This window comes from Gossypium hirsutum, chromosome D01 (genome assembly GCF_007990345.1).
Source record: "Gossypium hirsutum isolate 1008001.06 chromosome D01, Gossypium_hirsutum_v2.1, whole genome shotgun sequence".
Lineage (NCBI taxonomy): Eukaryota > Viridiplantae > Streptophyta > Magnoliopsida > Malvales > Malvaceae > Gossypium > Gossypium hirsutum.
In genome coordinates this window covers 24,460,190-24,529,068 of record NC_053437.1, presented here as the reverse complement: position 1 = coordinate 24,529,068, position 68,879 = coordinate 24,460,190, and the positions used below count along the sequence as shown (strand labels likewise).

The window sequence follows — 68,879 nt, the reverse complement described above, 5'->3', positions numbered from 1 at the left end:
ATAGTAGTTGATTTGTAAGGAAGGTTGGTTGGGAATAACCAAACGTCAACCAGAAGAGGCAAAGGCTGAAGGAGCATCTGGTAAGTTTCTTAGACGTGGCAAATTTTGATAAGCCACTCGGTCTTGATGTGATGTTCACCAAGTCCCCATGAAAACTTGAGTTAGGCTAAAAGGACACTCAGGTTAAGGTAAGGAGAGTTATCTTCCTTCTTAAGGACGAAGGGGATAAGTAGATAGGGGATGCATCCCAAAAAAGACAAGTTTGGAATTCTGGTTTTCTGGTAGTAAGTCGTCTCCCAATAGATGGGTCTGAAACCCTGATTTCTACTAGTGATTTCCCTCCAAAAAAGGTACGTTTTGTGTATGTATACTAAGGAAAAGTAGATCTATAATTATACTTGAAAAATAAGGCTTAGTGAAATGTCTGAGTCAAAGTAGAGGTGAAAGGCTACTCGAATGAGCTATAACAAAGTGTCTCTGTTTGACGAGGCGAGGAGGCCATAATATCTTGTTGAATGAAAGATATGGAACTCAAGCTACTGTTGTTATAAGGAAGATCTAAAGTTTGACAGCCTTCTAAGTTATAAGGTGAGTCTCTAAGCCGACTCCTACAAATATATTATGCATGTTAGAACTTTCTGTGAAACAGAGCTAAGAATGAATGATGCAATGATTTTATGAAAAATGCATGTCTGATGAACTTGCATGAATGACTCGTATGGGATATGGAAATGATCTTTGTGAATAATGGTTAATGTGTCTAAATGAGCAAAGTGTGTTTATGTGTATTTTGAATATATGAACAAATCTGTTGTGAAAAAACTCTATCATGAGTAAGTTAGATGTGAATAAGTTTGTCAAGTATAAGTCTGGATAAAATGTCTGTGCCTATCTTCGGAGTCGTCTAAAAGGGTCCGTCAGGACTAAAAACACAAATGTCTTAAAGGAAAAGTCCATGGCACTCTGAACACAATATAATGTAAGACCATGGCTGGGTTATGGCATCATATGGAATATGTAAAGGACGTTTGGGTAGCGATGAGGGGCAAACCTTACGACTGTGAGTTTATAAACATCTCTATCATCTAAAACATCAATTTTTGTATAAGTGAGCCTTTGTGGCTGTCTCTGAAAGAAAGCCATTTTGGCGATCTCTATTAAATAGAAGCCTTTATGGAGATCTCTATTATAAGAAAGCTTTTGTGGTTACTATCTGTTATCAACCTTTGTGGTTGATCTCAACTATAAGGAAGTCTTTGTGGCTATCCCTGTTAAACGAATAGCTTTGTGGCTATCTCCGTTAAATGCCTTTGTAGCTATCTCAGTTAAATGAATGCCTTCGTGACTATCTCTGTTAAATGGGTGCATTTGTGGCTATCTTTGTTAAAAGGATGCCTTTGTAGCCATCTCTATTAAGGGAATGCCTTGTGGCATACTCTGTTAAAAGGACACCTTCGTGGCGGAATCTAAAGAATGGATCTCATGATAACCATCTGAAGACAACGCCTTTGGGGGAACACTGAATGAATGGCAAACCCTGTATAGTTACAAGTGATGAATATAAAAGCTAGTGTGGGTGAGAGAACATGGTAAGGGAAAGATATGAATTAAAAGTAAGTATAGATAGTGCACTGAAGTAAGGAAGATCTGGGTGAATTCTGAGTTAAGTATTGGGTGTAGTCTACCTCACCTGAAGATAATGATAAGATTAGTAAGTATGGAATAAGATATTAAGTATGATGATAAGGTAAATGAAGAGGTTAATGATTATGTAAAGATAAGATTTAAGAAAGGATATAGAAGGTAAAGAGATGTTAAGTATAGTGCGCTCAAAAGAAGGGAAAATGATTCTAAAGAAAGAAATGTGATAGTCTTAGTATTGTACCTGCCATAGTCTTAGTATTGTACCAGCCAAAGAAGGGAGAAAGATCAAGAAATACCCCAAGGATGTGCAAAATAACTTATGTAATGAAGAATGAATGAAAAAGGTATTCTAAGGTTTAGCTCACTAAGTTCTTACGAACTGACAAAAGTTGTTTTTGTTTTCAAGTTCCTAAAGTAATATGCATCGAGAGACAATGCCAAGGCTACACCAATGAAGCAGCATGCTAGGCTGTTATGTGTACAGAGAAAGTCAAGTGGTGTGTCAAAGTATGCGCATAAGTCATTTGAATAGATATACAAAATGTTTATAGTTAAAGTCTATGCCTAAATAAATAAGTAGTAGGCCAATATGTATACAGTAGACTAAGAGAGAGAAAGTAGGAAAGTCTGAAATTTTATTGAGTTAAAATAATAGCCATACAATGTATTTTGATAAGAAATTTCGTAGTGGCCTTTGATAGTAGTTTGTATATAGGCGAAATGTAAATGTAACCATACAATGTACGCCAATAAGAGATTTTGTTGCACCTAGAGAGATGTTTACATCAATGAATAAGAAAGAAAATTTTCAAGTTACATGTGAAAGAATGACGTAACACCCGAGATTCGAATCTGATAGATCGGGTCGGGTTGAAGGCGTTACAGAACTGCTTAAGGATTATGATTGCACCATTGAGTACCATCCCGACAAGGCTAATATGGTAGCCGATGCTCTGAGTCGGAAGGCGATGACTGAACTTAGAGTAATGTTTGCAAGATTGAGTTTGTTTGAGGATAGTAGTATTTTGGCAGAATTGCAAGTGAAGCCCATTTTGATTGATGAAATAAAGGAAAAGCAACCTTTGGATGTTTCTTTATTACCTCATTTCAAGCAGGTGGAGGATGGTTCGGCGAATTATTTTGGGTTTAATGCTGATGGTGTTTTATGTTTTAGAGGAAGATACTGTGTACCTAATGATAAAGATTTGAGGCTGTCTATTCTTCGGGAAGCACATAGTAGTCCATATGCTATGCACCCTAGAGGAAATAAGATGCACCATGATCTGAGGGAGTTGTATTAGTGGCTAGGTCTAAAGCGTGAGGTGACTGAATTTGTGGTTAAATGTTTGACTTGTCAACAAGTTAAGGTTGAACATCAACTTCCTTTCGATTTGTTACAACCCATTAGGATTCCTCAGTGGAAGTGGGAGCGTGTCACTATGGACTTTTGTTAGTAGGTTGCCTTTGACTCCCACTAAGAAAGATTATGTATGGGTGATTGTAGATAGGTTTACTAAGTCAGCTCACTTCCTATCGGTTCGTACGAATTATTCTCTTCAAAAGCTTGTGAAGTTGCATGTTTATGAGATTGTACGATTTCATGGGGGTATCTATGTCGATTATTTCAGATCGAAATCCTCGATTTACATCTCGATTCTGGAAGAAATTGCATGAAGCTCTTAGTACTTGTTTGGATTTTAGGACCAATTACCATCTGTAGTCTGATGGGCAATCCCAGTGAGTTATTGAAATTCTTGAGTATATGTTAAGGAGCGATGTTATCGATTTTTAAGGAAGTTGGGAGGATCATCTACCTTTAGCTGAATTTGCTTATAATAACAGTTTTCAGTCAAACATTCAAATGACACCTTACGAGGTTCTATATGGTCATAAGTGTCTGACTCCTTTGTGCTGGACTGAGTTGGATGAAAGAAAAATTTGGGATTTGAGTTAGTTCAAGAGACTGAAAGTATGGTTAAGTTGATTCAAGATAGATTGCGAGCAACTTTCGATAGGTACAAATCCTATGTATATCTAAAAAGGAAAGGTATCGATACTATGTAGGGGATCAGGTTTTCTTAAAGGTGTCTCCATGGAGAAAAGTATTGAAGTTCGGACAGAAGGGGAAATTGAGTCCAAGGTTTATTGTGCCTTATCGAATTCAGAATAGTGTTGGACCAATGGCCTATCAGTTGGAATTACCACCAAAGTTGGATTGTATCCATGATGTTTTTCACATCTCTATGTTGAGCAAGTACCATTCAGATCCATCTCATATGGTTCAGGTTGAAGAGATTGAATTAAGATTGAACTTGTCTTTTGAGGAAGAACCTGTGAAAATTTTAAATCGTGAGATTAAGGTTCTAAGAAAGAAGCAAATTCCTTTAGTCAAGGTTCCGTGGCGGAATCATGGTTTTAAAGAGGCCACGTGGGAACTAGAAGATTCTTTTCGATAGCAATATCCTCATTTATTTTAACCAAGTAAATTTTGATGACAAAATTCATTTTAAGGAGGTAGAGTTGTCACATCCCAAAATTTTAATTGTTGTTGTTAGATTATTAACAAATAAGTGGAATGGCATAGTGGCTAAGTACTTTAAGTAACTCTGTAGTGAACCAAGTTTAAGTCTCCAAGTTCTCATTTAAAAAAAAATAATTTTGATTAAATGTTAGTTAACCAAGCCATGAAAACCGTCCATGCATGTGTGCATGGATGTAACTCCTTTTCAACTTTGTAACATCCATTTTCAAAGTCATTCATGTTATGTTTTCTAACTCCTATGATTATTCACCATCAATCCATTTTAACTCCACTATCTCCACATGAATGAGATGTTGGGAGTTTGAATTTTGGATTTTGAATTGGGTTGTAAGTTGATGTCGTCCCTTGGTGGCATTTTGGCTAAGATATTCTTTGTTTTTGTCATCAAATTCTCTCTTTTTATCCTCCCTATCAACCACCGTGAGCCTCCCTCTTTTGGAAGTTCTCCACCATTTTTATTTTATTTTTTTATTGTTGTGTGTTGATCAACGCTTCTCCTCCACCATACCACCCATAACCACCATACCACCACCACGAAAACCACCTTGTGCCACCACTTTTCACCATCTTTCATTTTGCACCACTATTCTTATCTATTCATTCCTTCTTTTCTCTCTTTTCTCTTCTTCATTTCATTTCATTTCTTTTATTTGATTTAAATAATTGAATATTCTTCCTTCTTTACTGAACATCTTTTTGAACCACCACCCTTGTCAACCACCGTGCACCATCGTTTACCTCCACGGATCATTGCTAACAACTATCATATTTTAATTACTTTTTCTCTTTTCTCTTTTCTTTTCATCTTATTATTATTTTTAAATAACAACTTCTATTTGATTAATTCTTTCTTTTTCTTTGATTACTAGATTCTCATACCAATTTATATCAACAATCTTAGTTGTTCTTTTTAGACTTTTGGAAATGAAAGTGTAAGTATTACAGAGAAGTAATCTATATTTCGTTTTGTGAAGTTTTGATTATTGGGAGTGGTTGTATATTCTTCTAGCTAAAAGATTATTTTAGATTGAAGGATTTAATCCGAAAACCGTAGACCTTTTGTGATATCAAAGTGGGAGTTTTCGATAGAACTGCATTAAGGGTAAGTGGTGATTACCAGCAATATGTGTAAGTTTGGATGTTATTAATTTTTTGGCAATTTTTCTTAAGGTTAAAAGGACTTCTAATTTTCAATTTGTAACATCCCGATTTTGGGCCTAGTCAGAACAGTGGTTTCGGGACCACAAATCCGATGAGGAAAAAATTATTTTTTCTTATATTTGGAAAAATGCCCATAGGTGAAATATGTTTATTTTGATCTTTTATGGTAGATTATGAAGCTTGAAATTATGTTAAACAACTTTTGCTAAGCGATTTTAAGTGAAAACGAGTAAAACGACATAATCGGTAAAAATACCTAATGTTCATAAGTACATGGTAGAGTGGGAATTTGATGTGTCCATAGAAGAGAAAAATGTTCAGAATGTCATGAAACATAAGAATAAGGGATGAAGTTTAATTTCCGAGCTTTGAGGCAAAAGTGTAATTATGCAAAAGTTTAGGGGCAAAATTGTAATATTTCCAAAGTTCGATTCAAGGATTTTTTTTGATGAATTTGAGTATTAAATAAGTTAAATTTCCTATTATAGATCAAGAAGAACGAAATTCAGAGTTAGATTGGGGAAAGAAAAAGATAGAGGGCTAAGTTGCTAGATTTGGTCAAATTTTGTACCGAGGTAAGTTTACGGTAAATAAATGTAATATTTCAATAATTATTATTAATGCTGTTATTTTCCAAAAATTATATATTTATTTCATGAATTTATTTAATGTTGACTTAAGTATGAGATGACAGAGAATCAGTGATAAAAGTCCCGTTGAAACATTAGGAATGTATCGGATACAAATGTCATGACGTTAGGGTAAAGAGATCCCATGTAAGACCATGTCTGGGACATGGCATTGGCATCATTGAGATTATGAGAGGTCCCATGTAAGACCATGTCTAGGACATGGCGTTGGCATCGAGATGAGAGGTCCCCCGTAAGACCATGTATGGGACATGGCATGGGCACCGATATGAGAACTCCCATGTAAGACCATATTTGGGATATGGAATTGGCAGTACAAGAAACATCCCATGTAAGACCATGTCTGGGACATGGATTTGGCATGTTATTATCAGAAAAGAGACCCAAGTATCCTTATTATTCCAATGTGGCTCAACGGGCTAGTAAACAAATTATGTTCCATGAAAGTTCAGGTAAAAGCATAAATAGCAAATTCAGGTGAGTTATAAGAGTTAAGAACATATAATGTTATCAATTGAGAACCTACATTTCAGCAAGAGAAGAGTAAGTTATAATCATGAGTTATCTAAGTAAACAAGTAAGTGAACGAGTAAGAGATTAAGTAAAAAGGAAATTAGAGATCATGACACTTGAGTATATTTATTTGTGTTAAATGTTGTTATTTATTTGCTTGTAAACTTACTAAGCTTTATGCTTACTTCCTTTATTTTCCTTCTTTTATAGTATTGCAAAGCTAATTCGGGGATCTTAAATACGTCAGAGAACGCTCACACTATCAACAACAACAACTCGGTATTTTATGATGATCAATGTTTGAGCTATGGCATGTATAGGGACTTAGTCATTTTGAATGTATGTCCTTATGATATTGCTAAAGGATGATGTGTAAATATGTGATAATTTTTAGCTATTAAAATGGCTAAGTAAGAATATGTTTGGTATTATGAATGCCTAGGTGATAGTTTATACCTAGAAATTATGAAAGAGTAAAAATTTGCAATGAAACAGTTTTGGGACAGTAGCAGTGATGTGACTTTGAAAAATCACCAAGGATAGTATAAAATTAATTAAAGAGTGAATGATATATAGAATTAAAACTTATCGAGTCTATTTTCATAGAAAAATAACGGCGTGGGTAAAGAAATTTTATATTCTGAGATATTTGAATTTTAGTGAGATAGGATCAGAATGGATTCTGAAGTCCCATGTTCTAACTTTAGAAAATAATTAAAAATTGTACAGAAATAATTAGAAGTTATAATTTATATTATTTGATTCCTTATTGAGTTTATTTTCAGTAGAAACAAGTGGTAGCGCCATATGAAGTATATAAAATGAGATAATTAATTTTTAGTGACGAGAGGTCAGGACTGTCAAACATTGAAACAGGAGAGACTTTAACTAATAAACTGTACTAATCGGCCAATCCAAAAACTCTAAAAATTTTATGGTAAGAAGGTACATGAGTCTAGTTTCGGAGAAAATTTACGGATCTAAATTTTGAGTTTTTTAACTTGAGTTATAATTAATTTAGTGACTATTGCGCAGGTGGGCAGTTTTATTATGAATAGTAAAATAAATTATTTTTATTTGTTTAAGTAATCGAAAAATTTTTAATGTTCCCAGTTGGGACCAGAACCATTTTCGTTGCACGTTTTAGGGTCTCGAGAGTTCTTTTAGGGACATATTGATTGAATGTGAGTGGATTAATTTTAAAAGAAACTTTTTTTATGCTCCGAACTAGTAAATTAAGTCAGGTAAAGCCTCGTGCTCAACTCCGGCAATGGTCTCGGGTAAGGGGTGTTACACAATTTGTTTACGTTAGGTACAAATATAGTCTTGATTTACTTGGATCTAAAGAGTTCGAGTGCGGTTTAGGATATTATGTGTTGGACAAAAGTTAAAGGTGTGTGTTTTATTCAAGTATTTTGTGTGAAAAGGATGTTTTTTTTTTTATTATGTTATTTATATGATAAATTAAATATTATTAAAGTATTATCTAGTAGCAAAAATAACATGGTGAGCGATTATGTGAATTTAAGGTATGTATTTTAACTTAAATTTATTTGATGTGTTATGCTATTTATTGCTAATACGTGATTTTGTTCTAATTCTCATGGTATGTGACATCATGGCATATTTGTTTATTATGATCTATTCACATTGAAAATTTGAAATGACTGATTTGTAAAGCATGGATTACCATGGCTATCGATTTCTGATTTGTATACAAGTGCATGTTTAACATGCTTATCGCTTTGATATTGAGTTTGCATGCTGTAGGAATGCCAGTACCCCTACGGCGCAGCAGAAAAATAAAACATTCGACGATCCTAACCATGGGTCCATGTGTGAGGAACAAATTGGGGTGAAATAAAGGTTTCGAAATTACTGAATCTTTATTCTGAGTAAACAACAACTCCTCCGCAACGAGTAATCTGATCTACTATCGAACCAAGCCGCAATCTATCGTGACTCCGGCCTCTACGTAATCCACCCAGTTGACAATGAACGGAAGGAACCCCCAAAACTGTTTTTGGAAAAGACTTTACTTTTACGGCTACTAGACCTCAAGCAAAGAAAAATTGGTTTTATATATATTTTTAGGGTTTCTAGAAATTAAATAAATATAACAATGTTTTAAACTGAAAATTATAATTACAATAATTATAACAATGATTTCAGTAAACTATATATTTATTTGAATTTATATACTAACCAAATTCATGTTCTCATTATGCGTACAACAACCTTGTACATAATGTGTTTGATATTTGATTACGCAATTAAATTAATTCTATAATTAATTTAATTCAAGCGACAACCAAACACAATACCAACTATGTTTTATTTCGTTCGTTTCAACTATAAGGTGTGACCCTGTAGGTTCTTATAACGTTAACAGTAATACTAGAATGATTCCAATGTTACAAACAATGAATGGCACCTAGCAATGCATCATTGCTACCTAAGTCACAAGAAATCATGATTCGACATAACCTTTTATGATTAACCTTTCATGCAATAATCCTTAAGTCCTTTATCTCTGGATTGGACACAAGTCATGGAATAGTCACACTTGCATAATCCATTCCATGTTCCTTGATATCTTAAGTAGACTATGATATACAAATAAGTATGGCATCTCATATCAGCTTATTTGAGCATGGCTATGCATTTCTAGTCTCACTCAATCAAGTGGCCTAAGATATTACTCCCATTATGTAGGAGGGACTTATCCTATATCGATCAACCATATCCCTCTACATAGATCGTGGTATATCCAACATCAGCCTTTATAGAACAACCAATTACAGTGTACGTTTGACTGTATCAAAATATACAACTCGCGATGTTGGGATTATGATGATCTCAAGTCTGAGGATCATATACATATTAATCACTATGAGTAATGTTGTGACAATTACATAATAATCCAAGAAACATACTCATAATGGGTCAGTCCAATATGTTGTTCTCTAACACACATATTCATGCATCGATTTTGACATTCCATATCAATGGCAACTCTTTATCATCAATCAACTACATGTTAGTCTTAATGCATTATTGTTGTCCTATCCAACAATAATACTTGACTAAGGACCTTTTAAGAATAATCATATTATTCTCAGGACATTATATAAAACAATTTATTTATACACATAGAAAAGAAACTGAAATAATAATGGTAATGCCTTATATTAATAAACATGATAAATCAAGTATGTTATTACAACCATCTCATGATTGATCTTTGGGCATACTCTAACACATGCCATGTCACATTTCATGGGGTTGGGACTATATGGTAAGTAGGAAGATTTGGCAGCTTAATAATTTGTATTATCTGGTGGTTTTACCATACATTTGTTTTAGCAACTTGTCTGCAATTCTGGTGGTTTTGTCCAGATATTTCTATTGGTGTGTTTTGGATGGATGGGTTTTGGGAAACTCCATTTGGTGTGTAGCAGAGATGGGTAGGAAATTTTGAAAAAAATCTGCATATATGTTTTAATAAAATATTGCATTGTTATAATCATGTTGATAAAAGTCCGCACAATTGATTATTATGTATTTTGTGGTATTTATATTCAGTGTATTATAGTTCCTGTTAATAAGCTTGACATAAAACCCACACTGAGCTTATTAGCCCACTCCTTTAGTTTTCTTAAACTTTTCAGATAGTACCCGTGGAATAGACTTGGATACAACATTTGGAGGAGATTTCGGGTTTAATAAAATTAAAGTATTTAAAACTTTTTTTTGGGATTGTTTTGGACTTTGGATTGTTTTAATTATGTAATGAGTACTTTGATATGTTAGCCATAATACATGCATCAACTTCGGATTTAAATGTTTTAAATCACTAGTTTTTATTATATGAATTGTTTTTATCAAAAAAATAATTTGTAATAAATATATTTCATAGTTATATTTAACCCGCTGCAAATTTTTGAAAAATAGAATTTTTACAAAATAACGTTTTAAAATTTGCAAGACAAGTTTTCTTATAAAATCTATCAAAAAGTAATAACTTGAAATATTATGAGAATTTATTTAAATTAAGCATATTTTATTAAATATTTTTCGTTGACAATTTTTCTATTAAATTCAAACAATGTTTTTCGGAAAAATTATCTAAGCATTGATTTGAAAATATTTTCTACGTGATTGTTGTAGTTTTTAAACTTTGGCCATAACGTCTAGACCGGGTTTGGGGGGTTACAAATGAATTGGTGAACTAGGGTTCACCAGTCTGTTTGGCGAACTATGGTTTGCCAGTTGAGTTGCAAACTGGGTTCGCCGGTCAAAGATATAGTCAGACTCAAATTAGGAAAAGAGATCTAGTGTATCTAAGATACTTTTTGTGCAAGTAACGTCCTTCCTAAGTCAGTTAGGGTTTCCAAAGGTATCTAGGACTCTTAAGTCTATAAATAAGACCCTTAGTCCTATGAAATTCGTCATTGAATATATTGTCATCAAAGTCTTTATTCTAAAATTCTATTTGTAGCAATCTGGGTAAGTCTTTGTCTTGTTAGGGTTGATTATCCTAAAAGCTAGGTTTGCTTGCATGTGTGAAATCCGTATGTTTTGTTTAGTAATTTTTGTGTTTATTGTGAACCAACTGGACCATCTACCAGCAAGGATAAGGGAAAAACTAAATTTGTTGAGTGGTCGAGGATTCGACGCGAGTATTTAGTGTTTTGTTAGTTTAATTAATTAAGTTGAGTCATGTTATTTATTTTATTTTACATGATTATCAATTTGTCTATGAGTTTGTTACTTATAATACTTCATTATTGAAGTTATTTCATTGTAATTTATTACTTCAGAACGATCTCGTATACTTGCGAGTAAAGTTGATGAAAATGATAACTTTAATTTTTAAAATCTAAGTAATATTTTGTTATTATTTTCATCATCACTTTTGTAACCATCATTTACCTACCATACTCATATCAAATTCAGAACTACGAGGTTAACAAAATCTTCACACGCTATAGTAGAAGTGGAACCAATAACTCTATCATTCACATAGATTATGGACTAGTGGCCCAACCAGTCAAGTCATCGGTTTGACTGATTTAGACAAGTCCACTAAGTAAATCATTAAAAATAAGAAAAATAAAAAGTTGATTGAACTGATTTCTTAACTAGTCGAACCAGTCTGTATTGATTCTGACCCAATCGGTCCAAAGCTTTTCTCTGAATCAGTGCCTTAATCAATTCTCGATCCAAATGATCTGATTTGGTTCATGTAAAATTGATATACAAAACAGAAAGAAAACTCATCTAAAATAAGTTAATTTTTTAATAAAATAAAATATATTTCACAAAATTCTATTAATTTAATCTTAAAATTTTCTAAATCAAACCATATATATTCTATAACCGAGTATTCTTATGAATGATGTTTTTTTTTTACTTAGTTGGCATATTTCTTATTGTGCCAAGAATACATGCTTTAATATACATTCTTTAATATGGAAATATTTTAAGTTTTATTAACTTTAATTAAAACAATCCTATGTTTCTTAATTTATAAAAGTTATAATTAACTGTAATTACATATATTATAAAAGTTATAATTAAATTTATAAATAATCAAGTAGTTTCTAAATATTATTTTAAATTTAATATAGTTTTATAATTATAATTATAATTACAATTACTTAAAAATTTTATTATATTGTATACTTTTATACTTATACTACTGTTAAATAAATTTAATTTTAATAATTAAAATATTATTATTGTAAATATAATATCATATAATATCATATATTAATTGTTTTCTCCTAGCGAACTAAATTCACGGAAACATTAAATAATAATTCAATTGACAATAATTATAATTATTTAAATGTTACTTACCTGATATTACTTTTAACTTTTAGTGTGAGTAAATCATATTTTGATTTTTTTCTACAATATTGATATTTTTTTATATAATTTAAATCTATTAAAAACATTGACAAACATTTAATAATTTATAACTTACGGTAATTATCTATTTAAATTTATTTATAGTATGCTGATTACTAATTAAAAAGTAATTGAATAATACACAAGATGCATGGGAAAGTATAATAAAAAGCTTTAAAATTATTTCACTATTAGCATAATAACTTAATAGTTGATAGAGAAACCTAGAACTCATTATGGCCGGGTTAGCCGTTTTAGTTTAAGGTCTGCTCGAAAAGTAAGAGGGTTTGAGTAAAAATATAAGCTTAAAAATTAGGCTTTGACAAAAAATAAGTATTGTTTTCTAAATGGGTCAGGTCTCGGATAGAATCTTTTTGCCCAGACCTGGCCCAACCTAATCCGAATAAGCCTAAACTTTTTTTTCTTGTTTTGTTGTTGTTATGTTACTATTTTACTGCTATTATGTTTGATGTTTTGCTACCATTTTACTATTATATTACTACTATTTTGTTGTTATTGTTTAGATATTGTATAGCTCTTGTTTTATGTTAATTTTGCTACTATTTTAGAGGAATTTACTTGCTAAGTTGCAACAATCTTAGTGTTATTTAAGTATAAAAATATTTTTTAATGTATTTTCAATTTGTTGGGAAATATTTATTTTAATATTTTTAGTGAATTTGATGTATTATATTTTTATATTTGTTTTTATATAAAAAAATCTAAAAAATTAATATAGGCGGGCCGGGTCAGACTCGGGTTTAGCATTTTTAATTTGGGTCGAGTTTGGACAAAATTTAGGCCCATTTTTTTGAGCTGGATCAAGCCCAGGCCTAGAAAAAGGTCCTAAAATTTTGCTTTGGCCTGACCCGATTCAACCCATGATTAGATCTAGAGACACCTAATTAATTTCGATTTTAGTATTAATTTGATTTAATCAAAAGGCATAATGATAAATTTAACCCTCAACGCTAACATTTTTTTTCCCATTTGACCACTATTCTTTTTTTGAGCTAAATTTGACCATTAATCTTTCAAAAAAGAGTCAAATCCCTTTTTTTTAATGAAAATGCTTACGCTGTTGATGTGGCAACTCGCATGACAGTCTATGTGCACATCATGCTAATATAACACCGTTTGTCTTATAAGTCACATCAATAAATGATTCAAAAATTATAAAAATTAAAATTAAATCAAAATTAAAATTAAAAAATATAAAAAATTTCATAAAATAAAATAAAAAGTTTCGAGTACACATGGATTGTCATGTAGGTTATCCTGTTTAAAAATTTAAAACATTTTAGTTAGTTTTCTCATTAAAAACATTATTTCGACTTTTTCTAAAGGTTAATGGCCAAATTTGACTCTTTTTAAGAAGTTGGGGGTCAAATTTAGTTTTTTTTTTTTAAATAAAGACTAAATTGACAAAAGATATAAGTATTAAGAGCTAAATTTGATATTATGCCTAATCAAAATATAGCACGCAATTGTGCATAACTATGGATAGTTTAAAATCTTAATAAAATAGGGATAATGCATTACTTGATCTCTGAACTTAGCAACTTTTCTCGTACCTTAAATTTGGATTTTGTTAAGATGAGATGATGCACTATGAAATTATGCTACCACGCTACACCAAAACAGGCTTTTAGAGGCGTTTTTTAGGCCTTTAGCGGGGCTTTTTAGCGTCGCTTAAAGTATTTGCGGCGCTTTCACTAGCGCCGCAAAAAATGCCGCTATTGACAACGTCGCTAACTTTAGCGGCGTTTTTCACAAAAACGCCGCTAAAGATCATGGTCTTTAGCGGCGCTTTTAACGCAAACGCCGCTAAAGATCATGACATTTAACGGTACTTTTGCCACAAACGCCGCTAAAGATCATGGCCTTCAGCGGCGCTTATACTACAAATACCGCTAAAGATCATGACCTTTAGCAGCGCTTTGGCCACAAACGTCGCTAAAAATCATGACCTTTAGCTTCTAGAACAAACGCAGCTATAAAAATGACTTTTAGCGACGCTTTTTTGCAAACGCCGCTAAAACATGCTTTTAAAAAAATTAATTAAATAATATTTATTTCTATAATAAATATTATATTATGTTTTATTTTTGAAATTTAAGCTTTAAACTATATACTTTTAAGGATAAAAAAAATTAATTAAATTAAATTTTCTATTAAAATTTAAATTTTAAAGCTAAATATAAAAATTAATGAATTTAAATTTAAAATTAAAATATTATATTTAAATAAATGAGCAATCTATCTCACAACTCATCTGATCTATATTAAATCGGCCAAATATAAAAGAAGCTACAAAACACTTAATAATTAACAATCATGGTTAAAGAAGCTAGTATACAAGGTAACTACAAAAATTCAAGTTCCGACTAAGATAAACGACCATGGAATGCAACATTAAATAACACTCCACTTGAAGAAGTGCTAAGCCTTGGCTTTTCCAGCTTGAAGAGATTGAATCCTTTACTACACCTTCAATATCTAGAGGATGCAAAACCAAATGATCAGATAAACCAACAAACTTGGTAAACAACAGAGATGTTAAAAATAAAAAATATATATAGCCATTAAGGCTAAAAAAAATATATAACAAACAATTATGTGCAACTTTAGTAGCAGGTTGAACCATACTAACAAACAATCTCAATCATAGCTCTTCCATGTGTCACAAACAGGCATTCTTTCTAATGATTGTCTAAACTATTCAATTTTTTAACAAGGAACAATAGTATTAATTTGCAAAAACCAGAGAGATTGATTACATAAATCAATAAAAATAGAAAACAATCATAAATCTGGCTGATAACCAAATTATAGCAATTGTATGAAGACTAAATTAAGCATAAGCAGTGCCAAGCTAACAAAAATAGATCGAACACTTCAAAACAAAGGATATGTTATTCCTAAAATTACTACAAAAAGTTTGACTTACTTTGCAGTTCATGTAAGTTAGACAACCATGGCTTGAAAGCAGTATGGCTGATTGATCCAGTATGCCATTTCTCAGACCTAAATACTCATTTTCAATCACCCTACATGTGCTATCATGTGAGATGTAGAAAAGGCTTAATATGTAATGATAAAAAGGCCATCATTTTTTTGTGGAAAAGGCTTAATATGTAATGACAAAAATGGAAGCAATATTGCTTTAAGCATTTCTTGTGGAAACTATTCATATACCAATTAAGCTGTTTCTCATTGCTGACGAACACAAACATACAGATCTGTATATCCATATGCCAAAACTCATTACCCCTAGTAACAACCAACACAACAATCCCACCTTGTGCAGAACATACAATAAAGTGCAGATCCGAAAGGACAGTTATTTCACATACAAAGGCCAATTACTAATTAGTAATTTGGAACTTCACACAGTTTACAATCACCATTTATGGGCTGAATCAGTTTCCAAACAAGGTCTGCTAATTTTAGCTTTAGCTACTACAAGTTTCTAATATATCATCACCTAATAAAACGCAGCCGCTAAGAAAAACTTTAAATTGCAGAAAAGCATGATATAATAATTATCTGGTTAATGCTCAAAATTTCTCTCTATTGACATATTAAGAGATGGATGTCAAATTAGGAAGAGAATGAAAAAGGTACTCGACTATAACAAGCATGTGAGAATTAACCTGATCCCTTCCAACATGTATAAGGCATTACAAACTTTCATAAACAAGGACAACTACAAAATGCATTTCATCACATCTCTTATATTTTTAAAGTAATAAATCGAATAAAAAATGAGAAAATCCAAGAAGTGGAAGAATAGATATGATCATGCATTTCAAAATCTTTGGATTAGATATTTGTGATCACATGTTAGGCTTCAAAGGCAAAAATAGCACACCAGATCAATAGAATGCTCAGCTAGATTTTTTTTATTTCACACAGATATTACTTCTTCTTCTTTTATTTTTTATACAGTTGAAATAATACCTTTCCATCATACTCTCGCCGCGCCAGAACTTCCGGTGCTATATATGCTAGAGTTCCAACTGTTGATTTGGGTCTTGAATGAAACAGAGATGACTACACCAAGTGTTAAAAAAAACAACTTAATGATTGGAAAATCATAAAGAAACTGACATTTAAGATGGACTATATATAATTATTCCCAAACCTTAGAGTAACCAAAATCGCAGATTTTCAAACGAGGTGCAAGACTTCCATCTAAAAGGGTATTTTCTAATTTCAAATCTCTATGGCATATTTGCTGCAAACAAGAATAGGAACATGGAAACAATAAGTAGCTTTAGTTCTTGCATTTAGCATACACTAAGAAACATCAAGGTTTGATTTTTTTGAGTCAATCATTCTTTACCAAGTTGTTTCAGCTCACGGAGCCTGTATCATCAAAATCGAAAGAACAATAAATGAGATCTGAATTGAAGCTAAACCAATAATAAAATAAAAGTACACACTTACCTTTGAAATTGCTCGGTTTCAATAAACTTCAAAGAGAGCTGCGACCGGACAAAAAAATTAAAAATAATAATTACAATAATCACACAAAAGAATCAAAAAAGCAAAACTCAGCTACTGTTGTCGTCTTCGCTCTCAGTCTCCAGTCAACGAAGAAAGAAAAAGAAAAATAAAAGCACAATAATACTCATATTACTGTGAGTCCTGATTTAGCATATCGAAACAGTGAAAAAAATCACAATTCCAAATTAAGAATCAAACAAAACATTTCTATTGAATTTTTCAACTTACATTAGGGCACTTCGCTAAAATAAACATTGAAAATGAGAAAAAAAAGTAAAAGAAAAAGGAAAAATGGACTGTTACAGGGTAATGAAATGGACTGTTAGCAGAACATGAAACCAAAACATGCAAACGTTCAAATAGTAGGCAACTGGAAAGTTTCTTGCAGAGTTAGTTGACAAGATTTATTAGTAAAGCAATTATTTCACTTGCAATTTAGCAATAGTAGCAACCAACAGAACCATTAATCCATTGCAAGAACATAAAGATACCTGTACACATCTCTTGTCCGCTCCATATCCCTAGCATCAAGCTCCTCATATAAAGTATAATTAATCCTAAATTACAAGTAAACTATAAGTATACTCTACTGCCCAAATTCACATAAAATATAAACAACTTCCAGAAAATGGCTTTCCTGATTCTTTTAAATTAGTAAATACTTCAAGAAAGCAGCAACCATATACAGGGGACAGCAACTAAATTTCTAGCCTCAAGCCATGAAGTTGCAACAGTTGTGTCTTCACCACCATCTATTACCATTTTGGAATTCCACATCAAGGATATTTTCACAGTCATGTGTAAAGCCCCATAGACCTGATATGAGTCAAACAGAGAGATTAGAAAGTATCAGAAACATAATATAAAATGGGGGAAAAAACTGAGATAGAAATGGTCAAATAAAGTAGAAACAAGTAAAAAGCAGCTAAGATAGCTCATGTATAATACTGTCACTACAAATCATCTGGCTGCTTCTACAAACCATAATTAATTCAGCAATCATGACAGTCTTGTTTATAGCTCTACTTGTAGCTTTAAGCACAATCTTCTTTGCACCTTTCTCCTGTAAAAACAAAATGAGACCTGAAACAATGAAAAGAATAACAGAGGGAAGGTATATTAAGCGAAACAATGAAAAACCTGAAGCAGAGTCATGGCGTAAGAAATGTAATTCCTCATTCTCCCTTGAACTATAATCCTCAGGCCATTTTCATTTATTGGCGTCTCAGCCTTCGGCTTCTCCACTTTCTAGTACTAGTCCATTTTTTCTCTGCCAAAAGGGAAAAAAACGCGCTTCAAATCTCAAGTTTTTTTCTCAGTAACCAAACAGAACTGAAGCTTGGAAACGAATTAACGATTCAATGCCATCAAATAAAACAAAATACAAAATCAAAATAGAAAAGGGGAAATCGAAATCTGGGATAGAGAAGGTAAAGGAAGAGGTACCTGGCGAAAGTGGGCAGTTGCGAAAGGGGGTTTGGTGTTTTGAGTTATAAGAAGAAAGGGTAAAAAGTGGCGCTCTGTTTTGATAAAAGGGCATAGCCGAAGGAGAGATATTGGCGGGGTTAGGGTTTAGGATGATAAGTGGGCGCGCTTCAAGTTTTTTTTGGCAAAAAAAAATGATTTTTTGCGGGTTTTTCAAAAAGCGCCGCTAATGCTTAATTTTATAGCGACGTTTTTTAAAAAGCGCCGTTAATGCCTCTAAAACTCAATGCCGACGTTGTGCTTATTTTTGCGGCGTTTTTAAAATAACACTGCTAAAGCTCAATCTATAGTGGCGTTTCTTCAAAAACGCCGCTAATGCTCGATCTATAGCAGCATTTTTTAAAAAGCGCCGCTAATGCTCGATCTATAGTGGCGTTTTTTAAAAAGCGCCACTAATGCCTTGTATTTTATTTCTTATAATTTGGTCATCTCCAAAATAAATAATTATACCTAAATATCCATATCAATCTATTACTTTTTTTAACTTATTTATTAATTCTATTTAAACTAATATTTAAATATATCAAATGATTTAGATTAAATTTTTTTAAATATAAAAAATTAATTAATTGTATAAAATTTTATCATTTAACAAATCTCAATTAAACCTTACCTTAAACCCTAAATTAACCATTCAATACATATAAAGTATACTCATATTTAAAATAATTTAAACTACACTCATAATTTAAATATATTTAATTTATTATTATCTCTTTTACAATTATATAATAACATATTTAAAATATAAATTAAAAAAATAATTAATCTAAACCCAAAACCCTAACTCGACCCCTGAATCCCTAAATCCTAAATCCCTAACTCTTAACCCCTAACGTCTAACCCCTAAACCCCTAACCCCTAACTCTTGAACCTTAAATCCCAACCCTTAAACCATAATCCCTAAATCCATACTCCCTAAACCTTAAAATATGAACTCCAAAACCGGTCTTAAATCTTAAATTAATCATATACCCTAAACTAAAAACCCTAAACAAATTTATTATTATCTCTTTTACAATTATATAAGAACATATTTAAAATATAAATTAAAAAAATAATTAATCTAAACCCAAAACCCTAACCCGACCCTTGAATCCCTAAACCCTAAATTCCTAACTATTAACCCTTAACGTCTAACCCCTAAGCCCTTACCCTTACCCCTAACCTTAAATCCCAACCCTTAAACCGTAATCCCTAATCCATAATCCCTAAACCCATACTCCTTAAACCTTAAAATAGTAACTCCTAAACCGGCCTTAAATCTTAAATAAATCATATACCCTAAACTAAAAACCCTAAACTATAGTGATAATTAATTCAATATTTTAAAATTAATACTATCTCTTTTACAATTTTATAAGAAATTTTTTAATATATAAATTAAAAAACAATCAGTAATCATGTACCCAAAAAACTTTAACATTATTTTAAATAATAGTATTTTAATTTTTCCATGTGTTTTATTTCAAATTATTTCTACGTGTCATTATTTTTCTGAAGATTTTAAATATTCAATTAGAAATAAATTGAATTTTATTTAATTAATATAAATAAACCAATTGAGATAAAAAAATTTTAGCAGCGCTTTTTCAAAAACGCCGCTAAAGCACCTAGCATTAGCGGCGCTTTTTCAAAAACGCCGCTAAAACACAAAGCATTAGCAGCGCTTTTCCAAAAACGCCGCTAAATCCCCGAGCATTAGTGGCGCATTTTCAAAAACGCCGCTAAAGCCCCGAAAGGTAAGAAAACGACGCCGTTGGGCTTTAGTTTTTTGCGGCGTTTTTTAGAAAAACGCCGCTAATGCTCGATCTTTAGTGGCGATTTCCATAAAGCGCCGCTAATGCTCAATTTTTACCGGCGTTTTTTGTCCAAGCGCCGCTAAAAGTGCCGCTAAAAGCTTGTTTTGGTGTAGATCACCTAAAATTAAAAAAAAATACTTTTTTGGATTTTTTTTATTTTTATAACTCTTAAAAAAATTTAAATGATGATGTGGTAAAATCTTAAAATGTAACATCATTACATATTAAGGAAATGCAAGTTTAAGGAATAAATTAAAAAAAATTATCAAGTTTAAGAGCTATGATGAGAAAAGTTATCAAATTTAGGGACTAATGCATTAACAGTAAAGAAGGAAAGAAACTCTGAGTTAGCTTAACAGGTTTAAAACTTGACAACATCATAACTATTGACCACTGACTTGTCCTTAACCTTTGGCATGTATTTGAAGTTTGAACGATACGAGGCCAAGAATTTGTTTGTCTCAGATGTATATAAAATACTCTGCACTGCATGGAAGGCCTACCAGTACTTTTCACGAATATGTGCTTTCAGGTTTGAATGTATTGAAATCTCAGACCCGACCACATCAGATGATTTCAAAGTTCTTCCAGGTAGCTGGACAATTCCATTCCTTCTAGAGCTAAAGCCTGGGTGAGTCTAAGATGGACTAGGCGGCTCAACATCATCCGCTTTAATCAAATTTATTTCAAATGTAAATAGGGTTTTCTGAACTTCTGCTCTTGTAAATTTATATTCAAGTATTCTTTCTCCAATTTAACCTTAAATTTAGGTAAAAATAATATGGAGGCCCTATATTAGGAGTTAAATTATATTTTAATTCTTCTACTAAAAAAATAGGTAAGTTAATCCCATAACATTAGATCAAAGAGTAAACTGGTACTTCTGTTAAAAATTTCATTCATTCTTAATGTTAAAAATTAGTTCATGATATACACATGGTATGTCACATTTCATTATCTTGTTATTCCGCCAATCATGCCAGTTTTTATTAGTGTAACTAAATGAAATTTTTAACAAAAAGAACAAATTTGCTCTTTAATATGATGTATAGGGACTAATTTACTTATTTTTTTAATAGAGAGTAAAATGTAATCCAATTCTTAATACAAGGGTTTTTATGATAGGTTTACCTAAAATTTAAGGATTGAATCTCAATTTTTGTAATTATTTCCAAATGTAAGCAAGGTTTGCTGGTGTTGGTTACTAGTAAGGACTTTTACTCTATAGTGGGCTACCTAACTGCACTATGATAGCGACCTGACTAATGACTAGGATGCCATTGCAATTGCCATTGCCAACCTCTTTCCCGTTTTAGCCAACACATTTTCTTCTCCTTGTTGTTCTAGTGTGGTCACTGCTCACACCCTTTGCATTCTTAGATTTATTAATAATATATATGTTAAGGACCAGACTACATGCAATACTCTCAGCCTCCATTTTAGCCCCTTTTCTTCAAATTCTTATTACTACTCCCTCCCAACTGTAAACTCACATGCTTTCATCATCTTTTCCAAATTCTTCAGTCAACAAATCCAAATCAAGTTTCAAACTAAATGTTATTTCTTCGTTTGTTAACCCCCAATGGTCTCTAATATTGCAGCATTGCCAGACTAGCCCACGAGGGGTTGTTTATTATTATTATTATTATTATTATTATTATTATTAACTCCCAGCCTTCAAAGATGACCGAATTGCGTCAGTTTGCTAGTTACTTTCATCACTGCTTACGTCCTCATCTAACTTACAAAGCTCAAACACAATCCATTATGTTTGTTTGAATGGGAAAATATGCCTCAACAGTTGGCATAAGTTTTCACAAATCTACTAATCTTGTTTTTTCCACGCAAGATTATAATATTCCTAAACATCCTATATATCCTCAAAGAAAGGACTATGATCAAGTGAAAAGGTTCGTTAATTTATAGTGTAACCTAATGGGATAAATTACACCATTAGTTATTAAACAATGGGTAAGTTTTTATTTTGGTCACTTAATTAAAAAAAGTTATAATTTAGTCACTAAATTATCGAAAATTTTCATTTAAGCCACTAGGTTGTTAAAATCAATGTTATATGGCTTTTTCTATTCATACTGTCTGCACCAATCGAAATTTCTTTTTCTGCTTCTCTTTTACAATTTAATCTTTTTTTCATGAAATAATTTTGAACGCCACGAATCTAAGAATCAAAATTGAAACAATTTTATTTTTCAATATCTAACGTTGAATGTCAAATTGACTTGGATCTAAGGTATGTTCTTCTACTCGTTAATGGGTACTGACACATTATATCAATCGTCGAATCATCGCTTAGAGTTTGCTACGGAACCTTATTTTAAAAAAAAATTAATAACTTAGTGATTTAAATAAAAAACTTTTAAATAATTCAATGATTTAAATAAAATTTTTAAATAATTCAATAATTAAATTGTAACTTTTAATTTAATAACTAATGATATAATTAGGTAACCTAACATTATGATGGTTATTTTATAAATTTGGGTTTATCATCAAATGAAAATAAAAACAGAGGATTTGAAGCCTCTCACATGAGTGAGAGAAGTGAGAGAGTGAGTGAAGAGTGGATGGATGGATACAGATCTGAAAACGATCATGATTGCTAAAAACCAGATTATTCTCTGGCATGGGCCACCACAATTCCAAAAGAGAAAAGATCACATGTCATTACCAACATTTTCCCTCTCAAAAACACATCATCTTCCTCCAACATATTGCTAACAATCATCCCTTTCCCCCTTCTGTCCATTCCTTGTTTAATTTCCAAACATTTCATCATTATTACCATGCTTTTTTTTTTTGTCTTTTCACCCATCTTCCTAATTCTCATGTTTAATCATTTCCCCAGGCTTCAAAATGATTCACAAAGATTTATCTCTCTCTCATATGGGCTTTAGTATTAAATAAATTGAGATTCTGAATTGGAAAAATTAATTTTTTGTTTAAATATTTTTTAGGTCTCTATTAATTTTGAAATTAGGCAAATTAAGCCCCTTCCCAATTTTTTATTTTAAATTGATGGCTTAATAATTAAGATTTTAAAAACCATATTTCTTCTTTGCCTATCTTCTTCATCTTTACTTTGCACTAATTTTTATTTTTATTTTGTATATACTCGATAAGTTGATATAAACTTGTGATTTTGGATGTTTTCTTTTTCTTTTCTTTTCTTTTTTCCTTTACAAGCTAGCGTGTGACAATTGGTTTTAAAATTTTAAAATTATAAAATATTGTCTACTTTTTTATCCACATTTTTTTTCATTTATAATTTTGTTAAACTTTTGGCTTTAATCAATTCACTTATATATGATTTCCTTTTACGGAACTTTAAAAAATATAAAAATATTTAAATTAACTTAAACTATTAAAATTTTATATAGTCTGATGCGGGTTAAAAGATGTTGGTAATTTAAGGTGGAGATATGTCTTGCATTTTTTAGTTTTTCTTCTCCCAGTTAAATTCTGTTTTTAGTTTTCCACTTAAATTTTAATTAGTGTAGGTTATTTTAATATTATTTTACCTACAAATTTAGCCTATAAATAGGCCTTTTTTCATCGTAGAAAGATAACCTATTACACATTTAGGTATTAGCTTTTACAAGATTTTAGAGAATTTTGTGTTTACGTTTTGAGAGTTCTTATTTCAAGTTTCGAGGTTTAGTTTTATCTTCATCTTTATATTCTTCATTTTTTCGTTATAGTGAAATTATCTTTACTTGTGATTTTTATCCTTTTTGGAGGGGTTTTTCTACGTAAAATATTTGTGTTTGATATTTTCATTTTCTTTGTTATTTTACTTATTCGTTTCTTAATTGGGTTTATCCCCTACAATTTGGTATCAGAGCTAGTTCGATTTTAGCAATCAACCCGTTCAGAGATGACAACAACAAGGTTTGATATTAATAAGTTTAATGGCATCACAAATTTCAATCTGTGGCAAGTTCGGATGTCAACAATTCTGATTCAGAGCGATCTTGAGAAGGTCCTTACAGAGAAGAAGCCTACAGACATGGATAAATCATAATGAGATAGGTTAAATAAAAAAGCTCCATCCATTATTCAATTATGTCTAACAAATAATGTGTTGTAGGAGATTTTGATGGAGAAAACGACATTCACCTTATAGAAAAGGTTAAAAGCCCTATACGTGACAAAGTCTTTGGCTAATCAATTGGTGTTGAAATAATGTCTATACACGTTTTGCATGGACAAAACTCTTTTTTGAATGATTTAAAAAAAATACTGAGGTTCAGATTGATGATGAAGATCAAGTTATGCTATTATTGTGCTTTTTACCCCTTTCATACGAGTCTTTTAGGGAGACCTTGATTTATGGTAGAGATAATCTCTCATTTGAGGGTGAAGGGTCATCTATTAGGTAAAGACAAACTCGACAATGAGTGGTTCGAATAGTAAGTCAGATAGGCAAGCCTCGATTTTGGTAGCATCAAGGAAGCGGGACAACAAATGTCGCTATTGTAAAAAGTTAAGTCACGTCAAGGTAGATTGTTACAAAATGTGAAATAAAAGGGTTGCTGAAAGCAACGAGTGTAATGACCCGAAGGTCAATGGTACTGGAAATTATGGTTGTGGAACCCTATTTATGAAATTAGGACTCGTAAATATTTTTATTAAATATTTAAGGAGTTATATTAGAAGCGAATTGAATTTCGATTAGGTAATTTCGTTGAACTAGCGCTTTATTTACGTACAGGTACTAAATCTCATATGTGGTAAAAGTGAAAGTTACTAAGGAACCATAATTAAAATTTAAATAAATGGGTTAAAATAATAAATATTCATTAAAATGTTGGTGCATGGCCGATTAATGAAATATGTATGAATGTTATATTATAAATATTAGTTTAATTAAATAAAAAAATAAAAAAAGCTAAAATGGTGGTGGTTGGTAAAAAGAAAACATTTGTTTTCTTTTCATCTGTAGCTATTTGAATCAGGGGAGAAAAGGGAGAAGCGCACGACCTTGAAATTATTTTTTTTCAAGCTTAAAATTGCTAATGTCGAGTCGGATCCCTCGAAAACAAGGGAAAAGATAAAGTTGTCAACGAATAGCTTGGAGTTCACGATTTGTATTTCTATAATCCAAATTATCTAAATTGTTGCATATAAACATTACATCATATGATAAGTCGATAAGGTGAGTTAGCTCTTTGGAATTCTGTATGAAATTCTAATTGAATTGAATGGATGTGATTGAATGTTTAATTGTGAAATTAGACCTAAATTGATAGCTATGTAAATAATGTACATTGAGTTATATATTGAATTTATTTGATTTAAGAAATGAACAATGTTGATAGATGCATGATAATGGATTGATGGAAACTTAGTTTTGATATTGAAGATTTAGCATATTGAATCAAATTGAGAAGCATGGTTAAACGACTACGTGTCAGGGAGTGCTGGGTATCCCAATTGTCGGCTATACCAACCAATGTTGGGCACATTTATTGTCAGTCTTAACCAGCTAGCGCAGGGAGTAATTTATTATTACGGATTTATCTATTTGACACTGGGTGCCAAATTGGTGTGTTAGTTGGATCCGCGTATCCGTCTGAGTTTGAGTAATGTTAATTGGAAATTGAAAATGGAAACCAAAACCTCGATAATGGAACATTTAAGTTAAGGATGACTATGAACTTTGAATGTATTCAATGGTAAATTTTGAGATGGAATGTGTTAGCATATGATCTAATTATCAAATTATATATGTCATGTTCTAGTATTAATAATAATGTGATAGTTTGAAAAACAAATGAGTGAATTGTTATATGGTAATGGCTATATTACATTTTTTGTGTTAACTTATACATCATTATATCTAAGATTAGTTATTAGTATTCGAATTATAGAAATACTATTGAGTTACTCAGTGTACGATTTTGTTTTACGTGTGCAGGTTAGGTACTTAAATATTTGATTATTCTTCTAGCATCCAAGATAATCCCGAACTCAAGTGTTGGTGAAGGGTTCTTTTTGGTTCTGGCATGTACCTAGGATGTGTTATCTTTATTATGGTCATTTTGAATTGTGTTGGTCCTTAAAAGTTGTGTAAATATGTATAAGTGTGACGGCAATGATCATTTTGTTGCTAACTTGCTATTTGCTTTAGTTATTTGCTTAATGTTTTCATGGATGAGATGGTTATATGATTGGCTTATGTTTGATTGATGCTTTGTTTTGGTTTGATTCATAATATGCCTAGATTATGTCTTAGCATGAAATTGGAAAAAAAATTTATGTTTATACCTATGTTTTACTTAAAAATTCTAGTAGCTTTTATATCTAGGTTATTAGGCTAAAATAAAAATAAAATGTGGAACGGTTATATGGTTGAATAAGTTCATGATTGGCTTGATTTATTTGAAGTGCCATTGAAGTCATATTGGTATGATTGAGTAGGATCATATAGTTAGATTTGAACTGTTGGTTAAGGTGCCAAATGTGGCATAATGGTTAGGCACTTAGGATGGTCATTGTATATGATGTTTTTGACCTGTTTTGGATGCTTTTGAATGGGTTTAAATGTGGCTTAAATGGTAGCTTGAGGCTTAAGTATTTCATAGTTATATAACATGCATAAAAAGGCATTTTCCAGGTATACACAGGTTAGGCTTTTGCACACGACCAGGGGATATGGCTATGTGTCCCTCATTTTTTTTTTGCAAAATTTTCTCATCTTTTTGTTTGTGATTCAAATCGATCATTGTTCATTTAAAATTTTTTTTGAAGCTTTCGTATACTCAATATTTACCCGAAGTAGATTGAATAATGCATTTACACATGGTCGTATGTGATTATTTAATATTTATTTGAGATTTTCATTAATAAATTGTATGGAATTATTTGGTAATTATTTGTAGCATCTTATTACTTGGGTTCGACGACCAGACTGGGTAAGTGGTGATACATTTATTGATAGCAGAGCCATAGTTTTAGCCAATTCTCGGTCTAAATCGAGCTCAGAATCTAGTCTAGAGGTACATGCTTTAGTTGATTCTCGATCTAAATTGAGCTCAGAATCGAGTCCAGAGGTACATGTCAATATTGAGTCGAGTTTGAGTTAGGTTTTGGATGTTGATTATAAAATTTTATGTTTTATAGTTTAAAAGATGTCGGGAGAATAGGATAATAAAGTTGATCAGGAGATTCATATTAGCAACCATTCCACTGAAAATTTAAATAGGGTTAAATTGGTGGCACCAAGTATTGAGTCAGTTGGTGCTCAACAACCTAGGGTCAATAGAGACAAAAATGAGGGTCAAGGTGATTCGACTATTCTTCGAGCTTTAGCTGACACACTTCAAAAGGTGGCGGGAGCTACTCCTACAGTTGTACCAATGACTTTTGTTTGATGGGATATGATTAAAGAATTGCGGAGGTATGGTGCGACTAAATTCGTTAGAGTTAAAGGAATTGATCCTTCTGTAGTTAAGATGTGGTTAGAATCAACAACTCGAGTATTTTAACAATTAGAGTGTACTTCTTGTGAGAGTGTTATTTGTGTTATTTTGTTGTCACAGGAGAAGCTTATACTTGGTGGCAAACTATTACTCGTCACATTCTTGCTGAATCCATAGATTGGGAATTCTTTCAGTTAGAGTTCCATAATAAATATGTAGGGGAGCTATACTTGGAGGATCAAAAACAAGAATTTGTTTTGCTAAGATAAAGATATTTATATGTGGTAGATTACGAACGAGAGTATTTGCAATTTAAGAAATAAGATGTAGAGCTTATTTCGATCGAAGAGGCAAGTTGTAAATGTTTTCTACATGGGTTGCGGGATAAACTCAAAACTCAGTTGGTGGCATTGAAAATTAAGGAATTTGCTGATTTATCCGAGTGAGTAAAAATGGTAAAATAGGCTATGGGTTTAAGCAAGAAATTTGAACCTCCTCGTGTTACTAGAAAATGATTCAGGACCTTTAATTCACATTTAGAATCCAAACGAACTAGAGAATCTCGTGATTCTTGGAGAGCATCGGTAAAATTGACTACATCGAACAAAGTGTGAGATTGATAACCGACAATATCAGTTGGTTGCGTAAAAGGTCTGACTAGAGCTTTTGAAGCGCCAAGTTGTGAGAATTGTGGGGAGAAACATTGTAGTAAATGCTGGAAATTATCTAATGCCTGTTTCTGATGTGGATCACAAGAGCATTTCGCTTGTGAGTGTCCAAGAGGTGATAATGTTGTACCGACGGCTACTCAGAGATCTGCACCTTCAGTTAGAGGTCATTGAACTAGTTGTAGTGGTTTTGTTTCTATAGTAGGAGCAAGAAAGGGGAGTGAAGTTGTTGCTCATCAATCAGAGGCCAGAGCGTTGACTCGAGCATACGTTGAAGGGACTTGTGAGGAGGGCAACATTACCGATGTTGTAGTAGGTATATTTTTGCTATATTTTGTGCTTGTTTATGCTTTAATTGACCCTATATTGTTACACTTTTATATTAATGCTGAACTGGTTAAATCGGGGAGTCTAAAACTTGAGATGTCTAAAGTGGCTATGGTTGTATCGAGCCCGTTGGGGCAGTCAGTGTTAGTCGATCAAGTGTGCAAGCTGTGCCTATTAAAAATTCAGAATGCATCTTTTCCTATTGATTTGTTGATTATGCCATTCAGAGATTTCGATTAGATATTGGGTATGGATTGACTTACTAAACATGGGGTGATTTTAGGCTGTTATAAAAAGATGTTTATGGTTCACAGTGCTGATGGTAACGTGATTGAGGTGAATGGTGTCTGAACGAGTGGTTCAACTTGTATCATTTCAGCAGTCCAAGCTAATAAACTCCTTAATCAAGACTGTGAGGCTTTTCTGGCCTATGTTATCAGCTCAACTACTAGTGATAGTTAAATCAATATGATTCAAATTGTTTGTGAATTTTCTTATGTACTTTCTTAAGAATTATCGAGACTACCACCAGATCGAAAAGTTGAGTTCGCAATTGAAGTATTCCCTAGTACAACTCTAGTGTTGATTTCCCCTTATTGCATGACACTAATGGAGTTAAAAGAACTACAAGTTCAGTTTCAAGATTTATTGGGCCGCGACTTTATACGTCCTAGTATATCACCATGGGGAGCTCCAGTATTGTTCATTAAAACGAAAGATAGTTCGATGCGGCTTTGTATAGATTATCAAAAATTGAATAAGTTGATGATTAAGAATCGATACCCCTACCTTGTATCAATGACTTGTTTGATCAGTTGAAAGGAGCTTCAGTCTTTTCCAAGATTGACTTGAGATCAAATTATTATTAGTTAAAAGTGAAAGATAGTTATGTTCAGAAAATGATATTGTAACGCCCCAAAATTTTAATTTTGGGTATTGTGAATGTCTGACACAAAAAATATGTCTGCTTTAGTGGTTATTTGTTCTGGGTGTGTTTGGCGGTCCCAAGTTCAAGCCAGGACTTGGGCAAATTTTGGTATTTTTATGAATAAGCCCTATCTTTGGTCAGTAGGCTTTTAAGTAAAAGTTGGAAAATAATTAACAGAATGGGCCTGCTAGTCTAGTGGATAAGTGGAATGTTGGTGTGAAGGAGGTCCTTTGTTCGAATCTTGGCGTAGGCATTATTTTTGCTCGTGCATCCAGGAAAGTTTGAGATGGACTAAAAATCTGAGTAGTTGATTTAGTGGGGAGTTTGATGGAGAGAAATAATGGATTGGGGTGGTTATCAAATATTCTGTTCATCCTTTTTTTCTTTCCCCAAAATCTCTCCACCCTCTTGTCATTTTTCTCTTCATTGCTGCCAAATTTCTGCTCTCTTTCACCCTTCATCTTCTTGATTTTTTCCCACTCTACCTCGTGTCGCTCCATGTTTGTCTGCGATCGTTCGATAAGTTTTAGATAAGTGATTTGTCGCTATTTGTTAACTTTCTTCTGAAGTGTTTTATTTACGCCAATTAGGGGAGGATTCAAGGGCTCGTAATCACCAATCGGAGTCTTAGTTTGTGTGGGAATTACTGTTCATCGGTTGAAGGTAAGGTTTAGTTGCTTATGGGTTAAAACCTCGATACGAGTTAGATTTGGGATCACGTTATGTGAGATTAAATTAGTGTTATTTGCTCAATTATAGACTTTGGAGTGCTCGGGGACTATTTTAGCATCAAATAAAACTAGGTGTGTACCCGAAACGCAGAAAATGGGATTCGATGAAAAGCTGAAATTGCTTGCTGTTTGGATAGTAGCAGTAAGCTAACTTTGAAAAATCACCATAAATTTTGGAAATCGAATTAGAGGATGAAAAAAATATTGAATTAAATCTTATTGAGTCTAGTTTCTCATAGAAGAAATAGTGTAAGTAATGGAATTTTAAATCGTGATATATAATAAGTTTTGTGAGACAAGGTCAGAATGAATTTGGGTTCCACTGTTCAAACTTTGGAAAATCATCAAAAATTGGAGAAAAATAATTAGGGGTTAAAATTTACGTGTTTAAATTATTAATGAGTCTATTTTCAATAGACACAAATGGTAACATCATCTAGATTTTTTACTAAGAGATAATTAATTTTTAGTAAAGAAAGGTCGAAGCTGTCAGGCAATAGAATAGGGGTAAGATTGAAAATTTTACTGTACTTATTGGCTAAACCAAAAATTCTGAAGAGTTTCTGGTAGAAAGGAATTTGATTCTAGTTTGAAAAACACCAAGTGGACCTTAATTTTGAATTTTGTAGCTCAAGATATAAAATTTAGTAGCAGTGGCTCAAGTAGACAGCTTTGAAGGAACATATAAGTAAATAGTGAAAACATATATGAATATTTAGCTAGCAGGGGTTACATTAAAAGTGGACCACATGGCCAAGGCTAATTTGGGCCAAGTGGGCCACAGGGACGTGTGGGCCCACACTGGGAGACCATATGGGCGTGTGAGCCCATTTTCACTGAATTGATTTCTAAGGTTGCCCGGGTCACCCAAGTCGACTGTGAACCTACTGTAGGGTCGGTAAACATCACTTAGATCCCTAATAGTACGAACTGACTGTTTGATTTATATATGTGTTGAGCATGATGATAATATACTTGTAAACTAAACTGGTTATATGTACTGATGTCTTGAAATAGCATGTCATAACCTGTATGTTGCATTGCATGGGGCTGGGTTAATTATATTTGGAAGAAGTGTACTGAAAGGCTCTTAAGCCTAACACACTGGCAGCTCAGCTGTAAATTACTATATTATGCCGCATTCGTTACTACTTGGAGTGTAGGGATGGGTGGGTAGGTTGATTTGATCCCCACATGAAGTGTAGGGTTGGACGAAGACGTTGTGTAGAGGTTGGTTGGGTAGGACTTTGTTACTGAATACTGCATGACTATTACTGATACTGTGATGGGCTAAGGCCATATTGCATATTTGATACTGTACTGAGATAGGCTAAGGTCCAAACTGTTACTGATATTGAAAAAGGGCTTTGGCCCAAGACTACTTTAACTGTGCACTGTGATTTGGTATTGTTTGTTTTCTGTGGGATTACACAGTGATTTTGTTTAAATGTGCACATGTAATCCCTAGATCTAGACAGATTAGTGCGGCGGAGTATTCGGTGGTGACCATGGTTTTGGACTTTTATGGTTTTTAACACATATTTACGATAATTGGTTTTATTTCTATTCTATTTTTACTAGCTAAGTTTTTGGGTTGTAATTGGACTTTCGGACTTTAGTTTTAGGTTTTAATCATCTTTACCTTATGGATTACAACTGCTAGTAGCAGGAAACCTCAGTTTTCAAAAGAAACAAATATTTTTCCTAAACGCACGATTATTTAATCTGTTTTGAAAGCTTCTGCAAATGAATAACATTTTGAAACTATCGATTAAATGAGTAACACAATTTTGAAACTAATAAGATATTAAGATAAGGAATTCAATGGAAATGGTTTTAACACGACGACATGGTTTTCAAACACCCTATCATGTGACATCGTTAGATCCGGTCATAACGTTTGGGCCAGGTTTGGTGTGTTACATTTAGTGGTATCAGAGCTAGGTTACAAAACTCGACTGTGGATTATGGGTTTTATAAAAATTCGGCTTTCAAAAAATTAATCGATTTCCAAATGATTTGAAATGTTTTTACTAAGTAAGTGGTACACCGAGTCTCCGGTGCCGATCTTGTAAGTGTTCTGAACTGTGATTAGTTTTGAACTGAAACTATTATGGATAGTATATTCTAAAACTACTATAGGTAGTAAACTTTACTGAAAACACTTTAGTTAGTGTATACTAAAAATTGTAGAGAAACTGGAAACTGTAGTGAGACTGCGATTTACGAAAATGAACTCTGAATAACCGATACTGTTTTACATGAAACATTTGTTAATAAACACAAACTGTAATTGATTCATAAAACTTATAATACCAGATAAATCTGATTAGATATGAGCACACGAGGTATCCGCGAACGGGGTACTAGAGGCGAAGGTAAAGGCTGTAGAGGGGCTCAAGCTGAGTCCTCGTCATCAGGTAGCTTGCCAAATTTGGATACGAGTGAGACGCCAATGTCGCCCGCTACTGAAATTGGGTCTCAAGATTGCATGGTTGGGGATGATGCATTGTCTTAGGCTATGCTAAAGATTTTGGAGTGGGTCGTTGCGCCCAATATTAGATTTGGGGGCTGAGAGTCGATTACGGAATGACTCCGGTCCAATGGAGCTGAGCTTTTTAAGGGTGTCACTGGGGTCACCCCTAATGCACTCAGCCCGAACATCTGACTTGGAAGTTCTTTGAGACCACCTTCTAGGGGAAATATGTCGGAGCTAGTTATGTGGATGCATGTAGGAGGGAGTTTCTGAATCTTACACAAGGGGATCGATCAGTGGCCGAGTATGAGGCCGAGTTTCTAAGACTCAACCGTTATGTGCGAGGTATGGTGGCATCTGAGTATGAGCGATGTGTCTACTTTGATGATGGCCTCAGAGATAATTTGAAAGCTCTGATAGCCCCCAAAAAAAAGTGAGATCTTTCTGCTCTCGTCGAGAAGGTGAAAATCGCCGAGGAGGATATGGAGTTAGTCATGATTAGAGAACGTCGGAACTACTTATCTAATGTAATCTTTGTACTGGTGGCGGAGAAGTTGGTTCGTAAGGGATGTGAGGCATTCTTGGCCTATGTAAGTGTTTCAGATTTTGGGGACTCTATAGTTAAGGATATCAGAACGGTAAAAGATGTTTCAGATGTTTTTACTGAGGAGCTGTCGGGTTTACCTTTGAATCGTGAAGTGGAGTTTGGATAGAGCTCTTTCTGGGTACAACTCCGGTGTCTATATCCCCCTATCGAATATCACCGAAGGAGCTTACAGAGCTTAAGGCTCAGATTTAGGAGTTATTGGATCGTGGGTTCATCCGCCCTAGTATGTCTCCGCGGGGAGCACCGATACTGTTTGTAAAGAAGAATGATCGATTCATGCGGATGTGCATCGACTATCGGCAACTAAACAAGATGACCATTAAGAACAAGTACTCCCTACCGAGGATAGATGATATGTTTGACTAGTTTCAAGGAGCTTCGATTTTTTCCAAGATTGACTTCCGATCTGGATAACATCAATTAAGGGTTAAGGAGGTTGATTTTCATAAGACGGCATTTAGGAATCGTTATGGTTACTACGAGTTCCCAGTGATGCCATTCAGACTGACTAATGCACCGGTAGCTTTTATGGATTTAATGAATCGAGTTTTCCAGCCTTATATGGATCGGTTTGTGGTGTAATTCATCGATGATATACTGGTTTACTCGAGGACTGAGGATGAGAATGATGAGCACTTTCGAGTCGTTCTTCAGACTTTGAGGGAAAAATAGCTCTATGCTAAGTTTAGTAAGTGCGAGTTTTGGCTGCGTGAGGAGACATTTCTTGGTCATGTAGTTTCGGCTGAGGGGATTCAAGTTAATCCTCGAAAGATTAAGGCTATGCTGGAGTGGAAGCAGCCTAGGTACGTGTCTGAAATTCACAGTTTTCTGGGACTGGCGGAATATTATCGACGATTTGTAGAGGGTTTTTCATTAATTATAGCACCCTTGACTAAGCTGCTACGTAAGGGTGTGTCGTTTAACTGGACTGATGGGCAGTAAGAGAGCTTTGAGAAGCTCAAGATTGTACTGACTGAGGCCCCTATTCTGATATAGTCGGAGCTTGGAAAGGAGTTCAGTGTTTATAATGATGCATTACATGTCGGTTTAGGATGCGTGTTGATGCAGGTTGGTAAGATGGTAGGCTATGCATCTCGTCAACTTAAGACCCATGAGGAGAATTATCTAATGCGTGACTTGGAGTTGGCTGTTGTGGTATTCGCATTAAAAATCTGAAGGCATTATTTGTATGGTGAGAAGTGTATCTTCTACACTAATTATAAAAGCCTCAAGTATCTCCTCACTTAGAAGGAACTTAATCTTAGACAGCGCAGATTGATTGAGCTATTTAAAGACTATGACTGCACCACTGAGTACCACCTTGGTAAGGCCAATGTGGTGGCTGATGCATTGAGTCGTAGGGCTATGACTGATTTGAGGGCGATATTTTCTTGCCTAAGTTTATTTGATTATGGTAGTTTATTAGTCGAGCTTCAGGTTAAGCCGTCATGAATTGAGCAGATTAAGGGTAAGCAGTTGGAGTATGAGTCGTTGGGTCTTCGATTTCGGCAGATGGAGGGTGGTAGTACTACAGATTTTGGACTGAACAGTGATGGGGTACTCTATTTCTGTGTGAGAATCTGTGTTTCAAATAATATTGGTTTGAGACAGGCCATATTGAAAGAGGCGTATAGTAGCCCTTATGCTATGCATCCTGGTGGAAATAAGATGTACCGAGACCTTCGTGAGTTATATTGGTGGCTAGGGTTGGAACGTAAGGTTATTGATTTTGTGGGTAGATGTCTGACTTGCCAGGAGGTTAAGGCTGAGCATCAGTTACCTTCGGGTTTGCTGCAGCCGGTTAAGATTCCTCTTTGGAAATGAGAGCGCATAACTATGGATTTCGTTAATGGGTTGCCTCTAACACCCACTAAGAAAGATTCAATATGGGTCATCGTGGATCGATTGACTAAGTCCACCCACTTCATACCGGTTCATACTGATTATTCTCGGCAGAAGCTAGCGAAGCTTTATATTTCTGAGATAGTGAGACTGCATGGAGTACCGGTTTCGATCACCTCTGATAGGGATCCTCGTTTCGCTTCTCAGTTTTGGAGGAAGTTACATGAGGCTCTAGGTTCAAGGTTGGACTTCAGTAATGCATTCATCCTCAAGTCGATGGGCAGCCTGAGAGGGTGATTCAGATACTGGAGGACATGTTGAGGCACTACAGCTCTGATCTTACTCATATTCTCCCTGTTGAAGAGATCGAGGTTAGGCCAGATTTGACATTTGAGGAAGAGCCGATTTAGATTTTGGATCACAACGTTAAGGTTCTGAGAAGGAAATTCATTCCATTGGTAAAGGTTCTATGGCGTAATCATAGCACTGAGGAGGCCACATGGGAGCCTGAGGATGCGATGTGTCAGTAGTGTCCTCATCTATTCTGATCAGGTAAATTTCGAGGACGAAATTTTCTTTAGGGGGTAGAATTGTAATGCCCTAAAATTTTAATTTTGGGTATTCTGAATTATGACACAAAATATTTGTCTACTTTAGTAGTTATGTGTTCTAGGTATGTTTGTGAGGTCCCAAGTTCAAGCTAAGATATGGGCAAATTTTGGTATTTTTATGAATAAGCCTTATCTTTGATCAGAAGGCTTTTAAGTAAAAGTTGGCAAATAATTAACAGAATGGGTCTGCTAGTCTGGTGGATAAGTGGAGTGTTGGTGTGAAGGAGGTCTTATGCTCGAATCTTGGTGTGGGCATTACTTTTGCTCGTACGTCCAGGAGAGTTTGAGATTGACTAAAAATCTGAGTAGTTGATTTAGTGGGGAGATTGATGGAGAGAAATAATTGATTGGGGTGGTGATCAAATATTCTGTTCATCTTTTTTTTACTTTCCCCAAAATCCCTCCACCCTCTTTGCCATTTTTCTCTTCATTGCTGCTGAATTTTTGCTCTCTTTCACCCTTCACCTTCTTGATTTTTCTTTTCCCACTCTGCCTCGTGTCGCTCCATGTTTGTCTGCAATCGTTCGGTAAGTTTTAGATAAGTGATTTGTCTCCATTTTTTTAACTTTCTTCTAAAGTGTTTTGTTTATGCTAATTAGGGCAGGATTCAAGGGCTCGTAATCAACAATCGGAGTCTTAGTTTGTGTGAGAATTGCTGTTCATCGGTTGAAGGTAAGGTTTAGTCGCTTATGGGTTAAAACCTCGATACAAGTTCGATTTGGGATCACATTATGTGAGATTAAATTAGTGTTATTTTTTCAATTATAGGCTTTGGAGTGCTCGTGGATTGTTTTAGCATCAAACAAAATTAGGTGTGTACCCGAAATGCAGAAAATGAGATTCGACGAAAAGCCGAAATTGCTTGCTGTTATGACCGTCGCGGTAGGCTAATTTTGAAAAATCATCATAAATTATGGAAATCGAATAAGAGGACCAACAGAATATAGAATTAAAGCTTATCGAGTCAAGTTTCTCATAAAAGAAACAGTGTAAGTAATGGAATTGTAAACCTTGAGATATAATAAGTTTTGTGAGACAATGTCAGAATGAATTCGGGTTCCCCTATTTTGAGTTCGGAAAATCATCAAAAATTTGAGAAAAATAATTAGGGTTTAAAATTTACAAGTTTATATTATTAATAAGTCTATTTTCAATAGAAGCAAATGGTAACATCATCCATATTTCTTACTAAGAGATAATTAGTTTTTAGCAAAGAAAGGTCGAAGCTGTTAGACAGCAGAATAGGGGTAAGATTGAAGATTTTACTGTACTTATTGGCTGAACCAAAAATTCTAAAAATTTTATGGTAGAAATGTATTTGATTCTAGTTTCAAAGACATTAAGCAGACCTTAATTTGGAATTCTATAGCTCAAGATATAAATGATTTAGTAACAGTGACTGAAGTAGACAGCTTTGAGGGAACATATAAGTAAATAGTGAAAACATATATGAATATTTAGCTAGCACGGGTTACATTAAAAATGGACCATGTGGCGAAGGAAAATTTGGGCCGAGTGGGCCACACGGGCGTGTGGGCCTACACGGGCAGACCATATGGGTGTGTGAGCCCATTTTCACTGAATTGATTGCTATGGTTGCCCGGGTCGTCTAAGTCGATTGTGAACCTACTGTAGGGTCCGTAAGTATCACTTAGACCCCTAATTGTACAAACTGACTGTTTGATTTGTATATGTGTTGAGCATGATGATAGTATGCTTGTATACTAAACTGGTTATATGTACTGATGTCCTGAAATAGCATGTCATGACCTGTATGTTGCATTGCATGGGGTTGGGTTAATTATAATTGGAAGAAGTGTACTAAAAGGCTCTTAAGCCTAACATACTGGCAGCTCAGTTGCAAATTACTATATTGTTCCGCATTCGGTACTACCTGGAGTGTAGGGATGGGTGGGTAGGTTGATTTGATCCCCACATTAAGTGTAGGGTTGGACGGAGATGGTGTGTAGAGGCTAGTTAGGTAGGAATTTGTTACTTAATACTGCATGACTGCTACTAATACTGTGATGGGCTAAGACCCTACTACATATTTGATATTTTACTGAGATGGGCTAAGGCCCAAACTGTTACTGATACTGAAAAAGGGCTTAGGCCCAAGACTGCTTTAACTGTGCACTGTGATTTGCTATTGTTTGTTTTCTGTGGAATTACACATTGAGTTTTCATAAACTCACCCATTTTTTTAAATGTGCACCGGTAATCTGCAGATATAAACGGATCGGTGTGGCGGAGGACTCGGTGGTGACCATGGTTTTGGACTTTCATGGTTTTTAACTCATATTTACGATAATTGGTTTTATTTCTATCCTATTTTTACTAGCTAAGTTTTGGGGTTGTAATTGGACTTTCGAACTTTGGTTTTGGGTTTTAATTATCTTTACCTTATGGAAAACAACTTCTAGTAGTAGGAAACCTCAGTTTTCAAAAGAAACAAATGTTTTTCCTAAACACACGATTATTTAATCTGTTTTAAAAGCTTCCGCAAACGAATAACATTTTGAAACTATCAATTAAATGAGCAACACAATTTTGGAACTAATAAGATATTAAGATAAGTAATTCAATGGAAATGGTTTTAACGCGACGACATGGTTTTCAAACACCCTATCATGTGATATCGCTAGATTCAACCATAACGTTTGGGCTAGGTTTGGGTGTTACAGATATTCTGTACACGTTATGCCCATTATGAATTCTTGGTGATGCCTTCTAGATTAACAAATGCTCTGGCAGTGCTCATGGATCTTATGAATCATATTTTCCAGCCCTATTTACATCAATTTGTGGTAGTTTTCATTGACGACATTTTAATATATTCGAGATCTAAATCGGACTGCGAATAACATCTCCTGATCATTTTGCAAGTGTTATGAGAAAAGCAATTGTTAGAATTTGAGTTGATCTAAAAAAGATCGAGGCCATCATTCAATGGAAAGCATCACGAAATGTGTTGAAACTTCGTAGTTTCCTTAGTTCAGTAGATTGCTACCAAAGATTTGTAAATGGGTTTTCAAAAATAGCCATGCCAATGACTAAGCTATTACAAAAGAATGTCAATTTTTTTGGAGTAATCAATGTTAGGAGAGTTTCGAAAAATTGAAACAAATGTTAACTGAAGCGCTAGTTCTAACCTTACCTAAACTGGGGAAAGACTTCGTGGTATATAGTGATGTTTCATTGAGTGGTTTGGGTTGCGTCTTGATGCAAGATGGGAAGGTAATTGCATATGCATCTCGCCAGCTAAAAACGCATGAACGTAAATATCCGACATACGATTTAGAGCTAACCACAATGGTTTTTATTGTAAAGATCTGGAGGCATTACCTGTACAGTGAAAAATGTCATATTTTTACCGATAAAAAAAGATTTAAATACCTCAAACCAAAAAGGAGTTGAATTAGAGGCAGCGTCATTGGATTGAACATTTGAAAGATTACAATTACGTTATCGATTACCACCCGGGTAACATCGTAGTTAACAGGTTGAGTGCAAATGAAATAGTTGAATTACAGGCAATGTTCGCTCAACTTAGTATTAGAAATGACGACATTTTGTTAGCCAAGTTGAAAGTCAAACCGGTGTTGTTTGACCAGATCAGACAAGCACAATTAGTTGATGCTAAGTTGTTAGGGAAAAGAGAAATGGTTTAGAATGGCTTGATAGAAAGCTTCAACATTGACCTTCGGGACGAAATGACGATAGTTTGTTAGCCGAGTTGAAAGTCAAATTGTTTTTGCTATGCACCCTAGCTAGACGAAAATGTATTGTGACCTTCGAGAGTTGTACTGGTGGCCATGAATGAAAAGAGTAATAGTTGAGTTTGTGGCTAAATGTCTAACTTGCATGTGGGTTCAGGTAGAACATCATGTTCTCACCAGACTTCTTCAGTCTATTTCGATTCCTAAATGGAAATGGGAGTGCATAATGATGGATTTCGTAATAGGGCTACTGTTATCTCTGAGCAAGAAGAATGTTGTTTGGGTGATAGTTGATTGACTTACGAAATCGACCCATTTTAGTACAATTAGGATAGATTGGTCATTTTCATAGCTAGTTGAAGTGTACATTCGGGAAATTATCAAATTGTACGGCATACCTATGTCAATTATCTCTGATCGGGATTCTCGATTCACTTCGAGATTCTAGAAATAGTTGCAGGTGTAACACCCCTAACCCGTATACGTCGTCAGAATAGGGTTACAGAGTATTACTGTAAAATCGTAACTATAGTCATTCATTTTTAAACATTTCATAAATCAACTCATAGTCCATTCAAACACATGCAAATCGTCCCTTATTTGAGCCTTCAAGGCTTTAGAAACACTTCAGAAATAATCCGGGACTAAATCGGAAGCATTTAAAACTTTATGGAAAAAGATAGAAAATTTCATACTGCAGCGGTCATGCGGCCATATGGCCAGGTCGTGTGACTCACACAGCTGAGACACACGCCCGTGTCTCAGGCTGTGTGGACATTCGATGTAGGGACACACGGTTGTGTCCCAACCCGTGTCCATGCTCGTGTAACTCACTGACTTGGGTCACATGGCCAAGCCACACGCTCGTGTACTAGGTCGTGTAACACTAAGAATGCAACCCTTAAAGCCTACAGGAGACAGATGGCTGAGACACACGCCCTTGCCTTAGGCCATATGGACAAGAAAATGGCCAAAAAATCAAGCCATTTCTTTCACCCTTTCATACTTAAAGTTACAAGTTATTTGCACACATGAACAAAGCATCATAACCTACCAAAACATGCACAAAGATGTCCAAATAATTATACCATTTAACCATACAACCAATATGCCAATAAGGCACCTCAATCGCCACTATCAAACATACCTAAATTTATGTCCAAATGGTCATAATTCAACCAAACATACTTGACTAAATTCCATATCAAAACATTCCCTAAATGATCATTTGCAACCATGCCAACACTTACCACATTGACCATAAAACCATGCATGAATTTGATCAGATAAACACAAACTATTTAGCATCAAAGTTCCAAAAGCATACCAACCATCAAGGTATCAGAATAAAATAAGTTTCACAATTTCAAAGCAACATTACATGCCACTATCATTAACTAAACATTAGACATAAGTCCACCTATATATGCCATTATAACCATGACCAAAGCATCAAATCTATCGATAAAATCGATGGATAGTGTAATGGATCTCCGACTAGCTTCCAACTAGATCGAGCTTCTGATAATCTATAAAGTAAGAGATAAATACTACGTAAGCAATGAATGCTTAGTAATCTCGTAGAACACGAAACATAACTTATCACTTCAGTACTATAATACATAGATTAATGCCAATACTATAAACTTGGTATAAACCTATTGAACACCATTCAACTCACCTTTGAGTATATTTATAAACATCACATACACCTTTCATTCATAACATAATAAAGTCTCATAGGTTGACTTACATAATTATCAACCTTTCCTTAAAACAATGAACCATTTCATTTAACATTCTTACCATTCCATTTTCATAACATACAAGACATAACATAACATTAACCATAGCCACAAACTAGTGCATTTAAGTATAACTCTTTTAGAATCGGCTACACATTAAACCATTTCATGAGAAATTACATATATTGATTCTTACCACTCTTTCATGCACATAAGCATCTTTCCATTTGGTCACTTACCATTTCAATGCATATCCTTAAAGCTAACATAATACAATCCAACCAATAGCTTGGCACAAACCTAAGCATCATCAATAACACATGTTAATGCATCAATTCATAATCCATTTGAATTATATAAGATAAGTCATTAAACATGAAATACTTCACTTGAAATCATCAATTTAATGAACATAGACATACCTTTAATTAACATTTTCTTTTCATTCCTTGTTCATATTTTTCATGATATAAGTCATTTAAGTACTTACCATTCCTTTCCTTTTTTTTTAACTCATCTCATTTGCATAGTACAAAATATAAACATAAAATTTACCTTATGTATTCCTGTCATCCATAATATCATCATGTGAATTGAAATATTCAATTCAAACACAAATATAATACAATTCCATCAAAATCACTAAACAAGTTACCTTACCGAGATTTACAATTAGATGAACGACTTACGGATAATAGTACATTGTTAAATCAACCGAACACATCAGACAAAAGCTCATGAGAGCTAATCCAACCGAAACACGCCAGACAGTAGCTTATAAGAGCTAATCCAACTGAAACATGTTGAACCTCAATTTACTCGGGTAATATGCAAATATCTCCCTCTAATACCATCTCCATTCTAGACCCCTGAAACACACCAAATCACGATTGTACTCTATCCTGCGTTCAATCCAAACCGAGCATCAAATTTAATATTATATATCAAATTACCATTCATTATCAAAAATTAAAAATAAATATATAAGTTGTATCATGTTAGTCTACTCAATGATTCATATTGATGTTAAATTCTAAACCGTACGAACTTACCTAGCTAAATTGCAGAAATGTCAAAGTACAAGGGTTATTTGGTAATTTTTCATTCTCCTCGATTTTCCACTCGATCTTGATCTAAATTAATAATTTCATTCAATTTATTAATTTATACAGCAAAATCACTTCATTTTATGCAATCTAGTCATTTTTACAAAATGCTCCCAATATTTTACTTTTATTCAATTTAGTCCCTAAATCTAAAACATGCAAATTAACCATTTTTACCCAAATTTGAGCTTATTCAAATGTTCATAGCTCCCAATACAGCCCATATTTATAAAAATTTGACATCAAATCCTTGTACTTTTATCATTTTAACAATTTAATCCCTAATTGATAAATTCATCAAAAATCACTTAATAAAATACTTTTAAATAACAAATAATATCTCTAATTCATCATTTAACATCTAAAATCACAAGGTTCATCAATGGAAACATTCAAAATCTTTAACATTTTCAAAATCGATGGTACGGGTTAACTAGACCTAGTTGCAACGATATCAAAAATATAAAAATTATTAGAAACGGATGAAAAAGGGCTTACCATGCATCATCCAAAGAAGAAATGAAGCTTGAAGCTTGACAATGGTAAATTCGGTGGTGAACAAACAAAAATGAAGAAGACAACCTTATGTTTTCTTATTTTAACATTATTATAACCTTTATTCATTATTTTAATAATAAAATAACTTATAGAAATTATAAATTAAAAGGAATTAAAGCATCCACCATCCCACTATTTTAAAGATGATTTATTTATCCATTAAGGCCATCCAATTACAATTCTTTAATCAATTAACACATTTAAACTAATAGCAATTGACTTTTCCAACTTTTATGATTTAGTCCTTTTTACTTAATTAACTATCAAAACATTAAAATTTCTTAACGAAACTTTAATTCAACCTTAATGACACTTCGTAAATAATTATAAAAATATTTACGGCTTGATTTATAGAAACGAGGTCTCGATACCTCATTTTTTAAAACCACTTGACTTTAGGGTCATACCACTTTAACTTAATAAATCGTTTATATAACATAAATTATCAAATCAAAAACCTTTTTAAAACCATATTTTACTTATAAATATTAAATAGTAATATTTACAAACTTACTCATCGGATTTGGTGGCCTTAAAACCACTATTTCTGACACCACTGAAAAACGGGCTGTTACAACATGAATCTCTAGGTACGAGACTTAACTTCAGCACAACTTTTCACCCGCAGACGGACGAGAAATTTGAGCATGTTATTTAGATTTTGGAAGATAGGCTTCGAGCCTACGTAATAGATTTTGAATCAGGTTGGAAACGTTATTTACCTTTGGCTGAATTCGTGTAAAATAATAGTTTCTAGTCGAGTATTCAAATGGCTTCGTATGAAGCTTTATATGATCGTAGGTGTCTAACACCAATTTGCTAGTCGGATTTGAGTGAAAGAAGGTTGTTGGTCTAGAATTGATTTAAGAAACAAAAGATATAGTTAAGTTAATCTGGGATAGATTGAAAATAACTTTTGACAGACAAAAATCATACGCAGATTTGAAACGTCGAGACATGGGTGAAAGATTGTTTTTAAAGGTTTCGCCATGGAAGAAAGTTATTTGATTTGGTCGAAAAGGAAAATTGAGCCATCGATTTATCGGACCGTATAAAATCACTAAAAGAATTGGACTAGTTACTTATCGGTTGGCACTGCTTACGGAACTTCAGAAAATGCACGATATTTTTCACGTGTCGATCCTTGGGAAATACTGATATGATCTGTCTCATGTTATTTCAACAGAAGAAATTGTGGTTCAACTTGACTTGTTGTATGAGGAAGAATCGGTCACAATTTTACCTCGCGAGGTGAATGAATTGCGAAATAAATGCGTTCCACTTGTGAAAGTGTTGTGGTGTAACCACAATGTCGAGGAAGCGACTTGGGAGTCAGAATAGACGATGAGATCTCAGTATCCCCACCTCTTTTCAAGTTAATTTCGAGGATGAAATTTCTTTAGGGGAGAACTGTAACGATCTAAAGGTTAATGATACCGAAAATTATGGTTGCAGGACCCTATTTTTGAAAATAAGAATCGTAAATTTTAACTATTAAAGGAGTTATAATATAATCAAATTGAATTTTAGTTAGGTAATTTCGTTGAATTAACACTTTATTTAAGTATTGGTACTAAATCGCATATGTGGTAAAAGTGCAACTTACTAAGGGATCATAATTAGAATTTAAATAAAGGGGTTAAAATAGTAAATATTCATTAAAATGTTGGTGCATTGCTGGTTAATTAAATATGTACGAATTTTATATTATAAATATTAGTTTAATTAAATGATAAAATAAAATAAAGCTAAAATGGTGGTGGTTGGTGAAAAGAAAACATTTATTTTCTTTTCATCTCCAACCATTCGAAATAGGGGAGAAAAGGGAGAAGCACACGACCTTGAAATTATTTTTTTCAAGCTTAAAATTGCTAACGTTGACTCGGGTCCCTCAAAAAACAAAGGAAAAGATAAAGTTGTTGACGAATAGCTCGGAGTTCACGATTTTTATTTCTATAATCCAAACTATTTAAATTGTTGCATATAAACATTACATCATATGGTAAGTCAATAAGGTGAGTTGGTTCTTTTGAATTCTGTATGAAATGCTAATTGAATTGAATGTATGTGATTGAATGTTTAATTGTGAAATTAGACTTAAACTAATAGTTATGTAAATAATGTACATTGAATTATATATTGATTTGATTTGATTTAAAAAATGAACAATGTTGGCAGATGCATGATAATGGATTGATGAAAACTTAGTTTTGAAATTGAAGATTTGGTATATTGAATCAAATTGAAAAATAGGGTTGTATGATTATGTGTCGGGGAGTGCTGGGTATCCCATTTGTCAATTATACAGACCAATGCTGGGTACATTTATTGTCGGTTTTAATCGGCCAGCACATGGCATTATTTATTATTACAGATTTATCCATTAAGCACTGGGTGCCAAATTGGTGTGTTGGTGGGATCCGTGTATCCGTCTTGAGTCCGAGTAATGTTAATAGGGAATTGAAAATGGAAACCAAAACCTTGATAATGGAACATTTAAGTTAAGGATGACTATGAACTTTGAATGTATTAAATGGTAAATTTTGAGATGGAATGTGTTAGCATATGATCTAATTATCAGATGATATATGTCTTGCTCTAGTATTAATAATAATGTGATAGTTTGAAAAATGAACGAGTGAATTGTTATATGGTAATGACTATATTGCATTTTTTTTGTGTTAACTTATACATCATTATATCTAAGATTAGTTATTAATATTCAAATTATAGAAATACTATTAAGTTACTTAGCGTATAGTTTTACGTATAGTTTTGTTTTATGTATTTTTTTTGTGTGTGTTAACTTATACATCATTATATCTAAAATTAGTTATTAATATTCGAATTATAGAAATACTATTAAGTTACTTAGCGTATAGTTTTGTTTTACGTGCGCAGGTTAGGTACTTAAAGATTTGATCGTTGTTCTAGCATCTAATGACAATCCCGAACTCAAGTGTTGGTGAAGGGTTCTTTTTGGTCCTAGCATGTACCTAGGATGTGTTGTACTTATTAAGGTCATTTTGAATTTTGTTAATCCTGAAAGGTTGTGTAAATATGTATAAGTGTGATGGCAATGGTCATTTTGTTGATAGCTTGATAGTTGCTTTGGTTATTTGCTTAATGTTTTCATGAATGAGATGGTTATATGTTTGGCATTATGTTTGATTGATGCTTGGTTTCCGTTTGGTTCATGATATGCCTAGATTATGTCTTAGCATGAAATTGGAAAAAAAGTTATGTTTATACCTATGTTTTACTTAAAAGTTTTGGTAGCTTTTGTATCTAGGTTATTACACTAAAATGAAAATCATAGGTGGAATGGTTATATGGTTGAATGAGTTCATGATTAGCTTGATTTATTTGAGGTGCCATTGAAGGCATATTGGTATGATTGAGTAGAGGCATATTAGTTAGACTTGAATTGTTGGTTAAGGTGCCAAATGTGGCAAAATGGTTAGGCATTTAGGATGGTCATTGTATATGATGTTTTTGACTTGTTTTGGATGCTTTTGAATAGGTTGAAATGTGGCTTAAACAATAGCTTGTGGCTTAAGTGTTTCATGGTTGTATAGCTTGCTTAAAATAGCATTTTTCAGGTACACACAGGCTACGTTTTCACACATAGCCAGGGGACATGGCCGTGTGTCCCCATTTTTTTTTAGAATTTTCTCAACTTTTTGTTTGTGATTCAAATTAATCTCATTTCATTTCTGAATTGTTTTAAGCTTTCGTATACTCAATATTTAGCCGAATTATATTGAATAATGCATTTACACATGCTCGTATGTGATTATTTAATATTTATTTGAGATTTTCATTAATAAATTTTATGAAATTGTTTGGTAATTGTTTGTAGCATCTCATTACTTGGGTTCGGTGACCAGACTGGTAAGGGGTGTTACAACGAGGATGATTTAGCTAGTGCTAATTTGGCCGATGAAAAGGGTGATGATTTCTTATTGTTGTCAACAAGCGAAAGCTCCAAGCTTATGTACGAGTGGATCCTAGATTCAGGGTGTTTTTTCCATATGTGTCTATATAAGGACTGGTTCTCTACATATAGTTTAGTTGAAGATGGAATTGTGCATACAGAGAATGATTCACCTAGTAAAGTAATTGATATTGGTATTGTTCAAATCAGAATGCACGACGGGATAATTAGAACACTGTAAGATGTTAGGCATGTGCCTGACTTAAAGAAAAAACTCATCTCCTTTGGAATTTTAGACTCGAAGGGTTGTAGAATTAACATTGAGTCAAGCAACATTAAGGTATCCCATGGGGCTTCCGTTTTGATGAAAGGTAAAAAGATTGGCAGTCTTTATGTTCTAGAAAGATCAATGGTGACTGGTGAAACAAGACGTCCCTCGTCTGTTAAAGAGTCGAAGTCGATTCGTTTGAAGTGGAGACAACTTGGTCATAGGAGGGAAAATGTATGATAGTTTCGTATAAGAAAGGTTCTATTTTGGATGCAGGTTTTGAAAAGATATGGCATTGCATTCGTGAAAATTAAAACCGAGTCAGTTTTGATTTGGTAGTGCACAAGTCGAAGACTAGAAGTCTTCCAGCTTCTAAGCACAACTTCGACTCAGTTAATATCTTGCATAGTTTGGGATAAGCTCGTGGCGGGCTTGGACAAAAAAGGCATAGTGAAAACACGATTCAAGGTGGAGATTTGTAGAGTTATGCCTCGCATTTTTCGACTTTTCTTCTCCTAGTTAAACTCTGCTTATAGTTTCCCACTTAAACTTTAGTTAGTGTAGGTTAGTTTAATATTATTTGACCTATGAATTTAGCCCATAAATAGACTTTTTTTCCACTGTAGAAAGATAACTCATTACACATTTAGGTATTAGCTTTTACAAGCTTTCAGAGTTTTACAAGCTTTCATAGAATTTTGTGCTTACATTTTAAGGGTTTTTATTTTGAGTTTCGGGGTTTAGTTTTATGCCAATCTTTGTACTCTCTGTTTTTGCTGTTATAGTGAAAATATCTTTACTCGTGATTTTTTTATCATTTTCGAAAGCGTTTTTTCATGTAAAATATTTATGTTCGACCTTTTCAATTTCGTTGTTATTTTACTTTTTTGTTATTTAATTAAATTTATGTTTGATCTTTTTAATTATTTTATTATTTTATTTATTCCTTGTTTAATGGAATTTATCGATCTAATACGTGGAAAATACGGACAATCATACTTAAACGCTCTTGATCCCGTCCCTGCGTATATGCCAATAAATAACCTAAAAGATCTAGCATGTGAGGCAAAATCTGGGGCAACCAATCAAGTTGGGAAAAAAAAGATTAATGATAATTGACTTTTTGGCAGAATAGCATCTCACATTGCTTTAATTATTTCATCAATTTGCGACTAATGTAATACAACTCTAATCATTCCCTACTTTTTAAAATTCGAAAATTATACATAAACTATCACAAGGATTTGGTGATAACTATTTTATACCCTGCTAGCACTATTTAAAAATTGTCCTTAAATTATTTGTCAATTTCTAAACTCTTATATGAAATTAAGAAAAAGAATAGAATTCTAAAGCTGTCTCGGCTATCTCCTAAAATTGCCCTTGATAATACTTCATTAAGTATATCTTAACGTGAAGGGCACCTGTTTTTAATAAAACTACTAATCATTTAATAAAATGATTCAGGATATTTAATCAAATTTAAAATCGAAATGAAGGACAAAAAGGAGAATAAAAACAATTATTATTGAAATAATAGGAAGCCATATTTTAACTTGTAGTTTATGATTGCGGCAGGTAAGCTATGGGTTCCTTCAATCTTGCCACCAATTGCTCCGCACCATCATTTTACTTAATTGAAAAACAGAAATTTCTTTTTTTCGATATAAAAGTCATTTCCTTTCATAACCTAAAAAACATTTTGGAAATCAGATATAAATCTTGAAAGTTAAATATGATTTGTTGGGGTTCACGTATGAATCAATTAAATTAAATATTAAGTTTAATTAAAAATACAATCATACTAATTGAAAAATTAGAATTAAAGCTATTTAATTTAGGATTGTATTTGAACAAATATTATATTGTTATATACCATTATTTGGACAGTGAAAAAAAGTGTTCGTATATAGCGTACCCTAAATTGAAAAATAAAAGCATACTTATAAATTTAGTTATTAATACTTACTCATTTTATTATTTTTATTATTATTCTTTTTTCAGCTATTTTGATCACATACTTTTAAAATTTAGTCAAATTATTTTGTTTGAATCAAAAATTAATTGAACTGTTAAAATGTTAACAATATTGATGTGATCATCATCGTGGTAATTTACGTATAATTCATAAAAATTCAAAAAAATTAATATTTTAAAAATTAAAAAAAATTAAAAAAGGTTCATAAAAACTTTTACAAAATTTATTGATATTAGCTATGAAACATATATGAATGCCACGTGAGCTACCATGTCAATATCATTAAAATTTTAATAGTTCAATAAATTTTTCATCAAAATGTAAATAATTTAACTAAATTCTAAAAGTTAAGGGCTAAAATATAAAAAATAATAATAACAGAAATAGTAAATATTAAAAATTAAATTTATCTTTATATTAAAAATAAAATACCCAAAAGGGAAAAACTGAGTTATTGGGATCGTACATAAAATCAATTAAGCAAAAGAAAATTTGTTGTCCTTATTTATTTTCATTGTAATAATTAGAAGTTGAATGGGTTGAAATTAAAGCCTGTGGAAAGGGCCAGGGAAGGTCCTTGGTCCTCTCTCTGTATGCAGTTCCCAAGAGATTTTGGAGCACTTGGGGAATGGGGTGACAGGACCACCAGGCATTGGGGTTAGGGTTAGGGTTAGGGTTAGGGTTAGGAGGATTTAATATTTAAGGAACGGAAAAAGGCCTTTTATTTATTAACAACACCGACCTATTTAGCTTCTCCCACTAGACAAGGTACGAGGAAAGAGGTTACCTTGTTTCTTATCATAGATAGATGTTGCAGTTGAGTTCCCCAACCCGATATTAAAACATATAATTTTTCTAAACTACTTGATTAAATTGTACTCTGTACATCTTATAAGTGTGTTAATCCCGACAGAGGAGGATAATATAAGTATACTGACGGAATTAAGCATATATATAATGTGAATTAATTATTTCTGAAATGAACAAAAGAGAAAAAGAAGAGAAAAATAACCCTTCTAGTGCTGACAATATTCTGCACATTAATTAAGTTTAGTAGTGATCAATGATTTCTATTCTGCAGGACAAATCCATGAATCAAGGGTACCTTCGGTTCTTGAAGAAACGGTGTCCAATCCCTTGTCATGGTGGAAAGCTGATGAGGACGCTGAGTAGTTCATTTTGCAGCTGTTAACTCTGTGTGAATTATGATCAGTATTACCATAACTCCCATCTAAAGGTCTCAAATGCTCTTGGTTCCCATCGTTCAAGCCAACCCCATGACTTTGTAAGCCACCGACGCTTGCATTACCATGACCATGGCTCAACCCCAGTTCATCAATGGAAGGCATGGCTGAGCTTCCCTGGGACTTCACACCGAAACCAGGCAAATTAAGAGATGGGTGTAACGGAGGAGGGTCTAGAAAGGACTGGAACGATAGTATGGGGCTCTGGTTCTGCAAGTTTGACATATTATGAGGCTCCTTTATTAAGCCTATATCACCAGGGAGTTGATAGTTACTAGAACTAGGATTGAAAGCAGTAGGATTAACGGTGGTATCGCTTGTAGTATTGGTAATATTAGCAGCATCAAGTAAAGGAGAAGATGAGGATACAAATGGAGTCGTCTGAACCCTTTTAGCCGAGGGACATAAAGGGTAGAGAGAAGCTAAAGGTTCCAAATGACTGGACCGTGAGCCAGATCCAAAAAGGTCCAGCCTTCGAGAATATGATGAACCTGAAAATGGTGGTGCAGGTATTCCAGTGAATTCTTGCACCATTGCTCTAAAATTGGTTGTGTCGGTGGTGAGAACTGTAGTTGGTGCTCTCCTTGACGCTCTTGTTCGTTTCTTGGGGTTCTTTACAACACTTGTTTTCTGATCCGACTGTGTTGAAGATCTAACACCATTCTCATGAACTGATGTTGATTGCATCGATGTTGTGCTTGGAAATGAACCTTGATTAAATCCTTGTGAACCTATGATAGACTGGCTTGATAAAGATGAGCCTGGTAGGTTATTAAATTCAATACAGTTGGGTTCGGATCTCATACTCATTCGAGGCCTAACACCATCAAAATTTAGCAGTGAATTTCTTGGTTGAGATTGAGAAAATTGGTTGAAATAATTTAGCGAAGGAATAGGATCAAAGAAAGTGAGTGGCTGGTTTTGGTGGTGGACAAGTGACGGTTGTTGATTTGACAAGGGATTAAAATGGCTTGAAGCGTTCAAAAAAGCTGCGACGGACTCAGGCCTTGAGTCATACTCTTCATCACCACCACTTGAAGATATCATACTACTACTGTTACCAGAATCCATAGCGAGAACTTCGATTATACTATCTTTGGAAGGAAATAAAAAAAAATAAAATAGTTAAAGCAATTATGAAGACACTAGAAAAGTAGGTAAGAAATGAATGAAAAGAAAATACATCTTTCTAAAACAGCTTTGAGAAAGTTGCCATGTTCATAGAGGCTAAAGCTTCCCAATTCCTCTGATATCGACCCTGATCTTTCCTTTTGATTTTCACCCAAATAAGATAACTTTCTATGATAGTTTCCAAACATAAGCAACAACGTTTTTTTTTTCCCTCTTCTTGTTATTGCTTCCTTACCCTATACGATGGATGATCTGAATTAGGGTTTTTGGAGTAGGAAAAGAGAGAAAAGAAAGGAGATGAAAGGCTATTTAAACTTTGTATTTTGATTGAAGAGTAGATGGGAGACAAGGGTCTCTCATCAAACAAATGTTTTCCACTAAGAAATCTTTACAAGATAGTGCGGGGTGGGGTAGCCATCGGAGAAGAGAAAAGAGGTGGCGGTGGCTGGCAACGGGTCAAACTCAAATGAATGAGATGTTGGAGAGAGGGGTTGGTTTAATAATATATGCTCATTGCTATATTAATGTGAATGTAAGAAAAGTATACGTCACATTAATTTTAACTTTAAACCGTATAGTAATTGATAAGAGATTGTATACAATAGTGGTATTATTTTTTTAATAATTTTATGTTATATTAATAATTTTATTTTGAATTTTAGGATTTTAATTTAGATTGATTTTTATCAGTATGAAAATGTTAAAATTTAAAATAAAAATAGTGATGTAGCATAAAATTATTGAAAAAAAAATATAAATAACGTGGCGTTATTGTTTGATATAATCATTTTTCATAATAATAATATGGCTTTACCAAAAAAAAATTAATTTAAGAAAAGTCTTTTTCTTATCCAGCTTTAGCTTAATAAACACTATTGGTATTAAAACATGAAGACATATTTAAGCACATTTAAAAACATTTTTTTTCTCTTATATAAGAATTGATAAGATTTATAGATCAAAGAAAATATTGTATAAAAAATTTAATTAAAAAACTAAAGATGACATTTTTTTTTAAAAAACGTTTTTTTCTTTATGTAAGAATTGATAACAACTTTAATTAAAAAACTAATTTTGTTGACAAAAGAATTTTAAACGGTAATACTAAACTAGAATTATGAGCATCTTAAAAATATGTTAAATAAACTACAAAAATGGTCATTAAACTATTATCTTCCTTTTATTTTAGTTATTAAACTATTATTTTTTTAATTTAGTTATTAAAATTTTTGAAATCAATATTTTGGTCACTTAAAGATTTGGGCTTTTTTGGTCTACTAACAAATTTAGCCTTCCAATGTTTATACATTATATTAATTTGATCCTAGATATAAAATATTCAACAAAATTAGCCCTCAATGTTTACAAAATTTTTCATTTTAGTTTGAGTTCTAAAAAAAAACTCTATAAAATTAACCCTCAAAATTTACAAAATTTGTTAATTTAGTTCTAATTCTAAAAAAGTCCAAAAATTAATTTTAGGTCCTTTACAAAAACTAATAATTTAAGCTTCTTAACCCAAAAATCTTAGCTTTAGGTTTATAATTTATTTTAATGTTATCCTACTCCAATATAAATTTTCTAACATCATCTTTGGCCTAGATTGTTTTTATACACCTTGTTTACCAACCCAACACATAGATAAGGGAAAAAGGAACGAAAAGAACACCATATAGTAATGATAATTAAAACATTATAATTGATGAATCAAAGTTGATTACAAATCTCCTGCAGAGGCTGCAACAACCAACCACTCAGCTTATAATTAAAAAAAATCACCAAAAAACAAAATTCAATACTTGAAATAGAAAAAAAAAGTGAGCTCAAGGTGCCATCTCTAGCTTCAAAACAAAAGATAAAATTATGGGAAATGGATTATTTAGTTATAGATAAAGTTATGTGAATTTTTTAGAATTTGATCTAAAATGAAAAATTTTATAAACAATGAGGGCTAAATTTGTTGAATATTTTATATTCAATATCAAATTGATACAATGTGTAAACATTGGAGGGCTAAATTTGTTATTATACCATTAGACCAATAAAAAAACCTCAAATTAGTTTTGAGTGACCAAAATATTTCATTTTGAAAAGTTTAGTGACTAAATCGAAAAAACCTAATAGTTTAGACCAACATAGAACGAAGGCAATAATTAGTGACAATCAGTACAACAAAACAGGTTTTTAGCGGCAGTTTTTTGGCCCTATAAGCGCCGCAAAAAACGCCGCTAAATTTTGGAACATTTATGTGAAAAAACGCCGCTATAGAACATGACCTTTAGTGGCGTTTCTTACAAAAATGCCGCTATAGAACATGACCTTTAGCGGTGCTTTTTCCAAAACGCCACTAAAGTACATGACCTTTAGCGGCGCTTTTTCACAAACGCTTAAGAACATGACCTTTAGCGGCACTTTTCCCAAAATGCCGCTAAAGGTTATGTTCTTTAGCGGCGTTTTTAGTAAAAGCGCCATTATGTTCTTTGGCAGCGTTTGTGGAAAAACGCCACTAACTTTACCAACCCATTTTCATTCATATAGAACCAGAATTGTCAACATAATTTCGTATAACATCAAATCCAACCAAAAACTACAAATCTAAATGATACTTCAAATCCAATGAAAGAAATATGTATATGATCTAAATTAATAAATGAAATAACAAAATATATTATATTCAAAAGTTGTATTGTTAAATTATTCTCACAATAAGAAAACAAACGTCTAAGATGGCTTATTCTGCGGCTGTTAAAACATCTTAATCATATTCTAAAGCTATAGCTGGAGTTCGTCATATTTTCTGCTTGCCTCTGCTTCCCTCGCTTCTGCCTTCGCTTTAATTAAAGCAAAACAGGTTTCTAGCGGCATTTTTAGTTGTATTTTCTTTGAGCCTCTGCTTCTCTCGATGCTGCCTCCGCTTTAAGTTGAGCAATTTGCTCAACTATGCTCGCTTGCATCTAAACCATCTGGTCTCTTAACCTCTGAACTTCAGCTTGAGCATGATTCTCCGAAGGCATGTATTGTTGCGAGCTGGATCCAAAATGTTGGGTTGGGTTAACAAAAGATCCTTGAAATCGAACTCGACCATACCTTTCAGGACCCAAAACTTTAGTAATAATTTGGTTATCAATGTCGTCAAGATTAACAGAACTATCACTTGAAGCGATCGTTTCATACTCCGCCCTTTTATCCTTTAGTTTCTCCTAATAATCAATCCGAAGAGTTAGAAACGAAATATATAATCAAAACAAATACAACATAACTTAACATTATTTGCATTACAAACGACGAATTAAACCATCATAATTAAACATGATAAATATTTAAAATAATTCAAATTTATTAAGTAAATATACCATAATTTTTGCAGCTTCAGTAGTCATAGGAGATCCATCTTTCTTTCTATGTGTAATGTCAAAAAGCTGAAGGAGTCCAACTTTTTGACCAGACAACAGTTCCTACAATATAGTAGGAAAAATATTATTTAGTAGAAAGTAATTAATATTTGACACAATTAATAAATTCAAAATACCTCATCATCAGCTACACAAGCAAAACTTTTCGACCTAGCTGTGTGCATGAATTTTTGTTTTTGCCTACTTGTAGTTCTAACTCGTTCACAATCCTACATTATGAAATTATTATTACGTATATAGTAAATACTATAAACCAAAATAATTATAAGAGTTTGGAAGTACGTAATACCTTTCATTTCTTTGAATTCCAAAATCTAATTGCATCTTTCCATTGGTTCTTCAGCATTTCTGGCGGTACATTTTGTAATTTCTCTTCGAGACTTATATTTTTCTTAAAATATTCCTTCTTTAAAGCACTTTTATGGTCTCTCTATTTTTTCCTAATGCCTTCTTCACATAATTATCTGAGACCTCTAAAGCAAATCTCTCCTACAAATAACACAAGTTTAGAAAGTAAATATAAATAAAACTTAAACCAAAGTATTATAAATTACATTCACATTATTACTTTAATATTATCGATAGCTTGATTTTTATTACTACCAGGCATATGATGCCATGACTCGTAGTTGATAGGCAACAGATTAGCATTTCGTGCTATAATACCCAAGTATCCTACTAAAAGTCGAGCTTCTGATCCAATAGGTTGACCATGACTGTTTCTAGCTACTTTGATATGCTTGACAGAATTTAACTCGTATAAATCTTTTAATAGCGTACGTCCTCGAGTTTTGCGCCTCCCACGTCTTTTAGCTAAAAAAATGGTATATTATGATATAAGAATTTGAAACAAAAATCAATAATAAAAGTCAACATGCATGTAAATTAAAGTTAACATTACTTTGAATTTCTACAGGTTCGTCAGCTGTATTCGGAACATTCGAAGACCCACTAGCAGTCTGTTGCTCACTATTTGTTTCTTCCGAATTTGGAGGATTTTGAATAATACTTAGATCTCACAATCTTCTTCTAGGCATTTTATCTACAATACACATAAAATAGTTGAAATATTTAACAAGATCAAGATTTAAATTATAATATTACATATAATTAAAAAATCATAAAATTTTACTATATCATGATTCGTAAATATCTTCATCCACATCCTGACGAACCCATTGAAATTGTGTACTAGTACTACGGATAGTTTTATTTACGTTTTGTTCTAAAAAAGGAAAAGTTTTTGATATTTTTTCGATGTCATCTCTACTTCCATTGCCCATGTCAAACAAGTCTAAAAGGGTGTTACGGAGTACTACGTACCAAACATTATCAGTTGGATCTTTCGAGTAAAAAAATTGTTTGACTTAAGAAGAAAATACATATGGCTCAGCTATCAATTGTTGTCCAGTGTGAATAAATTAAGAGAAGTTCACTATTGTAAAACCAAATTGATCTTTTTTAATTCCTCGAGCAATATTAGCATCAGCCCAATCACATCAAAATAAGACAACCTTCCGTTTGCCATAGTAATCCAACTCAATAATGTCAGTAAGAAGTCCTTAATACTCTACATTTCTCTCAACATGATTACTGTCCCTAGCACTGACATAACTTGTAATTGAATAATTAACAACTATTCCACAATTTTGAGTCCTCAATCTTTCGCGAGATTTTGTATGAAACTTGAATCCATTAATGAGGAAGGTAGTATATCTTTTTACTACTCTATTCGGACCTTGGGAAAGCTATTTAACTTCATCATTGACGTCCTTTCCACTCCAAACCTATTGAATCAAAAGTAAATTGATTAATGGTAAATGTTATACGAAAACATTATTATTTGTCAATGAAAGCTTCAGTTGCATACCATTTGCCCTAACCATTCATGAAAAGATTCTGTGAATAACTTGTGAATCTCTTGATGTTGTAATCTTCTGGAGCGTGAACGCGATCTCAAGACTTGTTTGTACTCACTATGTTAAAAAGTGGATTACTTGGTTAGAAGATAAACAACTTAAAAATATGAATATTTATCAAATTCTAAAACTTACTTGCGTAATGGTTTAATTGAATCGTTGTGAAAAAGAACATATCGATGTGCTTGTACCCAAGATCTATCAATTGAATCATGGTGAAAAAGAACATATCGATGTGCTTGTACCCAAGATCTATCATCAAAGTGTCAATTCCAACTTTACTGATTGGTTCTCCATAACTTCAAAATAGATAAGTTTCGGCTAAGTTATGATTAGTGAGCCCAACATTTCTACTTGGTTTATTCAGTCTTGTTTCAACATCTTCTAAATATCTAGGGCAGAAAGTCATGCACTCCTCTGTTAAGTAACCTTCAGCAATTAATCCTTCTGGATAACGCTTATTATGACAATAAGACTTCAATTTGCGTAGGAACCTAAACACGATATACAACATTATCAAAAGTTGTAACTAAAGGTATATTCATGAATGAATAAAAAATTTACAAATAAATTAGCACCTTTCTATAGGATACATCCACCCATAGAAAATCGGTCACCAAGTTTTGCTTTATGAGGGAGATGGATTAGCAAGTACACCATAATAGTGAAGAACGAAGGTGGAAAGATATTCTCCAAATTGCATAAAGTTAAGGCGGCTCGATCTTGTACTTTCTCAAGTTCTTCAACAATCAAAAATTTGTCGCAAATAGCTTTCATTATATTGGATAGTTCAATTATACAAGACGTCACCTTTTTTGACATACAACACCGTAAAGCAACTAGCAATAAATCTTGCATCAAGATGTGATAATCAAGTGAGTTTAGGGAATATATTCTTCTATCTTTAAGACTCACACATCGAGATCTATTTGATGCATACGTATCTGGGACCTTTATATCCTTCAACACCGTGCAGAACATTTCCTTTTCTTTCTTCGACACTAAGGTGGCAACCAAGATTTTCCATTCAGAAGTAATTAGGGATGAAGATCACACTGAATTCTCATGTCAACTAGATCAAGTCAACTCTGAAGATTGTCTTTTGATTGTCTATTGTCATTCAGAATTATCCCAATGATGTTCTCACAAACATTCTTTTCAACATGCATGACATCAAGATTGTGTCGCAAAATGTGATACTCCCAATAAGGAAACACAAAAAAATACTTCTTTTTCTCCACAAGTTTGCCTCATTAGGATCATCCTCTTCATTAGATTTATTATCACTCTGTCGGTCAACATCGCCAACATATGCCTCCTTCGGTCTTCTCTTTGTTTGAGTGTTGGGTGGTTGATTCATCTTTCCATAACTGAAATTTATATCTTGTAACACCCCTTACCCGAGACCGTTTCCGGAGTCAAGCTCGAGGCATTACTTTACTTAACTTAAAAATTCGGGGCATAAAATTTTACTTTTGAAATTAATTTCACTATTCACAACAAAGCTGTCCACCTGCGCAGCAGTTACTAATTTAGTTATAACTTGAGCTACAAAATTAGAAATTTAAATACGTAAATTTTCCCTGAAACTATACTCATATGTATTCTTACCATAAATTTTTTAGAAATTTTGGTTTAGCCAACTAGTACAGTTTATTAGTTAAAGTCTCCCTTGTTTCACCACTCAACTATCCTGACCTCTTGTCACTAAAAATAATCTTTCTCATTGTATAATTTTCATATGGTGTTCTCACTTGTTTCTACAGAAAATAGACTCAATAAGGAATCTAGAAATATAAACTAAAACTCATAACAAATTTTTTACAATTTTTAATGATTTTCTAAACTCAGAACAGAGGACTTCAAAAACAATTCTGACCTTGTCTCACTAAAATTCACATATATTAAAATATAAAATTCATTTTTCTACACATTATTTTTATATGAAAGTATACTCAATAAGCTTTAATTCTATATATCACTCACCTTCTAATTCATTTTATACTATCTTAGGTGATTTTTCAAAGTCATGTCACTGTTGCTACTTGAAATCTGTTTCTCTACAAATTTTACTCTTTCATGATTTCTATGCATGATTTATCACCTAAACATTTGTAACAAGAAACACCTTCATACTTAGCCAGTTTAACAACCATTCATCATCAAATACTTACATATCATTCTTTAGCAAAATCATAAATAGAAACATTCAAAATAACTAAGTCCCTATACATGCCATAAGCCAAACATGGTTTATCATAAAATACCGAGTTGTTGTCGTTGATAGTGTGGACGATCTCCGACGTCTTTAAGTTCCCGAAAATAGCTTTACAATACTATAAGAGAAAGAAAAATAAAAGAAGTAAGCATAAAGCTTAGTAAGTTTACTAGCAAATAAATAACAATATTTAACACAAATAATTAAACTCAAATGTCAAGATCTCTAGTTTACTCTTTATTTAATCTCATTCTCGTTCTCTTGCTGGTTTACTTAGTTAACTCATGATCGTAACTTATTATTATCTTGCTGAAATGTTGAGTATCAATTGATAATATAGTAAGTTCTTAACTCTTATAACTCATCTGAGCTTGACATTTATGTTTTTAAATGAACTTTCATTAACTTGATTCGTTTACTAGCCCGTTGAGCCATGTTGGAATAATAAGGATACTTGGGACTTTTCTGATAATAACATGCCAAAGCCATGTCCTAGACATGGTGTTACATGGGATGTTCTCATATCGGTGCCCATGCCATGTCCCAAACATGGTCTTACGGGGGACCTCTTATCTCGGTGCCAACGCCATGTCCCAGACATGGTCTTACATGTGACCTCTCATCTCGGTGCGGTGCCAATGCCATGTCCCAGACATGGTCTTACATGTGACCTCTCATCTCGGTGCCAACGCCATGTCCCAGACATGATCTTACATGGGACCTCTCATCTCGGTGCCAACGCCATGTCCCAGACATGGTCTTACATGGGACCTCTTTACCCAAATGTCATGACATTTGTATCCGATACATTCCTTATGTTTCAACGGGGCTTTTTAACACCGATTCTCTGTCATCTCATACTTGAGTCAACATTAAATAAATTGATAAAATAAATGCATAATTACTGGAAAAGAAAAATATTAAAAATAATTATTGAAATATTGTATTTATTTACCATAAACTTACCTCGGTACAAAATATAGCCAAATTCACCAACTTAGCCTTCAACTTTATTCTTTCCTTGGTCTAACCTCGTGTTTCGTTATTCTTGATCTAAAATAGAAAATTTAACTCATTTAATACTCACATTTATCAAAACAGCCATCGACTCTAACTTTGGCAAAATTACAGTTTTACCCCTAAACTTTTATATAATTACGCTTTTGACCCAAAGTTCGGAAATTAAACTTCATCTCATATTCTTATGTTATATAACATGCTGAAAATTTTTCTCTTCTATGACAACATCAAATTCTCACTCTATCACTTGCTTATGTACATTAGGGATTTTTACCTATTATGTCAACTTACTCGTTTTAGCTTAAAATCGGCTAGCAAAAGTTGTTTAACATAATTTCTAGTTCATATTCTATCATAAAACATCAAAATAAACACTTTTCACCTATGGGTAATTTTCCAAATATAAACCCTAGGTTAAATTATTGCTAGAATTAGCTAAATTAAGCTACCGGGATCTAAAAAACGTAAAGAGCATTAAAAACGGGGATGAGATCACTTATTATGGAGTGTTGAAGCTTGAAAACCCTAACCATGGCTTCTCCCCTTGCTAAATTCGGCCTAATGAAGAAGATGATCAAAAATTGGCTTTTAATTTTGTTTTAAATTCATTTTAATAACTAAATGACTAAAATGCCCTTAGTGAAAAACTTTGGAAACATGCCTAACCATGTCCATTTTTTTCCACCAACTTAACCAATGGTCTAATTATCATATAAAGATCTCCAATTTAAAATTTCATAACAATTGGACACCTCTAACATATAGAACTCAACTTTTGCACTTTTTACAATTTAGTCCTTTTGACTAAATTGAGTGCCCAAACGTCAAAATTTTTTAATGAAATTTCCACGAATTCTTTTCGTGAAATTTTAGGCCATATAAATATAGTAAAAATAATTTTTTCCTCATCGGATTTGTGGTCTTGAAACCACTGTTCTGATAACCTTAAATTTAAGCCATTACAATTCTCCCATTTTAAGGATTTTCGTCCTCAAAAATCTTACCAGTAAAGAGATTCGGGTATTGTTTCCTCATTGTCTCTTTCGATTCCCATGTCGCTTCCTCAATCCCGTGCATTTTCCATAATACTTTCACCAATTTTATCTTTTTGTTTTTAAGCTCCTTTGTTTCCTGTGCTAATATCTTAACCGGTTCTTCACTATAAGTCATATCCGATTGAATCTCCACTTCTGTCAGAGTAATAACATGTGAAGGATCTGATTGATACCGTCGTAGCATAGATACATGAAAAACATTATGAATTCTATCGAGTTTCGGTGGTAATGCCAATTGATAAGCAACCGATCCAATTCTTTCTATGATTTCATATGGTCCGATAAATCTTGGACTCAATTTACCTTTTTGACCGAACCAGAGTACTTTCTTCCAAGGAGACACTTTTAGGAATACTATATCACCCTCTTGAAATTTAATCTTTTTTCGTTTAAGATCGGCATATGACTTTTGAGATCGGAAGCTGCTTTTAGATTATCCCGAATCAATTTTACTTTTTCTTCTGTTTTCCGGATCAAATCAACCCCATGTATTTTATTTTCACTGAGCTTTGTCCAATACAACGGTGTTCTACATTTTCTTCCGTACAAAGCTTCATACGGAGCCGTTTTAATACTGGACTGATAACTGTTATTGTAAGCAAATTCAATCAAAGGTAGATACCTTTCCCAATTACCTTCAAACTCCAATATACAATATCGGAGCATATCTTCCAATCTGAATTACACGATCAGATTGACCATCTATTTGAGGATGAAATACAGTGCTGAAATGAAACTGAGTACCCAAAGCTTCTTGCAATTTGTCCCAGAAACGAGACGTAAATCAGGGATCTCTATCTGATATAATGGAGACAGGCACTCCATGTAGTCTGACAATCTCAGATATGTACAATTCAGCCAATTTATCTAAAGAATAATCCAAACATACCGGAATAAAGTGCGCTAACTTTGTCAATTGATCGACATTTACCCAAATGGCATCTTTCTTCTTCGGAGACATCGGTAACCTAGATACAAAATCCATAGTGATTTTTTCCCATTTCCATTCCGGTATAGTGATTGGCTGAAGAACCCCGAAGGCAGCTGATGTTCAGGTTTAACCTGTTGACATACCAAACACTTTGATACAAACTCAGAGATATCCCGTTTCATACCTGGCCACCAATACATCTTTTTCATATCATTATACATTTTATTACTCCCCGGATGTACAGACATAGTACCGCTATGGGCCTCGTGTAAAATCTTCTGTATGAGCTCTGTATCCTTCGGCACACATACTCTACCTCTGACTAATAAACAACCGTCAGTCCTAGTCTGAAATTCTGAATCATTACCGGATTCACAATGTACCCGTTTAGCCTGTAACTTCTCATCATTTTTCTGAGCTTCACATATTTGTTGACAAAATATCGATTTAGCTCTCATTTCAGCTATGATTGAACCATCATCAGTCAGTGACAACGGGCATTCATAGCTCGTAAAGCAAACAGAGATTTCTGGCTCAAAGCATCAGCTACAACATTAGCCTTACCCGGATGATAATCAATAACCAATTCATAATCTTTTATCAATTCTAGCCATCTGCGTTGTCTCAAATTCAAATCTTTTTGTGTCATCAAATACTTCAAGCTTTAATGATCAGTATAAATATGACACTTTTCACCATACAAATAATGCCGCCATATTTTCAATACAAATACAATAGCAGCTAATTCAAGATCATGTACCGGGTAGTTTCTTTCATCTGGCTTAAGTTGTCTTGAAGCATAGGCTATTACTTTATCTTATTGCATCAAGACACAACCCAAACCATTTAATGATGCATCACTATAAATAATAAATTCCTTACCCGATTCAGGCTGTACCAACACAGGTGCTTCCGTCAGTAATTTCTTCAATCGGTCAAAACTTTGCTGACATTTATCTGTCCATTCAGATTTAACATCTTTCTGTAATAAACGGGTCATCGGAGAACCTATCATAGAAAACCCCTGTACAAATCTCCGATAATGGCAAGCTAAACCCAAGAAACTTCTAACTTCAGATACATTCTTTGGTGGACTCCAATTGACAATAGCTGAGATTTTACTTGGATCTACCCTGATGCCTTCTGCAGATACAATATGTCCGAGAAAACCCACCTCTCGAAGCCAAAATTCACATTCACAAAATTCAAAAGCTTCTTTTCATGCAGAATTTGCAACACTATTCTCAAATGTTCTGTATGCTCATTTTCATCTCGAGAATAGACTAAAATATCATCAATGAAAACTACTACAAACTTGTCTAAACACGGTCTAAATATTTGGTTCATCAAATCCATAAATACTGCAAGTGCATTAGTCAGCCCAAACGGTATAACCAGAAACTCATAATGCCTATACCTGGTTCTGAAAACTGTCTTTGGCACATCTGGCTCTTTTACCCGTAATTGGTAATAACCCGATCGGAGATCAATCTTCTAGAATACTGTGGCACCTTTCAGCTGATCAAATAAGTCATCAATTTGAGGCAACAGGTACTTATTCTTTATAGTTACCTTATTGAGCTGCCGATAGTCAATACACAATCTCAAAGACCCGTCTTTCTTTTTCAAAAACAAAACTAGAGCACCCAAGGGTGAATGACTCAGACGAACAAAACCTCTATCAACAAGTTCCTGTAATTGTGTCTTTAACTCTTTTAATTCTGTAGGAGCCATACGATATGGAGCTATGGAAATTGATGTAGTTCCCGAATTCAGATCTATAGAGAATTCCACTTCTCTTTCTGGTGGCAACCCCGGTAATTCTTATGGAAACACATCAGAAAATTCACATACAATTGGCATTGCCTTTATCTTTGACTCAGATACCTTAGTATCCAACACATATGCCAAATAAACACCATACCCTTTTCTGACACACCTCTGAGCTGTCATCACTGAAATCACATTAGATAATTCCTCTGTCTGATCAGATTTAACCCGAAGTAATTCTCCATTCTGGCACTTCAGCACAATATATTTCTGTTTATAGTTTACTACTGCATCATGCTGAGTTAACCAATCCATGCCCAATATCACATCAAACTTATCAAAAGGCAATAACATCAAGTCAACCGGAAAACAAATACCTTTTACCATCAGTGGACAATTTTTACAAACTTTATCCACCACCACAAACTGGCCCAAGGGGTTCAAGACTTTAACCATAAATTCAGTAGGTTCAACAGACAAATTTTTAACAAATACTAATTTTGTGCATATGTATGAATGTGTAGAGCTAGGATCAATTAATGCAATAACATTAGTATCATAGAGAGAAAATGTACCGGTAATTACATTAGGGGAGGATGCCTCTTCACGAGCACGAATAGCATATGTTCTTGCGGGTGCTCTAACATCTGATCTAACTGCTGAGTCTCTGGACATACCCCTGTTATTCGCTCCAACTCTTGGGTTTCTCTGTGGTCTACTTCTGGTAGAAACATTTCCTGATCTCGCACTGGGTATAACTTCTCTCTTAGTTGTTTTAGGACAATCCCGAATAAAGTGATCTGGTGCACCACATCTAAAACAAACATTTTCACTTGCTCTGCACTCTTCGAGATGGCATCTACCACATTGAAGACATTCTGGCCTAGAAGGTTGAGTACTGCCCGTACTTGCAACTGTAGTAGTTTGAGCTCTAGAACCCTCAAATCTTCTGCTTCTGCTTCGGCTAGAATATCTGGCTGGAAAATTTGATCCACTAGAGAGCTCTCTAGGCCTCTTAGACATAGACTGAAATGATTTACTCATTTGCCTCTTTTTTGTATCTTGCACTTCAACTTTAGCTTTGGCCTTCTCTTTTTCTTTTAACAAATCTTTTACTTTATAGGATTTTTCCACCAGAACAAAAAACTCTCTGATTTCCAATACACCCATTGATAGTCGGATGTCATCATTAAGCCCATCTTCAAATCTCTTGCACATGTTAGTTTCGGTGGACACAAATTCCCAGGCATATTTACTAAGTCTGACAAATTCGCATTCATATTCAGTCACGGTCATCTTACCTTATTTTAGCTCAAGAAACTCTTTCCTTTTCTGATCTATAAATCTCTGGCTGATATACTTCTTTCGAAACTCCTTCTGAAAGAAATCCCAGGTAACCCTCTCACTCGGTACCACAGACACGAGAGCCTTCCAACAAAGATAGGCTGAATCTCAGAGTAGTGAAACAACACACTCATACATTCTTCTGGTGTACAAGATAATTCTTCAAAAACTCGGATAGTATTTTTGAGCCAAAATTTAGCTTTCTTGGTATCGTCTTTGGTAGCCCGAAACTCTTCAACCCATTATTTCCAGATCTTATCAACTGGTGGTCTCTCTCTGATAACTATACCTACAGCTGGGGAAGCTACATGGGGAACCTGAGAATCATGAGGGGGTGGAGGTCTCATGGCCGGATTCGTATGAATAAACTCGGCAAACCAATCATTCATAGCTTGGAAGAAGGCTTCTTTAGCTCCTCCTCCCTGACTAACTGATATGGGCCTTTCACTAACATTAACATCTGGTGGCACCGTCCTTTCTATGGGAGCGGGCGCATTACTCTCTACTTCATCAGTTCCAACTCGTTCGGGATCCATAACTATAAAAGAAAACATTTTAAAATCGTCAGGAGTCGTCACACTATCAAAATATAAGTGTGGCATGTATAGGTAGATTCTTATTCATACTAAGTATTCCGAGAACTGACTAAACCTGACTCTAATAACAACAAAATGTAACACCCCTTACCCAAGACCGTTGCTGAAGTCGAGCTCGAGGCATTCCTTTACTTAACTTAAAAATTCCGGGCATAAAATTTTACTTTTGAAATTAATTTCACTATTCACAACAAAGCTGTCCACCTGCGCAGTAGTTACTAATTTAGTTATAACTCGAGCTAGGAAATTCAAACTTTAAATCAGTAAATTTTCCCTGATACTAGACTCATATGTATTCTTAGCATAAATTTTTCAGAATTTTTGGTTCATCCAATTAGTACAGTTTATTAGTTAAAGTCTCCCTTGTTTCACCACTCGACTATCCTGAACTCTTGTCACTAAAAATAAGCTTTCTCATTGTAGGATTTTCATATGGTGTTATCACTTATTTATAAAGAAAATAGACTCAATAAGGAATCTGGAAATATAAACTAAAACTTATAACCATTTTTTTTACAAATTTTAATGATTTTCTAAACTTAGAACAGAGGACTCCTAAAATAGTTCTGACCCTGTCTCACTAAAATTCACATATCTTAAAATATAAAATTCATTTTTCTACACCATTATTTTTTTATGAAAGTATACTCAATAAGCTTTAATTATATATATCACTCATCTTCTAATTCATTTTATAATATCCTAGGTGATTTTTCAAAGTCATGTTACTGTTGCTGCTTGAAATCTGTTTCTTTGCAAATTTTACTCTTTCATGATTTCTATGCATGATTTATCACCTAAACATTTGTAAGAAGAAACACCTTCATACTCAACCATTTTAACAACCGCTCATCATCAAATACTTACATATCATTCTTTAGCAAAATCATAAATACAAACATTCAAAATAACTAAGTCCCTATACATGCCATAACCCAAACATGGTTCATCATAAAATACCGAGTTGTTGTCGTTGATAGTGTGGACGATCTCCGATGTCTTTAAGTTCCCGAAAGTAGCTTTACAATACTATAAGAGAAAGAAAAATAAAAGAAGTAAGCATAAAGCTTAGTAAGTTTACTAGCAAATAAATAACAACATTTAACACAAATAATTAAACTCAAATGTCAAGATCTCTAGTTTACTCTTTATTTAATCTCATTCCCGTTCTCTTGCTGGTTTACTTAGTTAACTCATGATCGTAACTTATTATTATCTTGCTGAAACATTGAGTATCAATTGATAATATAGTAAGTTCTTAACTCTTATAACTCATCTGAGCTTGCCATTTATGCTTTTAAATGAACTTTCATTAACTTGATTCGTTTACTAGCCCGTTGAGCCACATTGGAATAATAAGGATACTTGGGTCTTTTCTGATAATAACATGCCAAAGCCATGTCCTAGACATGGTGTTACATGGGATGTTCTCATATCGGTGCCCATGCCATGTCCCAGACATGGTCTTACGGGGGACCTCTCATCTCGGTTTCAACGCCATGTCCCAAACATGGTCTAACATGGGACCTCTCATCTTGGTGCCAACACCATGTCCCATACATGGTCTTACATGGGACCTTTCATCTCGGTGCCAACGCCATGTCCCAGACATGGTCTTACATAGGACCTCTTTACCCAAATGTCAGGACATTTGTATCCGATACATTCCTTATGTTTCAACGGGGCTTTTTAACACCAATTCTCTGTCATCTCATACTTGAGTCAACATTAAATAAATTCATAAAATAAATGCATAATTGCTGAAATAACAATATTAATAATAATTATTGAAATATTGTATTTATTTACCGTAAACTTACCTCGGTACAAAATATAGCCAAATTCACCAACTTAGCCTTCAACTTTATTCTTTCCTTTGTCTAACCTCGTGTTTCGTTCTTCTTAATCTAAAATAGTAAATTTAACTCATTTAATACTCACATTTATCAAAACAGCCCTCGACTCTAACTTTGGCAAAATTACAGTTTTGCCCCTAAACTTTTACATAATTACGCTTTTGACCCAAAGTTCAGAAATTAAACTTCATCTCATATTCTTATGTTATATAACATGCTGAAAATTTTTCTCTTCTATGACAACATCAAATTCTCACTCTATCACTTGCTTATGTACATTAGAGATTTTTACCTATTATGTCAACTTACTCGTTTTCGCTTAAAATCGGCTAGCAAAAGTTGTTTAACATAATTTCTAGTTCATATTTTATCATAAAACATCAAAATAAACACTTTTCACCTATGGGTAATATTCCAAATATAAACCATAGGTTAAATTATTGCTAGAATAAGCTAAATTAAGCTACCGGGATCTCAAAAATGTAAAGAGCATTAAAAACGGGGATGAGATCACTTATTATGGAGTGTTGAAGCTTGAAAACCCTAACTATGACTTCTCCCCTTGCTAAATTCGGCCTAATGAAGAAGATGATCAAAAATTGGCTTTTAATTTTGTTTTAAATTCATTTTAATAACTAAATGACTAAAATGCCCTTAATGAAAAATTTGGAAACATGCCTAACCATATCCATTTTTGTCCAACAACTTAACCAATGGTCTAATTACCATATAAAGACCTCCAATTTAAAATTTCATAACAATTGGACACCTTTAACATATAAAACTCAACTTTTGCACTTTTTATAATTTAGTCCTTTTGACTAAATTGAGTGCCCAAACGTCAAATTTTTTAACAAAATTTTCACGAAATCGTTTTGTGAAATTGTAGGCCATAGAAATATAATAAAAATAAAATTTTCCTCATCGAATTTGTGGTCCCGAAACCACTGTTCCGATAACCTTATTTGGGCCATTACATATCTTTTAACATGAATAAGATTTTAGATCCAATGGTCTACTCAGGAGCTTCTCTGAACTCTTCAATACCATCAAATAGAGTTTTCTGAAATCTAAAATTATGATTTCCATCTAACCATCGACGATGCCCCATATAAGAGAACTTCTTCCCATTATATAACCACTTCGAACATGTTTGTGCAGCATAACAAGGACAAACATAACTTCCTTTGGTACTCCAACCAGATAAACTGGCA

The 68,879-nt window shown here is 33.4% G+C and overlaps 1 protein-coding gene and 1 long non-coding RNA gene across 5 annotated transcripts; both read right to left on the bottom strand.

The window, feature by feature from the left end:
• Positions 1–14,686: 14,686 nt before the first annotated feature.
• Positions 14,687–18,528, bottom strand: LOC107921181 (uncharacterized). 3 transcript variants are annotated; one of them, XR_001690963.2, is made up of 10 exons: positions 18,385–18,528; positions 18,079–18,208; positions 17,921–18,001; positions 17,430–17,754; positions 16,879–16,916; positions 16,775–16,797; positions 16,574–16,666; positions 16,390–16,482; positions 15,377–15,476; positions 14,687–14,925 (listed from the first exon to the last, which is right to left on the bottom strand). It is a non-coding gene; the product is annotated as an uncharacterized lncRNA (long non-coding RNA). The 3 variants fall into 3 exon arrangements; XR_001690964.2 differs by lacking the exon at positions 15,377–15,476 and having other exon boundaries at positions 17,887–18,001; XR_001690962.2 differs by lacking the exon at positions 15,377–15,476.
• A 31,487-nt stretch (positions 18,529–50,015) lies between these two features.
• On the bottom strand, positions 50,016–52,013 carry LOC107921285 (uncharacterized). Of its 2 annotated transcripts, none has more exons than XM_041086444.1 (2): positions 51,596–52,013; positions 50,016–51,506 (listed from the first exon to the last, which is right to left on the bottom strand). In XM_041086444.1, the coding sequence occupies exons 1-2, from the start codon at positions 51,729–51,731 to the stop codon at positions 50,239–50,241; spliced, it is 1,404 nt and encodes a 467-aa protein (XP_040942378.1). In that variant the 5' UTR covers positions 51,732–52,013; the 3' UTR covers positions 50,016–50,238. The 2 variants fall into 2 exon arrangements, with proteins under 2 accessions (XP_040942378.1, XP_016706647.2); XM_016851158.2 differs by having other exon boundaries at positions 50,016–51,502; positions 51,596–51,733.
• Between the last annotated feature and the right edge of the window lie 16,866 nt (positions 52,014–68,879).

Excerpts from the sequence above, each read along its gene's own strand:
- LOC107921285 (XM_041086444.1), bottom strand. The coding sequence starts at position 51,731 with ATGTTTGGAAACTATCATAGAAAGTTATCTTATTTGGGTGAAAATCAA. Across the intron at positions 51,507-51,595 it reads CAAAGCTGTTTTAGAAAGAT|ATAGTATAATCGAAGTTCTC; the intron begins GTATTTTCTTTT and ends TTCCTTCCAAAG.